Source organism: Arachis hypogaea, chromosome 5 (genome assembly GCF_003086295.3).
Source record: "Arachis hypogaea cultivar Tifrunner chromosome 5, arahy.Tifrunner.gnm2.J5K5, whole genome shotgun sequence".
In the NCBI taxonomy this organism is placed as follows: Eukaryota; Viridiplantae; Streptophyta; class Magnoliopsida; order Fabales; family Fabaceae; genus Arachis; species Arachis hypogaea.
Window position 1 is genome coordinate 43,131,005 of NC_092040.1, and position 72,089 is coordinate 43,203,093.

The window sequence follows — 72,089 nt, forward strand, 5'->3', positions numbered from 1 at the left end:
TAGCCAATTCCTTGGTCAATTGCTCATGAGAAGAGATGAAGTGTGGTCACTGATTATACCACATGCATTTCCCAAATCAAGTATTGAGAGGATTATAGTCACATATCCATCCAAACCCAATTTGGTCCAGCATGAGAAAGCATTTCTAGCTTGATCTCTTCATTCCTCTTTCAAGGCTCAGAAGAGATCCAAGTTTGAATAGCTTCTTTTCCAAGATAACTACAATGGGATAAAGATCAAAAGCTTTCAAGTGAAATCAAGAGAAAAGATAGAAGAAGAATAATGAAAACTAGTATTGATCCATCAAATTACAACATAGCTCCCTAACCCAATGAAAGGGGTTTAGTTGTTCATAGCTCTAGAAAATGAAAACAAAGATGGAAAATACATCATGGAACTAGAAGAGCAGAGTAAAATACAGAGAGTAGTGCTCTTTTCTAGCTTCCAGAAATCTTTAAATAATTCAAAGTTACTCCTATATATACTACTCTTCTCAGCTTCTAGTTGGCTCTTCAAGTCTTGGGCCTTTGGATCTTGAGTTTGAAGCAGTTCTCTTCTTCATTTGGGCTTGGTTTTACTTGCAGAGAGAAAGTGTGAAGTGGGCAGAGACTTTAGCTCAGGACGTTAGGGGTGTTAACGTTTTAGTGAAAGTATGAGTTCGAGAACGTTAGTGACACTCAACATTGTCACTAACGTTCCAATGTACCCCTTTGCCTCACGTTAGAGCTCACGTTAACTAGGTTAACGTGGCTTCTAACGTGGCCTTGCCAACCTTCGAGAATGTTAGTGACATTCAACATTGTCACTAACGTTCCAATGTGCCCCTATGTCTCACGTTAGAGTCCACGTTAACTAGGTTAACGTGGCTTCTAACGTGGCCTTGCCAACCTTCGAGAACGTTAGTGACACTTAACATTGTCACTAACGTTCCAATGTGCCCCTATGTCTCACGTTAGAGTCCACATTAACTAGGTTAACGTGGCTTCTAACGTGGCCATTCTTAGCCATCCCCAACGTTAGTGACAATGTTGAGTGTCACTAACGTTGGCTCATCTTTCACTCATCAACGTTAGCTTTCCACGTTAACTAAGTTAACCTGAAAGTTAATGTGGCTCCTTGGGGGGTTTTGTAGGTGCTTCCAACGTTAGTGACAATGTTGGGTGTCACAAACGTTGTCGACCTCCCTTGCCTTTTATGTTAGCTCCCACGTTAACCAAGTTAACGTGGGAGTTAACGTGGTACATTACACCTTAGGCCAACGTTAGTGACAATGTTGAGTGTCACTAACGTTGGCTTCCTTCCCCCTTTTAACGTTAGAGGCCACGTTAACTAAGTTAACGTGGACTCTAACGTGGCCACTTATGATCATTGGCCAATGTTAATGATAATGTTAAGTGTCACTAACGTTGGCTCAAAGTCCCTTCTTCACGTTAGAGTTCACGTTAACTTAGTTAACGTGACTCTTAATGTGGGCAGTGATGGCTTCGAGAGTGTTATTGGCGATCACTTTTCTCATTAACTTTGCAAGTTACCTCCCATTCCACGTTAGTGATAACATTAATTAGATTAATGTGACTGCTAAGTCGTTTTTCCTTGCTTCCTTTGGTCCTGAAATCAAGCAATAGAGTGCATCAAAGTTCTAGTCCAAGTCATGGGTAATGCAACGTACAATTTGTTATTAAACTCATGCAAAATCCTCATGAAATCATGTAAAATTCACAATGTATGCTTGAATCAAGGTGTAAGTGAATATCTACCCAAAACTAGCTTATTTCCTAAGGAAATGCATGAAACTAACTTAAAAACAGTAAAGAAAAGGTCAGTGAAACTGGCCAAGATGCCCTGGCATCACTTCTTCCATTCAATACTTGCCTTATGAACCTGAAATCACTCAACAAACATATCAAGCCATTGAATGGGATGAAAGTGAATTAAATTTAGCTATTTTAGGGCCTAAAAAGCATGTTTTCACATTTAAGCATAAATCAAGGGAGAATTGCAAAACCATGCTATTTCATTGAATAAATGTGAGAAAAGGTGATAAAATCCCCCAAAATAAGCACAAGATAAACCACAAAATCGGGGTTTATCACTCTTCAGCCCAGGCTGCCTTTGTGTCTTGTAATCTCCGTTTCAACCCGGCCAATATGACTTTGTTAGCTGCTTCGGCTTGTCCATTGGCTTAGGGATGTTCTACGGAAGTGAATTGTTGTTTTATATTGAAGTCGGCTACCAATTTTCTGAAGCTTGTGTCAGTGAATTGAGTGCCATTGTCTATAGTTATGGAGTATGGGATCCCAAACCTTGTGATGATGTTCCTATACAGGAATTTTCAGCTTCTTTGATCAGTGGCATTAGCTAGAGGTTCTGCCTCGATCCATTTTGTAAAATAGTCCACCCCTACTATGAGGAATTTAACCTGTCCTGACCCCTGAGGGAAGGGTCCAAGAAGGTCGAGTCTCCGTTTTGCAAACGGCCAGGGTGAGGTCACGCTGATGAGTTCCTCTGGCGGGGCGACGTGGAAGTTGGCATGCTTCTGACATGGTGGACATGTCTTTACGAATTCGGTGGCTTCCTTTTGTAGAGTTGGCCAATAAAATCCTTCTCGGAGTACTTTTTTGGTAAGTGCTTGCGCTCCGAGATGATTGCCACAAATGCCGCTGTGTACTTCTTTTAGGACTTCCTTTGTGTTGGAAGTCGGTACGCATTTTAGTAATGGTGTTGAAATCCCTTTTTTGTACAGATTGTTGTTTATGATGGTGTAGTGTTGCGCCTCCCGTTTGATTCTCTTCGCCTCCTTTTCTGCTGTGGGAAGTGTTCCTGCTTTGAGGTAGTTGATTATGGGAGACATCCATCCTTGATCCTAACCTGTAATAGCCAGGATATTTTCTTTTTCCAGGATCAACGGGTCATGCAGGGTTTCTTGGATGAGACTTTTGTTGTCGCTCCCTGGTTTGGTGCTGGCTAATTTTGAGAGCGCGTCTACTCAGGCATTCTGTTCCCAGGGTATGTGTCAGATTTCATATTCTCCGAATTATCCGAGTTGTTCCTTGGTTTTATCCAAGTACTTTTTCATGGTGGGGTCTTTAGCTTGGTAGCTCCCTGTTATTTGTGAAGTGACTACACATGACTACTTTTGAGCTCCAACCTCCCCAGCCAGCTTCAGACCAGCTAGTAGTGCCTCGTATTCTGCTTGGTTGTTTGAGGCCGGGAACCCAAATTTGAGGGAGAGCTCGATTTGAGTTCCCTGGTTGCTTTCAATTATCACACCTGCGCAGCTTCTAGTTTTGTTAGAGGAACCGTCAACGTAGAGATTCCATTCTCTGGGGATTTTTGGTGTGTCTGTAAATTCTGCAATAAAGTCGGTCAGGTATTGTTACTTGATGGCTGTCGGAGCTTCGTATTGAAGGTCAAATTCAGACAACTCGACTACCCACTGCAGGATTCTGCTTGCTAGGTCTATTTTCTATAAAATCCCTTTTATGGGTTGGTTAGTCCGAACCCTAATGGTGTGAGCTTGAAAGTATGGTCGAAGTCGTCGGGATGTTAGAATCAGAGCGTAGGCAAACTTCTCTATTTTTTGATAGTTCAGCTCGGATCCCTGTAGTGTCTTATTGATGAAATATACGGGTTTTTGTCAGCTGTCGTCTTCTCGAACTAACGCTGAGGCTACTGCTTGATTTCCTACCGCGAGGTACAATACGAGTGATTCCTCCTTTCGTGGTCGAGTCAGGATAGGTGGTTGTCCCAGGAATTTCTTGAAATCATGAAAGGCTTGTTTGCACTCCTTCGTCCATTCAAACTTCTGTCCCTTCCTCAGTGTAGTGTAGAAAGGTAGAGACCTTATGGCCGATCCAGCTAGAAATCTGGACAAGGCTGCTGTTCATACCCTGGTCGAGCTGTCCGACCCGGGATGTTCTACAGACAAAGCGACCGACCTCTTTAGGTCTGGATGACCCGACCTCTTCTCAAAAAGCTCGGCCAAGTCATAGGAAAGCCCAACAAAGGGCCCAAATAGAGGAACACGTCCCAAATCCATGGGCAGCCCAAGCCCGTAGAGATAAAGGCGGTTCCCTTGAAGATAAGATGACCGCACTTGAAGATAAGATAAAGATAAGATAAGATAACTAACTTATCTTATCTAAGAAGGTCATTCTACGCCATTATAAATACAGTGGAGCACCCAGGTATAACTCACACTCTAATTCTACTCAATACCTGCTTAATACCCTTGCTAACTTAAGCATCGGAGTCCCTTGCAGGTACTCCCCGCCCTCTGGGGACGAAGGGTCAGCACCATCACCAAGTCGGACACAACAGCCCCGACCAGCACAGAAGATCTCGTCCGAGATCGACCTACAGTTTCAGGTAACCCCCGGAACATTGGCACCGTTGCCGGGGAACTTGGAAGTCATCCCAGCACCATGGCGAACGACCATGACAACAACCACGACTCAGATCTAGAGGATAGAACGCCGCACAAAAACGTGAAGATTACACTAAAAGTTACTCCCCAAATCAACAATAAAAAGAACTCCCCAAACGAGGGAGCCCTGGATGCGTTTCAAGATCAGATAAAACAACTTGAAGAAGAAGCTCTACATCAACGAGAGGCTGAGAAGGACCTGCAAAGAGAAATAAGGGGACGCCGGGAATTGGAGAACAAACTCCTAAAACTTGAAGCCGATGTCAAGACTAAAGCCAGCCGATCCACTCCCGAAGATAGCACCCGCAAGGAGCAAGATCCATTCACCAAGGAGATCATGACGACAAGAATCCCAAAAGACATTAAACTCCTAGACATGACCTTGTACGATGGCACTACGGATCCTAGCCATCATCTCAGCAACTTCAAGAGCAGAATGTATCTCACCGACGCCTCAGATGCAGTTCGTTGCAAAGCCTTTCCAACTACTTTAACAAAAACAGCAATTAGATGGTTCGACAACCTCCCACCTAAATCCATCTCGAGTTTCAACAAAATGGCCAAGAAATTCCTGGCCAGATTCTCCATCCAAAAGGACAAAGCTAAACATGCGCCGAGCTTACTGGGAATCAAACAAGGAGAAAGAGAAACCCTGCGCAACTACATGGAGAGATTCAACAAGGCATGCCTGGATATACAAAACCTGCCAACAGAAGCCGCTATCATGGGCCTCGATAATGGCTTGCGAGAAGGAACTTTTAGTCAATCTATATCAAAGAAGTACCCTACGTCTCTGAATGAGGTGCAGGAATGAGCAAAAAAGTACACCAACATGGAAGAAAACTCCTGATTAGGAGAGACCTCAAAGGCCGGGTTCACCTCTCGGGATAAAGACAAAGATTCCAGAAAGAAGGAAGAGCACCATGGAGAGAAAATAAAAAAATACCACAATTACACCCCTCTTCGGGTGTCTCTTGTGGATGTCTACAGAGAGGTTTGCAACACGGAAAAAATACCACCAGCTCGACCACTCAAAGGCAAAAAAGGAGGAGGAAACCGGGCAGAATATTGTGAATACCATCGGATCAGCGGGCACTCCACCAATTAGTGTTTTGACTTAAAAAATGTCATAGAAAAGCTCGTACGAGAAGGAAAGCTAGATCGATACCTGGCCACCCATGATGATGAACAAAGGAAAAGAAGAAGAGCAGAAGATGTCGGAACAACCGCGCGATCATCCGGGACGCCAGAAAGACATGTTCACATGATACACTGCAGATTCGCCGGGGGAGGAATCTCCAAATCATCCTGCAAAAGACATCTCAAAGACGTATATCACGTCATAGAAAAGGAGGAAGCACCCAACATCCCGGCGATCACTTTTACCAAGGAAGATGCATCTGGCGTCGCGTCAGGGCATGACGATCCCATGGTCATCACTATTATACTGGCAAACGTAAATCTTCACCGCACGTTGATAGACCAGGGGAGCTCTGTGGTGCACAAAATTCCAATCACACTTTTGCAATCCGCACAACTAACCAGCAAGTGCACTGGGTCGTCCAAGTAATACCTTACGTGAGTAAAGGTCGAATCCCACAGAGATTGTTGGCTTGAAGGAAGCCATGGTTATCTTATTATTCTTATTCAGGATATAATATCAATAATAATTTTTAGTTTCAATTGTAAAAAGTAAAAGAGCATGATATAAATACTTATTATGCAGTAATGGAGAATATGTTGGAGTTTTGGAGATGCTTTGTCCTCTGAATTTCAGCTTTTCCCTTGTCTTCCTCTTCACACACGCAAGGCTCCTTCCATGGCAAGCTGTATGTAAGGCGTCGCCGTTGTCAATGGCTACTTCCGATTCTCTCAGTGAAAATGGTCCAAATGCTCTGTCACAGCACGGCTAATCATCTGTTGGTTCTGGATCAAGTCGGAATAGAATCCATTGATTATTTTGCAATTGTCATCATGCCCAACAATCGCGACTTTGAAGCTCATCACAGCCATTCAATCCTTGAATCCTACTCAGAATACCACAGACAAGGTTTAGACTTTCCGGATCCTCAAGAGTGGCCGCCAAAATGTTCTAGCTTATACCACGAAGATTCTGATTAAGGAATCTAAAAGATACTCATTCAGTCTAATGTAGAACGGAGGTGGTTGTCAGGCACACGTTCATGGATTGAGGAAGGTGATGAGTGTCACGGATCATCACCTTCTTCATAGTGAAGCGCGAATGAACATCTTAGATAGGAACAAGCGTGTTTGAATGGAAAACAGAAATAATTGCATTAATTCATCGAGATGCTGCAAAGCTCCTCACCCCCAACAATGGAGTTTAGAGACTCATGCCGTCAAAAGGTGCAAAATTCAAATCTAAAAATGTCATGAGATACAAAATAGATCTCTAAAAGTTGTTTAAATACTAAACTAGTAACCTAGGTTTACAGAAAATGAGTAAACTAAGATGAATAGTACAGAAATCTACTTCCGGGGCCCACTTGGTGTGTGCTAGGGCTGAGACTTAAGCTTCTCACATGCCTGGGCTGTTTCTGGAGTTGAACGCCAGGTTGTAACCTGTTTCTGGCGTTGAACTCCAACTTGCAACATGTTTCTCGCGCTGAACGCCAGACTGCAACATAAAACTGGCGTTAAACGCCAGTTTACATTGTCTATATTCGTGGAAAGTATGAACAATTATATATTTCTGGAAAGCCCTGGATGTCTACTTTCCAACCCGATTGAGAGGGCGCCAATTGGACTCCTGTAGCTCCAAAAAATTCATTCCAAGTGCAGGGAGGTCAGAATCCAACAACATCAGCAGTCCTTTTTCAGCCTAAATCAGATTTTTGCTCAGCTCTCTCAATTTCAGCCAGAAAATATCTGAAATCACAGAAAAATACACAAACTCATATTAAAGTGCAGAAATATGAATTTTTCCTAAAAACTAATAAAAATATACTAAAAATTAACTAAAACAAACTAAAATCTACATGAAATTACCCCTAAAAAGCGTATAAAATATTCGCTCATCACAACACCAAACTTAAACTGTTGCTTGTCCTCAAGCAACTAGATAAATAAAATAAGATAAAAAGAAATTAAGAAGCAATAATATCTCAGAGTTTCAAGTGAAGCTCAGATTCTAATTAGATGAGCGGGACTAGTAGCTTTTTGCTTCTGAACAATTTTGGCGTCTCACTTTATCCTTTGAAATTCAGAATGATTGGCATCCATAGGAACTTAGAATTCAGATAGTATTATTGATTCTCCTAGTGTAGTATGTTGATTCTTGAACACAGTTACTTTATGAGTCTTGGTCGTGGCCCTAAGCACTTTGTTTTCCAATATTACCACCGGATACATAAATGCCACAGACACATAACCGGGTGAACCTTTTCAGATTGTGACTTAGCTTTGCTAAAGTCCCCAATTAGAGGTGTCCAGAGTTCTTAAGCACACTCCTTTGCCTTGGATCACGACTTTAACAACTCATTCTCAAGCTTTTCACTTGGACCTGCATGCTACAAGCACATGGTTAGGGACAGCTTGATTTAGCTGCTTAGTCCTGGATTTATTTCCTTGGGCCCTCATATCCATTGATGCTCAAAGCCTTGGATCCTTTTCACCCTTGCCTTTTGGTTTAAAGGGCTATTGGCTTTTTCTACCTCTTTTGCTTCTCTCCTTTTTTTAGTTCTTTTTTTTGTTTTTTTTTCACTGCTTTTTCTTGCTTCAAGAATCACTTTCATGATTTTTCAGATCAACAATAATATTTCTCTTGTTCATCATTCTTTCAAGAGCCAAAAATTTTAACATTCATAAAATTCAATATCAAAAATATGCACTGTTCAGGCATTCATTCAAAAGACAAAAAGTATTGCCACCACATCTAAATAATTAGAATTTTCCTTATTAAAAGCTCGAAAAATATTGCCTCTTTATTCTAAAAGTCTATTATTTTATTCATGTTTGATGATGATGAGAGAAATAAATTATAGCTTAATTGGAGATAAAATCAAGATAGAGATACTAATTACTACTACTCATATATAACTTCTAAGGTAAATTCCTAATAAGAACAATTATCACAGAGTTAAGTTAAGATTAGGACTCAACAACCTTTGGTTTGGGAGATGATGGGTGCTCCTTCAACTTGTGGGGTGTCTGGTCCTTCAAGAGATAGCTTCTGGTGCTTCAGTTCCTGTATCTCTGGATATTTGTCTTCTTTCAGATAGAATTTAACTTTTGGGATCACTGATCTCAGACCCATTATTTTGTGGTAATGGTTTACATGTTCTTTGGTTAAGAACTTCTCTTAATTCCAAAGTGGTTTTGGAATATTCTCTTTCTTGCTTCTTGAAGTGGTTTGTTTTCCCCTAGGTGCCATGATCTTGATGAGTTTTAGCTCAGTGATCACAGAAAAACACACTAAACTTAGAGGTTTGCTTGTCCTCAAGCAAAAGAAAGGAAAGGAGAAGAATAGAATGAGAGGCAATTTCGAAAATTCAAAAGATATGATGAGATTTTGAAAAAGATAACTTTGAATTCAAAAAGATAATATGATGAGTTTGAAAAAGATTTGAGAAGAAATTAAAAAGATTTGAAAAGAATTCCAAAAGATAATTGAGTTTTGAAAAAGGTTTGAAAAGATATTGAAGAAAAATTAAGAAACATGTTTAGGATTAAAAATTTTTGGAATTGAAGTTGTAATATGAGAGTTTGTAATATGTTTATGCAAGAAATCATGAATTGAAACATGAAAATGGGAAAAAATTTGAAGTGAACACAAATTTACCTCCTCCCCACAATCCTGGCGTTAAATGCCCAAACGCTGCATGTTTTAGGCATTTAACGCCCATTTGCAGCTTCTCCTGGGCGTTCAACGCCCAGCTGCTGCTTCTAGCTGGCGTTGAAAGCCAAGAAATCCTTTGTCACTGGGCGTTTTTCTGAACACCCAAGACGCTGTAAATCTGGCATTTAACGCCCAGATGGCTATCCTTACTGGCTTTTTCGCACCAGTAAGCTTCTTTTTTGCTGTTTTATCCTACGAATCCTTCTGTAACTCTGTGAACTCAAGCAATTGCAATTTTACCATGAAGATATTTGACATAAACCTGTAAAAATCAATTAATTAACAAATAAGCTTTGTAAATGACTGGGTTGCCTCCCAACAAACGCTTCTTTATTATTTTTAGCTGGACTATTATTGTGCTTTAATCAAGTCTCAGTTTTGAGCATTCTTGCTCAAAATTGCTTTCAAGATAATGTTTAACTCTCTGTCCATTAACAATGAACTTTTTTTTAGAATCATTATCCCAAAGCTTCACGTATCCATATGGTGACACACTTGTAATCACATATGGACCTCTCCACCGGGTTTTCAATTTTCTGGGGAATAATCTGAGCCTAGAATTAAACAGCAGAACTTTTTGCCCTGGCTCAAAGACTCTGGATGACAACTTCTTATCATGCCATATTTTTGCTTTCTTTTTGTAAATCTTTGCATTTTTTGAAAGCATTGAGTCTGAATTCCTCTAGCTCATTTAACTGGAGCAATCATTTTTCTCCAGCTAACTTGGCATCAAGGTTTAGGAATCTGGTTGCCCAATAGGCCTTATGTTCCAGTTCCACTGGCAAGTGACAGGCTTTTTCATACGCAAGCTGGTATGGAGAAGTTCCTATAGGAGTCTTGAATGCTGTTCTGTATGCCCATAGAGCATCATCTAAGCTTCTTGCCCAATCCTTTTTACGGTTAATCATAGTCCGTTCCAAGATTCTTTTATGTTCTCTATTAGAGACTTCACCTTGCCCATTTTTCTGTGGATGATATGGAGTGGCCACCCTGTGGCTAACTCCATACCGAACCAAAGCAGAGTAAAGCTGTTTATTGCCGAAATGAGTGCTCCCATCACTGATTAGTATTCTAGGGATACCAAATCTACTGAAGGTGTGTTTCTAGAGGAATTTTAGCATTGTCTTAGTATCATTAGTGGGTGTTGCAATAGCTTCAACCCATTTGGATACGTAATCCACTACCACCAGAATATAATTGTTTAAGTATGATAGTGGGAAAGGCCCCATGAAGTCAATACCCCATACATCAAACAACTCAATCTCCAAGATCCCTTGTTGAGGCATGGCATAACTGTGAGGCAGATTGCCAGATCTTTGGCAATTGTCACAATTAAGTACAAACACTCGGGAGTCTTTATAGAGAGTAGGCCAGTAGAAGCCACATTGGAGGACTCTTGTGGCTGTTCGCTCACTTCCAAAATGTCCTCCATACTGTGATCCATGGCAGTGCCAGATGATCTTCTGTGCTTCTTCTTTAGGCACACATCTACGGATTACTCCGTCTGCACATCTCTTAAAGAGATATGGTTCATCCCAAAGATAGTACTTTGCATCAGTAATTAATTTCTTTGATTGCTGCCTACTGTACTCCTTGGGTATGAATCTCAATGCCTTGTAGTTTGCAATGTCAGCAAACCATGGCACTTCCTGGATGGCAAAGAGTTGCTCATCTGAAAAGTTTTCAGAGATATCAGTAAGAGGGAGGGACGCCCCTTCTACTGGTTCTATTCAGGACAGGTGATCTGCTACTTGGTTCTCTGTCCCTTTTCTGTCTCTTATTTCTATATCAAACTCTTGCATAAGTAACACCCATCTGATGAGTCTGGGTTTTGAATCTTGCTTTGTGAGTAGATATTTAAGAGCAGCATGGTCAATGTAACAATCATTTTTGATCCTACTAAATAAGATCTAAACTTGTCAATGGCATAAACCACTGCAAGTAACTCTTTTTCTGTGGTTGTGTAGTTCTTCTGTGCATCATTTAAAACATGAATGGCATAGTAAATGACGTGCAGAAGCTTGTCATGCCTTTGTCCCAATACTGCACCAATGGCATGGTCACTGGCATTACACATTAGTTCAAATGGTAATGTCCAGTCTGGTGCAGAGATGACTGGTGCTATGACCAGCTTAGCTTTCAGAGTCTCGAACGCCTGTAGACACTCCTTATCAAAGATAAATGGTGTGTCAGCAGCTAGCAGATTACTCAGAGGTTTGGCAATTTTTGAAAATTTTTTTATAAACCTCCTATAGAATCCTGCATGCCCCAGAAAGCTTCTGATTGCCTTAACATTGGCAGGTGGTGGTAATTTTTCAATTACCTCTACCTTAGCTTGATCCACTTCTATTCCCTTGTTCGAAATTTTGTGCCCAAGGATAATTCCTTCAGTCACCATAAAGTGACATTTCTCCCAGTTTAAAACCACGTTAGTCTCTTAGCACCTCTTTAGAACAAGTGCTAGATGGTCAAGACAGGAGCTGAATTAGTCTCCAAATACTGAAAAGTCATCCATAAAGACTTCCAGAAATTTTTCCACCATATCAGAGAAAATAGAGAGCATGCACCTTTGAAAGGTTGCAGGTGCATTGCACATACCAAATGGCATCCTTCTGTATGAAAATACTCCGGATGGACATGTGAATGCTGTTTTCTCTTGATCCTGGGGATCTACTGCAATTTGATTATAACCTGAATATCCATCCAAGAAGCAGTAGTATTCATGACCTGCTAGTCTTTCTAGCATCTGGTCTATGAATGGTAAAGGAAAATTATCCTTTCTGGTAGCTGTATTGAGCCTTCTATAATCAATACACATACGCCACCCTGTAACTGTTCTTGTAGGAACCAGTTCATTTTTTTCATTATGAACCACTGTCATGCCACCCTTCTTAGGGACGACTTGGACAGGGCTTACCCAGGGGCTATTAGAAATGGGATAAATAATCCCAGCCTCTAGTAATTTAGTGACCTCCTTCTGCACCACATCCTTCATGGATGGATTCAGCAGCCTCTGTGGTTGAACCACTGGCTTAGCGTCACCCTCCAATAGGATCTTGTGCATGCATTTGGCTGGGCTAATGCCCTTAAGATCACTGAGGGACCACCCAAGAGCTGTCTTGTGTGTCCTTAGCACTTGAATTAGTGCTTCCTTTTCCTGTGGCTCTAAGGTAGAGCTTATGATTACAGGAAAGGTATCACCTTCTCCTATAAATGCATATTTTAAGGATGGTGGTAATGGTTTGAGCTCGGGTTTGGGAGGTTTCTCCTCTCCCTGAGGGATTTTCAAAGGTTCTATTATTCTCTCTGGTTCCTCCAGATCAGGCTAAACATCTTTAAAGATATCCTCTAGCTCTGATTCGAGACTCTCAGTCATATTGACCTCTTTTACCAGAGAGTCTATAATATCAATGCTCATGCAGTCATTTGGGGTGTCTAGATGCTGCATAGCCTTGACAACATTCAGCTTAAACTCATCCTCATTGACTCTCAGGGTTACTTCCCCTTTTTGGACGTCAATAAGGGTTCGGCCAGTTGCTAGGAAAGGTCTTCCTAGAATGAGAGTTGCACTCTTGTGCTCCTCCATTTCCAGCACCACAAAGTCAGTGGGAAAGGCAAATGGCCCAACCTTGACAATCATGTCTTCAATCACGCCTGATGGTTGTTTAATGGAACCATTAGCAAGTTGGAGACATATCCGGGTTGGTTTGACTTCATCAGTCAACCCAAGCTTTTTGATAGTAGATGCAGGTATTAGGTTGATACTTGCCCCAAGATCACATAGAGCTTGCTTGGTACAAGTACCTTCTAATGTGCATGGTATCATAAAGCTTCCGGGATCTTTAAGCTTCTCAGGTAAGCTTTTTATAATGACTGAACTGCATTCCTCAGTGAGGTAAACTTTTTCAGTTTCTCTCCAATCCTTCTTATGACTTAAGATCTCTTTCATGAACTTAGCATAATAAGGTATTTGCTCAAGTGCCTCTACAAATGGAATATTTATTTCAAGAGTCCTGAGATAGTCTGTAAAGCGAACAAATTGCTTATCCTGTTCTGCTTGACAAAGTTTTTGTGGATAAGGCATTTTGGCTTTGTATTCTTCAACCTTAGTTGCCGCAGGTTTATTGCCTATAGATGTAGGTTGAGAAGCCTTTTTAGAGGAGTTGCTATCAGCACTTGTATGTGTCTGATCTTCCACTGGCGTTTGAATGCCAGGGGTGGAAGCTGGAGTGGTGTTAGACGCCAGCTCCTTACCTGTTTATGGCATCTGAACGCCAGAACGGTGCTTTCTTTGGGTGTTTAATGCCAGTTCCTTCCTTGTTTCTAGTGTTGGACGCCGGGAATGAGCATGGGTTGGGCATTCAACGCTAGTTTTCCACCTATTTTCTGGGTTTGAGCACCATAATTATTCCTCTCTGAGCTCTGACTTTCTTCAGAGGGATTTTGGGTAGCATCTGTTCAATTCTTGGCTTCCTACTGCCTTGAAATGAGGTATTTAATGTTTTTCCACTTCTTAATTGAACTGCTTGGCATTCTTCTGTTATTTGTTTTGATAACTACTGTTCTGTTTGCTTCAACTGCACTTCCATATTCATATTAGCCATTCTTGTTTCTTGTAATATCTCCTTGAATTTGGCTAACTGTTTTGTCAGAAAATCTAATTGCTGATTGAATTCAGTAGCTTGATCTGCAGGACTGAGTTCAGCAGTTATTGTTTTAGCCTATTCGTTGATGGAAGGTTCACTGCTTAGGTACAGATGCTGATTTCTGGCAACTGTATCAATGAGCTCTTGAGCTTCTTCAATTGTCTTTTTCATGTGTATTGATCCACCAGATGAGTGGTCTAGAGAAATCTGAGCTTTCTCTGTAAGCCCATAATAAAAGATGTCTAACTGCACCCACTCTGAAAACATTTCAGAGGGGCATTTTCTTAGCATCTCTCTGTATCTCTCCCAGGAATCATAAAGGGATTCATTATCTCCTTGTTTGAAGCCTTGGATGCTCAGCCTTAGCTGTATCATCCGTTTTAGAGAAAAATAGTGATTCAGGAATTTTTCTGACAGCTGTTTCCATGTCTTTATGTTGTTCTTAAGTTGGTTATTTAACCACCTCTTAGATTGGTCTTTTACAGCAAATAAAAATAGTAATAATCTGTAGACATCCTGATCTACTGTGTTATCATGTACTATGTCATCAATTTGTAAAAAATGTGCCAGAAACTCTGTAGGTTCTTCCTGTGGAAGACCGGAATACTGGCAACTTTGCTGCACCATGATAATGAGCTGAGGGTTCAACTCAAAGCTACTGACTCCGATGGAGGGTATCAGATACTACTCCCGTATGAAGCAGTAGTGGGGTTAGCATATGACCCCAGAGTCCTTCTGGACTGTTCATTTCCACTGAGGTCCATGATGGAGAAAGGGAGATGATGTGGATTTATTTTATTATAAATTTTTTTTTGAAATAATAAAATAGAATAAAATAAAAAAATAAAATAAAAGACGAAAAATACAAATAAATTAAAAATAAAAAATAAAAGAATTTGAAAATATTTTATGAAGATTTTCAAAAAAGTAAGGAGAGAGAAAGTGGTTAGGATATTTTTGAAAGAGATATGATTTGAAAAATTTTGACCAAGTCAACCCAAGTAATTCGAAAATTATGAGAAATTAAAGGAAAAGATATTTTTTATTTTTGAATTCTTTGATGAAAGAGAAAAACACACAAAAGACACAAGCCTTAAAATTTTTAGATCTAATGCTCATTGTTTTCGAAAATTTTTGAGGGAAAACACCAAGGACAACCAAACGTAAAAATTTTAAGATCGAAACACAAAGAAGGCTCAAGAACACCTTGAAGATTCACAAGAACACCAAGAACAAAAGAAAGAACACCAAACTTAACATTTTTAGAAAATTAATTTAAAATTTTTGAAAACTAAAGAGAAATTAACAAGAAAACACCAAACTTAAAGTTTGGCACAAGATTTAGTCAAAGAAAAATTATTTTTGAAAAAGTTTTAAAAAGAAGATACCCAATCACGAAGAACATAAACCAACGCTCTAGCCAATTAAGCTATAAATGTAACGTGTTTTAAAGAGGTATTTTTAATAAATAAAAATAATTTTTTTGAAAACTAATATTTTGAAAGAAATGCACAAGGAAAACATGAAAACACACAGAACAAGAAAAACTAAAAATCAAACAAGAAAAATTGACAAGAACAACTTGAAGATCAAGGAAGAACAAAGAACATGCAATTCAAAAAATTGAGAGACAAAGAAAAGCATGCAATTGACACCAAACTTAGAACATGACACTAAACTCATAATAAAACAAAAATTCAATTAAAGAAAAATAATATTTTTGAAAAATTTTTAAAAGGAATAATAGAAGATGCAATCCTAGTGACTCTAAACAAAAGAAGACAAATTTTTCCTAATCTAAGTAACAAGAATCACCGTCAGTTGTTCAAACTCAAACAATCCCCGGCAACGACGCCAAAAACTTGGTGCACGAAATTGTATTCACACTTTTGCAATCCGCACAACTAGCAAGCAAGTGCACTGGTCATCCAAGTAATACCTTACGTGAGTAAGGGTCGAATCCCACGGAGATTGTTGGCTTGAAGCAAGCTATGGTTATCTTATTATTCTTAGTCAGGATATAATATCAATAATAATTTTTAGTTTCAATTGTAAAAAGTAAAAGAGCATGAAATAAATACTTATTATGCAGTAATGGAGAATATGTTGGAGTTTTGGAGATGCTTTGTCCTCTGAATTTCAGCTTTTCCCTTGTCCTCCTCTTCACACATGCAAGGCTCCTTTAATGGCAAGCTATATGTAGGGCGTCACCGTTGTCAATGGCTACTTCCCATCCTCTCAGTGAAAATGGTCCAAATGCTCTGTCAAAGCACGGCTAATCATCTGTTGGTTCTCGATCATGTCGGAATAGAATCCATTGATTCTTTTGTGTTTGTCATCATGCCCAACAATTGCGAGTTTGAAGCTCATCACAGCCATTCAATCCTTGAATCCTACTCGGAATACCACAGACAAGGTTTAGACTTTTCGGATCCTCAAGAGTGGCCGCCAAAATGTTCTAGCTTATACCACGAAGATTTTGATTAAGGATTCTAAGAGATACTCATTCAATCTAATGTAGAACGGAGGTGGTTGTCAGGCACACGTTCATGGATTGAGGAAGGTGATGAGTGTCACGGATCATCACCTTCTTCATAGTGAAGCGCGAATGAACATCTTAGATAGGAACAAGCGTGTTTGAATGGAAAACAGAAATAATTGCATTAATTCATCGAGACGCTGCAGAGCTCCTCACCCCCAACAATGGAGTTTAGAGACTCATGCCGTCAAAAGGTACAAAATTCAAATTTAAAAATATCATGAGATACAAAATAGATCTCTAAAAGTTGTTTAAATACTAAACTAGTAACCTAGGTTTACAGAAAATGAGTAAACTAAGATGAATAGTGCAGAAATCCACCTCCGAAGCCCACTTGGTGTGTGCTGGGGCCGAGACTTAAGCTTCTCACGTGCCTGGGCTATTTCTGGAGTTGAACGCCAGGTTGTAACCTGTTTCTTGCGTTGAACTCCAACTTGCAACCTATTTCTGGCACTAAACGCCAGACTACAACATGGAACTGGCGTTAAACGCCAGTTTATGTTGTTTATCTTCGCGCAAAGTATGAACTATTATATATTGCTGAAAAGCCCTGAATGTCTACTTTCCAACCCAATTGAGAGAGCTCCATTTGGACTCCTACAGCTCCAAAAAATCCATTCCGAGTGCAGGGAGGTCAGAATCCAACAGCAGCAGCAGTCCTTTTTCAGCCTAAATCAGATTTTTGCTCAGCTCTCTCAATTTCAGCCAGAAAATATCTGAAATCACAGAAAAATATACAAACTCATAGTAAAGTCCAGAAATATGAATTTTGCCTAAAAACTAATAAAAATATACTAAAAACTAACTAAAACACACTAAAATCTACATGAAATTACCCCCAAAAAGCGTATAAAATATCTGCTCATCACTCTGCCGATATCTTATTCAAAACCACTTTTGACAAACTTGGCTTGGAAGAAAAAGAACTCAGAGCATATCCGGACAGCCTGTTCGGGCTAGGAGATACCCCAGTTCAATCGATGGGATACATCTCGCTCCACACAACTTTTGGAAAAGGAAGTCAGTCAAGAACACTCAAAATAGATTACATCATCATCGACGTAAGCTCAGCCTACAATGCCCTAATAGGTCTGGCAACGTTAAATCAGCTCGGCGCAATAGTCTCGACTCCGCATCTATGCATGAAGTTCCCAACTGCAGGTGGAATAGCCACAGTAAAGGCAGATCAGAAGATGGCGCGCCGCTGTTACAACGAAGGTCTAAACCTCAGAGGCAGAGGAGAAGAATTCCACACAATTGAGCTCGGTGGAGTTCGGAGGCGGGAGGAGCTCCGCCCACAACCTGAAGGAGAAATAGAGAAAATCCAAATCGGGAACACCCCGGACCAAACAACCAACATCGGCACACTCCTAAAAGGAGACATAAAAGAATCACTCATAGAATTCCTACGCGACAACGCCGACCTCTTTGCGTGAAAGGCCGCAGGCATGCCAGGCATAGATCCCAAACTAATGTGCCACAAGCTAGCAGTCTACCCAGGATCTCGGCCGGTACAACAAAGGCGCAGAAAGCTAGGACCAGAACGCTCTCAAGCGGTGGAAGAACAGGTACGAGCTCTACTGGAGGCAGGCTTCATAAGAGAAGTCAAATACCTACTATGGCTTGCTAATGTCGTTTTGGTAAAAAAGTCAAATGGGAAGTGGAGAATGTGCACCGACTATATCGATCTCAACAAAGCTTGCCTGAAAGATCCTTATCCGCTCCCAAACATCGACACACTGGTAGATGCCTCCTCCGGATACAAATACCTATCCTTTATGGATGCATACTCGGGATATATCCAAATCTTAATGTACCCATCCGACCAAGAAAAAACATCTTTCTTAACCCCAAAGGCAAATTACTGCTACATTGTTATGCCCTTCGGTCTCAAAAACGCGGGAGCCACTTACCAAAGATTAATGAACAAAGTTTTTTTGGATCACATCAGAAAGATCATGGAGGTCTACACAGACAACATGGTAGTAAAGACGCAATACGAAGAGATGTTATTATCCGACCTGACACAAGTATTCAATACCATAAGACGACACGGCATGCGACTCAATCCCATGAAATGTACCTTCGTAGTAGAAGCTGGTAAATTCTTGTGTTTTATGATCACACAGAGAGGAATCAAGGCAAACCCGGACAAGTGCAGGGCCGTACTCGACATGAAAAGTCCGACTTGTATCAAAGAGGTACAACAACTCAACGGGCGGTTGGCAGCCTTGTCCAGATTCCTGGCTGGATTAGCAATAAGATCTCTCCCCTTCTATGCCACTCTAAGGAAGGGAAAGAAGTTTGAATGGACAGCTGAATGCGATCAAGCCATCCAATACTTCAAAACATTTCTGGGACGGCCACCTATATTAAGTCGGCCACGGGAAGGAGAACCACTCATCTTGTACCTCGCAGTGGGAAATCGGGCAATAGCCTCAGCATTGGTCCGAGAAGACAACAGTGGGCAACAACCCATATACTTTATCAGCAAAGCGTTACAAGGGTCCGAGCAGAACTACCAGAAAATAGAAAAGTTTGCTTACGCTCTCATAATAACATCTCAACGACTTCGCCCATATTTTCAGTCTCACACCATTAAAGTTCAGACCAACCAGCCCATAAAAGGAATCTTACAGAAAACAGACTTGGCAGGCAGAATCTTGCAATGGGCAGTCGAGTTGTCCGAATTCGACCATCAATACGAAGCTTGGACGGCCATCAAATCTCAATATCTTGCCGACTTCATTGCGGAATTTACAGACACACCGGAAATCCCCGCATAATGGAATCTATATGTCGATGGCTCCTCAAATAAAACGAGAAGTGGCGCAGGCGTAATAATTGAAAGCGACTAGGGGACCCAAATCGAACTCTCCCTCAAATTCGGGTTCCATGCCTCAAATAATCAAGCGGAATTTGAGGCACTACTAGCTGGTTTGAAGTTGGCTAGGGAGGCTGGAGTTCAAAAACTTATCATCTTCAGCGACTCACAGGTAGTCACTTCACAAATAACAGGAAGCTACCAAGCCAAAGATCCCACTATGAAAAAGTACTTGGACAAAACCAGGGAACAACTTGGACAAGTCGGAGAGTATGAGATTCGACATATACCCCAAGAACAGAATGCCAGGGCCGATGCACTCTCAAAACTAGCCAGCACCAAACTAGGAGGCAACAATAGAAGCCTTATCCAAGAAATTCTACAGAATCCATCAATCTCAGAAGAAGAAAAGGTCCTAGCCATAACAGGTCGCGATCAGGGATGGATGACCCCCACAATTAATTACTTCACAACAGAAGCCCTCCCTACAGATGAGAGAGAGGCAAAGAGGTTAAAACGGGAAGCACAATACTACACCATCATAAATAATACCCTATACAAAAGAGGGATTTCAACACCATTGCTAAAATGCGTGCTGACTTCCAACACTAAGGATATCCTAGAAGAAGTACATAGTGACATTTGTGGCAATCACCTCGGAGCGCAAGCACTCGCCAAAAGTACTTTGGGCAGGATTCTATTGGCTAACTCTACAAAAAAAGCCACAGAATTTGTAAGGACATGTTCGCCATGTCAAAAGCATGCCAACTTCCACACCGCTCCGCCAGAGGAACTCATCAGCGTAACCTCACCTTGGCCATTCGCAAAATAGGGACTCGATCTCCTCGAACCTTTTCCTCAAGGATCAGGACAAGTCAAATTCCTCAAAGTAGGAATAGACTACTTCACAAAATGGATCGAGACAGAACCCCTAGCCAATGCCACAGCTCAAAGAAGTCAGAAATTCCTATATAGAAACATTGTCACAAGGTTCAGAGTTCCATACTCCATCACTACAGACAATGGTACCTAGTTCATAGATGCAGGCTTTAGAAAACTAGCGGCCGACCTGAATATTAAACAACAATTCACCTCTATTGAGCATTCCCAAGCCAATGGGCAAGCTGAGGCTGCTAACAAAGTTATATTAGCAGGGTTAAAATGGAGATCGCAGGATGCAAAGGGAGCCTGGGCTGAGGAGCTCCCACAAGTCCTATGGGCGTACCGAATGACTCCACATTCCATGACAAAGGAGTCACCCTTCCGATTAGCTTACGGAATGGAGGCAATGATCCCAGTAGAGGTCGAAGAAGGATCACCCAGAGTAATCCATTTTAGCGAAAAAGCCAATTCCCAACTTCAAAGGGAAGAGCTCGACTTACTTCCAGAAATCCGAGAAAAAGCTCGGATAAGGGAAGAGGCATTGAAACGATGAATGACCTCCAGATACAACCGAAAAGTAATACAGCAGGCCTTTGCTGAAGACGACCTCATCCTAATCCGAAATGACATAGGAACAACTCGACCTGGAGAAGGAAAACTGGCAACAAACTGGAAAGAACCCTTCCGAGTCATAGAAAGTATTGAGAAAGGGCTACTACAAGCTTTCCGAACTCAACGGGTGAGAGCTTCCTAGATCATGGCACACCTGCAATCTAAGAAGGTACTATAGCTAGGGATGATAAAAGATCTTGGACAAGGCGCACTCTTTTTCCTGAAAAAGGTTTTTTAACGAGGCGCTCCGCCAAGACCTATAAATCACCCGACTTAAGAAATTAACTCCTCATGTATATTTGCATTCTCTCTTAATAAAATTTGTTCAGATTCTCTACAAATGCTCAAGTCGTATTATTCTGAAAACATTCATCGCCCGATTGTAAAGCTACAAATCGACAGAAAGTGAAAACCAAATTCACTACGCGATCACGATAAAAACGAGGGCTAAAAACCCAAATTCTACAAAATCGGCAAAGATGAAAATAGAATAATGCAAGAAGTTATAGAAAGTGATCCATAGAAAGGACCTGACGAGGTCCTAATAAAATGGATTGCAATAAAATAACTCAAAGACTGGCCGGCACAAAAAGTCGGACCAGCCACAACAACCATGTTATAAGTAAAGCCTTGGAAAGAGGTCTGGCCAACCCTATAAAAGAGGATTACTATAACTTCGAAGAGCCTAACATGACGAAGTCGGACTCCTACAAAAAGTTACAAAAGATAATCCCTGAAAGAGACCTGAACAAGGTCCAAGAAAGAGGATTATCAAGTAACTCAACAGGGCCCGACGTGACAAAGTCGGCCCAGAAAGATAAAGTTACAAAAGATAAATCCCTGAAAGAGACCTTAACAAGGTCCAAGAAAGAGGATTATCAAGTAACTTGACAAAGCCCGACCTGACGAAGTCGGCCCAGAAAGATAAGTTACAAAGGTAATCCCCAAAAGAGACCTGAACAAGGTCCTAGAAAAAGGATTACCAAGCACACTCGACAGGACCCGACATGATGAAGTCAGGCCTAGAACACAGAAATTACAAAAATAGTCCCCAAAAGAGATCTAAACGAGGTCCAAAAAGGAGGATTACAAACAAAACCAAGCCAAATAATCAAACTGATCATGTCCCAGCCTACGAAGTTACCAAGATGAGTGCAAGCAGACATGATATAAAAACTACTAAGTTATGATAATAGCAAGCTCCAGAGGCCATCAAGATCAGCCCCGGAAGCTTGAAAACTACTTTGTTTTTCAAAATAAAGTTGCTAAACAAGCAACCAAAAAAGTATCAACAGTCACCAAAACACCAGTTACAAGATAAAGAGTTCAAAAGCCCACAAGCCGGGCTATCTACATTAAAGAGGGAGAAAACTCAGACAACATCAGAAGACTTCTCAGCAGCATCAACTCGGGGTGAAGGAGGACGAGTCTGAAGAGGCACCGCATCTACCATCCCATCATCTCGGTTCAAGACTTGGCAATTTGGTTCCCCTTCTGGACGATTAATCCCAGCAGTAGAAGTCAGAGAAGTCGGCACAGCTGATGAGCGGATAATTTGTACGCTTTTTGGCATTGTTTTTAGTATGTTTTCAGTATGATCTAGTTAGTTTTTAGTATATTTTTATTAGTTTTTAGTTAAAATTCACTTTTCTGGGCTTTACTATGAGTTTGTGTGTTTTTCTGTGATTTCAGGTATTTTCTGGCTGAAATTGAGGGACCTGAGCAAAAATCTGATTCAAAGACTGAAAAGGACTGCAGATGCTGTTGGATTCTGACCTCCCTACACTCGAAGTGGATTTTCTGGAGCTACAGAAGCCCAATTGGCGCGCTCTCAACGGCGTTGGAAAGTAGACATCCTGGGCTTTCCAGCAATATATGATAGTCCATACTTTGCCTAAGATTTGATGGCCCAAACCGGCGTTCAAAGTCACCCTCAGAAATCTGAGTGTTAAACGCCGGAACTGGCACCAAAATGGGAGTTAAACGCCCAAACTGGCATAAAAGCTGGCGTTTAACTCCAAGAGGAGTCTCTACACGAAAATGCTTCAATGCTCAGCCCAAGCACACACCAAGTGGGCCCGGAAGTGGATTTTTATGTCTTTTACTCATCTCTGTACACCCTAGGCTACTAGTTTTCTATAAGTAGGACCTTTTACTATTGTATTGAGATATCTGGGTAGCTATCTTCATTTTTATGCTATCTTAGATCATTGGGAGGCTGGCCATTCGGCCATGCCTAGACCCTGTACTTATGTATTTTCAACGGTGGAGTTTCTACACACCATAGATTAAGGTGTGGAGCTCTGCTATACCTCGAGTATTAATGCAATTACTATTGTTCTTCTATTCAATTCCGCTTGTTTTTGTTCTAAGATATCACTTGTTCTTCAACTTGATGAACGTGATGATCCGTGACACTCATCATCATTCTCACCTATGAACGTGTGACTGACAACCACCTCCGTTCTACCTTCGATTGGGTGAATATCTCTTGGATTCCTGATACACGATGCATGGTTGATCGCCTGACAACCGAGTGCTCGCTTGACAACCGAGCCAGCCATTCCGTGAGATCAGAGTCTTCGTGGTATAGGCTAGAACTGATGGCGGCATTCAAGAGAATCCGGAAGGTCTAACCTTGTCTGTGGTATTCTGAGTAGGATTCAATGATTGAATGACTGTGATGTGCTTCAAACTCCTGAGGGCGGGGCATTAGTGACAGACGCAAAAGAATCACTGGATTCTATTCCGGCCTGATCGAGAACCGACAGATGGATAGCCGTGCCGTGACAGGTTGCGTTGAACATTTCCACTGAGAGGATGGGAGGTAGCCACTGACAACGGTGAAACCCTTGCTTAAGCTTGCCATGGAAAGGAGGAAGAAGGATTGGATGAAGACAGTAGGAAAGCAGAGAGACGGAAGGGAAGGCATCTTCATACGCTTATCTGAAGTTCCTACCAATGAATTACATTAGTATCTCTATCTTTATCTTTATGTTTTATGCGTTTATTACCATACCCATTTGAGTTTGCCTGACTGAGATTTACAAGGTGACCATAGCTTGCTTCATACCAACAATCTCTGTGGGATCGACCCTTACTCGCGTAAGGTTTATTACTTGGACGACCCAGTACACTTGCTGGTTAGTTGTGCGAAGTTGTGTTTATGCCATGGTATTGAACACCAAGTTTTTGGTTTCATTACCGGGGATTATTTGATTTGTGAAAAGTATTGATCACAATTTCGTGCACCAACAGCAGAAGTCTTGGTAGCAGGCAGTGAAGGACAATCATCATCATCATCATCGGGATCGTCAGGGACAATCTTACCATCCTTAAGGTCGAGATCTGGCGCAAGAACTCGAAATTGCTCTTTTAGATTCTCATAAGCCGCAGTAACACTACCTACAAGATGACCTTGAAGTTCGGAGTAATCATCCTGAACAGATTCCATCCTACTCCTGAGCTCCATCATCTCTCTATAAGTAGCAACATAGTTATCCTTATGTTTTAGCGCCGTATCCTCGGCCAGTTGTGCGGCAGCCGCCAGACCAACAGCCCGGGCCTTTTCCCTCTTCAGCTCCTTCTCCAGTTCGGCCACTTTCACCTCAAGCTCCTCCTTTAAACCCTTAATTCGGTCAAACTCTGATTTTGCCTCCTCCATAAAAGCCTTGGTAGCATGGATAGGAAGATCTTGAGCAGTTCGGTATAAAGCCGCCCCCATGTGTGCCAGTGTAATACCACTCCGAGTAATAAAATCCAAATAATGAATAATGGATACATCGTCGGTAGGCATGACACTATAGGGAGCAATCAGTTGATCTACAAACCCAACAGCATCAAAGTCAGGAGCACCAAGATTAAACGGCTCGACAATCCGAGGTCTTTTTGGAGGAGGAGCGGCAGAAGGAGAGGAAGTACCAGCAGAAGGATCAATCAAACGAACTCGAGGAGTGGGGATAACCTTCCTTGGCCCAAGAGAACTTGTAACCAAAGGGTTAGACGAAAACTGAGAAGTTCCCTCCCCGGCCGCCTTAGCCGAAGCATTCTGAGCCGTAGTAGCCTTCCTTGCCCTCTTAAAGGCCTTCATGGACTCATTGTTCTTAATCATCTTTACAAACAAACATCACAAACAGGAAGCCAAGCTACGAGTCAGAAAAAGATCTCACAAGAGATAAACACAATAAGCAAACCAACAGAAAAAATTGACCACTACCCAGCTCAGCTCGGAGGAGAGAGGGGTTAGCTAAAAATTTTTTTGTGTCAAGATGAGGAGGCTCCCCCCAGTTTTCTTCCAACAAAGTCACAAAAGCTTGTTCAGCCTGTGAAAATCGCAAAAAGACTCAGCAAACATGGAGAAAACCTTTTTCCCCTGTGAAGCTTAGAAAGAAACCCAAGCGGCTTTCTTCTTCACTACACCAGGCTTTGTCAAAACAAAGAGATAAAAGAAAAGAGATTGTGAAGCAGGGATGCCAAATTCACGACACAGCAGCTGAAATTTTTTTATAAAACCCAAGGAATTGTGGTGAAGTTGGGATAGAGCTACATTACAGGACCATAACAGGTTGGTTTCAAAAGGGGTAAAAGGAAGAGTAATATTCATTTGACTAAAAAAGAAGTCATATGCATAGAAAAAGGGGCGCTCTCCAGCAATCCGGGTAGAAAAATAAACCCTTTCATCAGAAGTCGGAGATACGAGCTCATAATTCTTCTCGTCACTACTGTTGCTACAAATCCTATGAAACTGCCTAAGTTGCTGACAAAACTCGGAGTCAACGAACGAGACGCATAAGAGGACCATAGAATCCACCCAGTCGGCCATGCCCTCAGGGACCTGGGAAGACGTCTCAACAATATTTTTGTGAGAAGACATGGTTAACTAGTCCTACAAGAAGAAAAGAAGATTGGATTACTCAAAAACACCTCGGAACACTAATTGAACAAATCGGGCATAAACGGAGGTAACTCACAAAACTAAAGCATATAGGTGTCAAAGAAACCAGGTAAAGCAACAAAAGGAAACCCCAGGACCCAATCCAAAAGGTTCCAGGGGCATCCTTTGGAGGCAGAAAAAAGATTCAGGGAAGCCTAGAAGCCTACATCTTTACATGTCCCAACAAAAAGCAAATAAAGTCATCAAATAAGTGTTGATAGAAATTACAACCTCAGTCCACCCAACAGCAAGAACATGCCACACGGAAAAATAGATAAAGGTACAATCTTTTCTTCAAAAAATCAAATGAAATCAGGCAACAACATACAAAAGCCTTAGGAAGCTTCAACTGCCAAGGGAACATCAGAAAAAAAAAAGCCAGAAATCACAGCAACAAAAAATACAGAAAAGCAAAAAGGTTCAAACTTTCCTAAATATACACTCAAACAAAAACCCTACTGTATCAGGAAGTAGAACAATGCAAGTAAAAAAAGAGAAGATGAACCAACCCAAAAAAGGAGAAGTGCACGGAGAGCGAAGACGAAGAGATCAGAAGTTGCCGTCGAAAGCAAAAAGAGCACCCACGATCGCCAAATAAAAGTGAGAAAGAAAAGGGCAGATGACAGACGAAAACAACAAAAGTGAGAAAGAAAAGGGGAAGTTACAGAAAGGAGAAAAAGCTGTCTCCGTGTGTGAAGTTCAAAATAAAAGAAGCAAGAGAAACGGGGCATTGAAAACCAATTAATGGGGGCATTAAAAACCCTCGCGCATTCCTAAGGCCAGGGCACTAACTCAAAAGCGCGCCCTTTCAGAGGAAACGGAACAGAAACGTTCCGCATTCAAAAAAGGAGAACTCCACAAAAAACAAAATCGACAAAATGCTTGAGTTCGGCTTCACCAAAGAAGGATCGAAGTCCTAAAACTAAAGACTCAACCTCAAAAAGGAAGACTGAGCTCGAGCAGGGGCACTATTCATACCCTGGGTCGAGCTGTCTGACCCGGGATGTTCTATAGACAAAGCGACCGACCTCTTCAGGTCAGGATGACCCGACCTCTTCAGGTCAGGATGACCCGACCTCTTCTCAAAGTGCTCGGTCAAGTCATAGGAAAGCCCAACAAAGGGCCCAAATAGAGGAACACGTCCCAAATCCAAGGGCAGCCCAAGCCCGTAGAGATAAAGGCGGTTCCCTTGAAGATAAGATGACCGCACTTGAAGATAAGATAAAGATAAGATAAGATAACTAACTTATCTTATCTAAGAAGGTCATTCTACGCTATTATAAATACATGATGCATTGAAACTTGTTTCTCAACAAATTTTCCTTCGGCAAGTATACCGAATTATCGTCAAGTAAAAACTCACTATAGAGTGAGGTCGAATCCCACAAGGATTGATTGTTCAAGCAACTTTAGTTAGAAGAATATACTAGTTGAGCTAAACAGAATTTAAATTGAGATGCAGAAATTTAAATGACTAGAAAGTAAATAGCAGAAATTAAAGTGCAGAATCTTAAATGGGGAATTGGGGTAATACTCATAAAAGTAAATCGCAGAAATTAAAGAGAATGGGTAAGATCAGAAATGGGGGAATCATTGGGTTTAGGAGATGTTGCAATTCTCCGGATCAAGTTCATTCTCATCTCTTCCTCAATCAATGCATTCATTGATCTCCTTGGCAATCTTAAGTGATTGAATCCCAATTTCTTGGTAATTCAATCTCTCAAATCTTGATCAATAGCCAATTTCTTGGTCAATTGCTCATGAGAAGAGATGAAGTATGGTCACTGATTATACCACATACATTTCCCAATTCAAGTATTGAGGGGATTATAGTCACATATCCATCCCAACCCAAATTGGTCAAGCATGAGAAAGCAATTCTAGCTTGATCTCTTCATTCCTCTTCCAAGGTTCCGAAGAGATCCAATTATGGAGAGTTTCTTTTCCAAGATAACTAACCACTTGAATTAAGATTGAAAGCTTTCTAGTAAAATCAAGAGAAAAGATAGAAGAAGAAGAATGAAAATTAATATTGATCCATCAAATTACAGCAGAGCTCCCTAACCCAATGAAAAGGGTTTAGTTGTTCATAGCTCTAGGAATAAACAATGGCAGAAAAGTAGAATCCATGATAGAAGTACAGAAAAGTAAATATGCAGAGAGTAGTTCTCCCAATGCCCCCCCAAAAGTTCTCAGCTAGTTCAAAACTACTCCTATATATACTACTCTTCATGATCTTCTAGTGAGTTCTTCAAGTCTTGGATGTGGGCTTTGGACTTTGAGTTGAAGCAATTCTCATCTTTAGTGGGCCCAGCTTGCAGAGAAATATGAATTAGGCTCAGGCACTTAGTGAGATTAATTGTGGAATACATTTCTGGGTGCGAGAACGTTAGTGGCATTCACCTTTTCCACTAACGTTCCACCCTTATATGCCCACGTTATTCTCTATGTTAGAAGTATTAACGTGACTTCTAACGTTCCTTCTCAATTCTTGGCCAACGTTAATGGGACCCACTTTTCCCATTAACGTTGGCTTGTGCCCCTTTTCACAAACGTTAATGGGAATCACTTTTCCCATTAACGTTGCTTGCCCTTTGCCTCCCACGTTAGGTCTTATGTTAGCTTAGCTAACGTAGCTCTTAACGTGGGCACCTATCACCTTCGAGAGCGTTAGTGACACTCACCTTTGTCACTAACGCTATATTTGCCTTAATCCCCTACATTAGAGTCCACATTAACTAAGTTAACGTGGCTCTTAACGTAGTAATGAAACCATCTTCCAACGTTAGTGACAAAAGTGAGTGTCACTAACGTTGGTTCCTTGAACCCCACTGCACGTCAACTTTCACGTTAACAATCTTAACGTGAGAGTTAACGTAGGCAATGAAAATGATTCAACGTTAGTGACAAAAGTGAGTGTCACTAACGTTGGCATTGTTGATCCTTGTCCACGTTAGAGTTCACGTTAACTTAGTTAACATGACTCTTAATGTGGGGCATTGCCTAAGTTCCCAATGTTAATGGTGTTCACTTTTACCACTAACGTTGAGGAGAAACATTATTGGAGTTCACGTTTCTCATTAACGTGGAGTCCTTCTTTCCTTCTACGTTAAGTACCACGATAACTTAGTTAACATGGCTCTTTAACGTAGGCTATGAAATGGCTTCGCATACGTTATTGGTGATCACTTTTCTCATTAATGTTGCAAGTCAATTGCCATGCCACGTTTGTAGTCACGTTAACTAAGTTAACGTGAATGATAACGTGATTCTTCCATGCTTCATTTGTCCTGAAATCAAGCAATTAAAGTGCATCAAAGCTCTAGCCAAAATCATGAGATCATGCATCACTAAAATATCATGTAATTCTAGCAAAAATCTCATGAAATCATGAAAAATTCACAATAGTTGCTTGAATGAAGATGTAAGTGTATTTTCACCCAAAACTTGCCTTGTTTACTAGGAAAAATGCATGAAACTACCCTAAAATAGTAAAGAAAAGGTCAGTAAAACTGGCCTAGATGCCTTGGCATCACAACACCAAACTTAAAGCTTGCTTGTCCCTAAGCAAGTACTGAAGCATAAGCAAAATGAAATAAAAGAACAAGAAAAAAAGATGGGAATAGCATTCATAGTTCATGGAGTTTCATGCATAGCAACTTAGGTTCTTTCCTTTTAGGTTTCAAGCCTTTATCAAATCCCTAGTCACTCTCTTGATTGCATCCCTTGAGGCTTCTTTCTTATTGATCCTTCTCTTTAAGCTTATTACATTTTTCTTTTGGCTAAGTGCTCTGTAAGAGGGCGACTTTTTATGATAAGCTTTCAGCCAACACTCCCAAACCAGTTGGTTTTAAGGTGCTAGGTGTTAAGACACCCCTAAGGACTTACTCCCTCAAGTCTCTTTCCCTCATACATACACACTACAGGCACATGGCTTGTTATTCTTTCTTTCTTGAGACCTTGGTGTCCAGCACCTCTTTGGGTTACTAAGTGCTCTGTAACAAGGATTACTCTTGATAGTGGATTTTCAATTGATAATCCCGGATTAGTTAATCCAAGTTACCAAGTGATAAGGCACCCCTAAGAGCTTATTCATCCAAGTAGATCCCTTGTACATAAACACCACAGACACATGCCTCAGTTTCACAACCCTTGGTGCCTAGCATTGTTCCCTTTTTTGTTCCCTTTCTTATTTCCACTTGTATTACTCTTTTTCTTTACTTGTTAGGATCCTATTATTTAGCTAGCTTCAAGAAATGTGTCTCAAATTTATGACTTAGGATGGATAGTTGCTTTCTTTCCTTTCTTGGTGAACCAACTTAGCTTACTAATCATCCTACCACAAACACTTAGAATGCACTTCACAAAATGACTCCGTTCTTGTTCTTTCCATAACATTTTCTTTTTGATTAACTTAAAGAGACAAGCATACAAGTAGGCAAGATGACAGTGAGCATTCAAGACATTAGGCTCAATAACATAGACCTGAGCAATGAAGAATTAAAGACAGAATTGAAAATCCTAGGCTACCATGGAATCATGTTCTATTTCATACATGATTTTCCTTATTTAAAGCTTTGAAAAGGAAGGTAACTAAGAAGGAACTTCACCACCTTTCACTTGTTGGTCTGCTCATTCTCTTCTGCTCCCTTGGGATTCTCCTTGATTACTTGAATCTCCATTCCCTTTACGCTTCCCCATCAACTTTTTCCAGAATCCGACATCCTCCATCTTCTTCTTTAATGCTTCCTTTTGCTGTTTCACCTTCCCTTCTTCTTATTCAGTTAAGTTCTTGTGAACTGCCTCATAATTTGGGATGTTCGGGTGTAGGTGATGCATATGCTCAACCACATAGTTTAGCTTTGCCTGAGTGTTGATGCTGAATTCTTCTCGGTGCAGTTGCCTTCCTTCATTTAACACGCTGAATTCATTGAATGCTTTCATTTGATTTATCTGGCGTTGGTTGAGTTCCTGGAGGCATTTATCTTGACTTTTTTGCCTTTCAGACACTTGATTGAAGGCTTGAGTAAGCTGGGAATAGTGCTCTTGTTGTTGCTCCATTAGCTGTTTCTGCCATTCCCTCTGTTGATTCATCCAATTTGTTAGCATTTCCTCTTGCCGATCCATTCTCTGAGATTGAAGTTGCATTTGTTGTTCCTGTCCTTCCATGTATAGCCTTGACAAATCATCAATGGCTCCTCGGATGTGACCCAAATTAATATCGGTTGGGTCATGATGACCTTCTTGATGATGTTCCGTGGATTGGGGTTCTTCTTGGAGAGGCTCTTCTTCTTGTACCTCTTCTGATGTCCTCTTCCTTAGATGGGATCTTTTCTGCTGTTGAGCTGGGGCCACATGAGTTATGCGTTGGAGTGTAAGTGACCTCCCATGACCTAGCCAAGTTGGGTTGCTATCCTCAAAGACTACCTTGGCTTTCTTGCATAATCTAAGGATGGTGCTGGGATACCAAAGTCTGGCACCTGAATCCTTTTTCTCGGCTGATTCTTGGATTCCTTCAGGTATGATTTCGTGCACGTTAATGCTTCCACCCTTTATCAAACAATGTACCATGGTAGCTCGAGTGATATTGACCTCAGAATTATTTGCTGCTGGGAGGATAGACCGTCACACAAGCTCCAACCAGGCTTTGGCTTCCAGGATGAGGTCTCCTCTCCTGATGAACCGGGGTCTATTATCTGCATACCTTTCCCAGTCAGATCCTACAATGCATATATCACCCACAATCTCCTCCAATTCATCATTGTCGTCACCTTTATCTATTTTTTCTTGGTACCCAGGCTCAACAAAACGTGGAGATTTCAAATGGAGAACTCTAATGATTGCATTGTGGCTAAAATCCACCTCTACTCCTCTTACATAACTCTTGAAGGTTGGGGCCGTGGTCTTATCTTCTCTAACCACATTTGCATAAAATTCTCTGATGAGGTTTGCATTTACCCTTGCTTCCGGGTTAGTGAGCTTTTCCCAACCCCTCTTTTCAATCTTCTCCTGAATTCGTGGACACTCATTTTCATCGAATTGAAAGGTTACTTCGGGCAATATCTTCTTTTCCTTTATTCGCTCAAATTCGAGCTCATGGAAGGCTGTTTTAAATTTCCCAGTGTCGAAGGAGGGCTGCTCCATTGGTTCTTTTCCTCTTCGCCTCTTGACGTTTGATGCTGCCATGAATGAGATTTGAATATTAGAGGCTAAGGGGTTGAAGATGGAGTTCAGTTGGGTTGAAGTATACTGAGTCTTGAAGAAATGAGTTTTGAAGAGAGAAAAGAAGAGGTGAGTCTATAAGGTGCACGTGAAGTGTGTATGGTCGAGAGAAAGAAGTGAAAAGAAGAGAATGGGGATACAGGGTGTGTATGGAAGGGTTGTGTGATGGGGTTATATATAGGGATGGCAATTGTTGAATGGTGTGGATTGATGTTGTTGTTTTGATAGTGGACGGTTGGGGTTTTGAGATTGGATTATCACATGGATCACCTCTTTTATGAGGGTCTTGGTTTGGTCTCCAAAGTCATTCATTCCCCATGTTGCATGGCAACACCTCCAAGGACATTCCCTATGGAGACAAGTGTAAAATTCCCTTAGTGTAGCGGCCGAATCTCCTTGTATTAATTGTCCTATCAATTACCATCAATGTCCCCTTTTTTGATCTCCTATATACAAGAAGTAAATGCAATGGGTTATTTGAACTTTTTGGTGGGAAAAAGAGTGAACTATTAAAATGTTTCTCTTTCTTTTTTTTCTATTAACTAAATGCTTTCCATGAAAACAATTCAATTAAACATTAGACTCCCCATGCATGCACGTTGGTACACCAAACTTGTTTGTAATTGTGTGGTGCAACAAGTTTGGGGGATGAACTCTCCTCATAAGGTGTATTCAGACCACACTTGGTGTGCTTTGAACACCAAACTTATCATGTACTATACGTTGCATGTAGAGGGACTTTATATTAATTGTCACAGTTGGATTGAAACTTCATGGAAATTGTCTTATTACTATTATTATTTGAAATTTAAAGAGAAAGGGTTATACAACATGGGTTGCCTCCCATGAAGCGCTTCTTTAGCGTCACTAGCTTGACGTTTGGTTCTTGTCAAGGAGGTTGATGGTACTTGAAATCCTCCCCTCTTGCAGTATGTTTGCCTCCAGTGAACTCGTTGAGAAGTTCATCTCCTTAGGGGAGCTCTTCTGTAGGTGTCTTTCTGCTTCTCCATCTCCTTGGAACTCTTTCCCTTGTTTCTATTGATGTTTTCTTGTTTTCTATGGATTCTTTCTCCAGGGGAATCTTGTTATTGATCTTGTATGACTCTGGTCGGTCTGGTTCCTCTTGGATCATCTTTGAACATGGTTCTTCCTGACTATGTGGCTTCTCAACCAATGGGGCTTCCAATTGTGTTGTTTGTGCTTCATTGTTTGGCTCTTCTATCATCTTATTGTCTTTGTGATCTGCTCCTCATGAGAGGTTGTAAACATTGAAAGTGAGCTGCTCATCATGTATTCTCAGCACTAACTCTCCTTGTTCTACATCTACGAGTGCTCTAGCTGTGGCTAGAAAGGGTCTTCCCAGAATGATGGGGTAAATAGGATTCTCATCCATTTCAAAAACAACAAAATCTGTGGGAAGATAGTAGCTCCCAACCTTTACCAACACATTTTCAACTATTCCTACTGCTTGTTTTTGGGTTTTGTCCGCCAATCTGATAATCACATCAGTAGGAGTTAGTTCATTGATTTGGAGCTTCTTCATGAGGGAGAGACGCATTAAGTTGATGCTTGCTCCCAAGTCACAAAGTCCTTTGTCAATCATTGTTTCTCCTAAGGCACAAGGAATGTGGAAGCTTCCTGGATCTTCCTTCTTTGTGGGTGGTCCTGGTTGAATGAGAGCACTACAATCTCTGTTCATCTTGATTGTTTGTCCACCCTTCAATGGACTTTTTCTGGCTAGTAGCTCTTTTATATACTTGATGTAGAAGGGCATCTGTTGGAGGGCTTTAATGAAGGGTATATTTACGTCTAAAGATGCAAACATATCAAGAAACCTTGAGTACATTCTCCCTGCTACACCACCTTTAAGCCTGTGGGGGAAAGGTGCATATGGGTTTAATGCATCCTTTTTCTTTAGCTCTTCCTTGGATATGAGTGGAGTTGCACAGCTTCCTTCCTCTTGGCTTTCCTGTTGGTGATTTTTTGGGTGTTCTACTCTATTCATACTTCCCTCATCACTTGTGGTTATCATTTTGCATTCTTCCCATCTCACTTTCTTTGGTTCTCCTCTTGGATTCTTCTCTGTATCACTGGGGAATCCATCAGTGGGTTTGGGAATTTGTTGAGATAGATAGCCTACTTGGGACTCCAATCTCTTGATGTTTTCTCCTTGATTCTTGATGTTGGCTCGCACCTCTTCCTTAAACACCTTGTTATCTTGGACTTCTATGAACATGTTTTCAAGTAGAGCCTCAATCTTTGAAAGCCTATCATCTGTGGATGATGGTGGGTTGAGATTAGGTGATTGAGAAGGTTGGCTAGATGGATGTTGGTAATATCTCTGAGAGGTGTTTTGATGAGTGGCATTGTTGTTGGAGTTGAAGTTGGAACGTCTCAGATCTTGTCCTTGGTCTTGTTGGTTTCCCCATCCAAAGTTGGGGTGATTTCTCCATCCAGAATTGTATGTTTTGGAGTATGGATCATGGACTTGTCTAGGTGAATTTCCCACATAGTTAGCTTACTCCCAGTCACCTTCTTCTCCTATGTTTACTCCTTCATGAGTTGGTGATGAGGTGATGGCTGCTGCAACTTGGTTCTCTTCCACCTTCTTGGTAAGATCTGCTAGCTGCATGGTGATCATCTTGTTTTGGGCTAACAGTGCATCCATGTGGTTCAGCTCCATTACTCCTCTAGTGTTGCTTCTTTCAGAGGCATAGAAGTAGTCATTCTCAGCAACTGTTTCAATGACATCTATGGCTTCTTCGACAGTTTTCTTCTTGTTTAAAGAACCTCCTGATGAATGATCTACAGCCTTTTTTGACTCATAGGAAAGACCATCATAGAAAATGTGGAGTTGAACCCACTCATTAAACATTTCTGGTGAGCATCTCCTTCTCAAGTGTTTGAATCTCTCCCATGCTTCATAAAGTGTCTCACCATCTTGTTGCCTGAAAGTCTGCACCTCAGTTCTTAGCCTGTTAATCTTTTGTGGAGGATAAAATCTTGCTAAAAACTTGTTCACTACCTCCTCCCAGTCTGTCAGGCTTTCTTTTGGGAAGGATTCAAGCCACTTTGTTGCCTTGTCCCTGAGTGAAAAGGGGAACAAGAGCAACCTATAGACATCCGGGTGGACTCCATTTATCTTTACTGTGTCACAAATCCTTAAGAAGGTAGTCAAGTGTTGGTTAGGGTCTTCTTGAGCACCTCCTCCAAATGAGCAATTATTTTGCATAAAAGTGATGAGCTGAGGTTTTAGCTCGAAATTGTTGGCATGAATGGTGGGTTTCTGAATGCTGCTTCCACAGTTTCCTGGATTAGGATTGATATAGGATCCTAAGACCCTCCTTTCATGCCCAACCCGGTTTGCATGGCCTTCTCTGGCATGATTATGAGCTTCTTCTTCATGATTGTTCTCCAAATTCTCTTCCATGTTGGGTTCAAAATACTCTTCCTCTTCCTCAGCACCAACAATTCTTTTTCCTCTTGCTTCCCTTTTTCGTCTCCAAAGGGTTCTCTTAGGCTCTGAATCAAAGGATGTTGAGATTCCTTCTCTTCTCCCTATCATACAACAACCAGAATGCACAACAGGAGATATAGTGACAACAATTTTTGTTAGAATGATTGTTAGTGTGAGTGATGCAATTTATCAAACAGTTAGTGGGTTAGTAAGCTGAATTATGATAAACTAAGAAAGGAGAACAGAAATTAGAGAGGGAATAGGGGATGAGGAAGAAATTAAAAACAAACTAAGGTAAATTACTGAATATAGAAAAGAATAACGGACAAAAAAAATTGCTCAATCTAGTAATCTTCTAGCTTAATCATTGTTGATTCAAAATCAATCCCCGGCAACGGCGCCATAATCTTGATGCATGGAAACTTGTTTCTCAACAAATTTTCCTTCGGCAAGTATACCGAATTATCGTCAAGTAAAAACTCACTATAGAGTGAGGTCGAATCCCACAAGGATTGATTGGTCAAGCAACTTTAGTTAGAAGAATATGCTAGTTGAGCTAAACAAAATTTAAATTGAGATGCAGAAATTTAAATGACTAGAAAGTAAATAGCAGAAATTAAAGTGCATAATCTTAAATGGGGAATTGGGGTAATGCTCATAAATGTAAATCGTAGAAATTAAAGAGAATGGGTAAGATCAGAAATGGGGGAATCATTGGGTTTAGGAGATGTTGCAATTCTCCGAATCAAGTTCATTCTCATCTCTTCCTCAATCAATGCATTCATTGATCTCCTTGGAAATCTTAAGTGATTAAATCCCAATTCCTTGGTAATTCAATCTCTCAAATCTTGATCAATAGCCAATTCCTTGGTCAATTGCTCATGAGAAGAGATGAAGTATGGTCACTGATTATACCACAAACATTTCCCAATTCAAGTATTGAGGGGATTATAGTCACATGTCCATCCCAACCCAAATTGGTCCAGCATGAGAAACCAATTCTAGCTTGATCTCTTCATTCCTCTTCCAAGGTTCCGAAGAGATCCAATTATGGAGAGTTTCTTTTCCAAGATAACTAACCACTTGAATTAAGATTGAAAGCTTTCTAGTAAAATCAAGAGAAAAGATAGAAGAAGAAGAATGAAAATTAATATTAATCCATCAAATTACAGCAGAGCTGCCTAACCCAATGAAAGGGGTTTAGTTGTTCATAGCTCTAGGAATAAAAAATGGCAGAAAAGTAGGGTCCATGATAGAAGTACAAAAATGTAAATATGCAGAGAGTAGTTCTCCCAATGCCCCCCCCAAAAGTTTTCAGCTAGTTCAAAACTACTCCTATATATACTACTCTTTATGATCTTCTAGTGAGTTCTTCAAGTCTTGGATGTGGGCTTTGGACTTTGAGTTGAAACAATTCTCATCTTTAGTGGGCCCAACTTGCAGAGAAATATGAATTAGGCTCAGGCACTTAGTGAGATTAATCGTGGAATGCATTTCTGGGTGTGAGAATGTTAGTGGCATTCACCTTTTCCACTAACATTCCACCCTTATATGCCCACGTTATTCTCTATGTTAGAAGTCTTAACGTGACTTCTAACGTTCCTTCTCAATTCTTGACCAACGTTAATGGGACTCACTTTTCCCAGTAACGTTGGCTTGTGCCCATTTTCGCAAACGTTAATGGGAATCACTTTTTCCATTAACGTTGCTTGCCCTTTGCCTCCCACGTTAGGTCTTACGTTAGCTTAGCTAACGTAGCTCTTAACATGGGCACCTATCACCTTCGAGAGCGTTAGTGACACTCACCTTTGTCACTAACGCTCTATTTGCCTTAATCCCCTACGTTAGAGTCCACGTTAACTAAGTTAACGTGGCTCTTAACGTAGTAATGAAACCATCTTCCAACGTTAGTGACAAAAGTGAGTGTCACTAACGTTGGTTCCTTGAACCCCACTCCACGTTAACTTTCACGTTAACAATCTTAACGTGAGAGTTAACGTAGGAAATGAAAATGATTCAACATTAGTGAAAAAGTGAGTGTCATTAACGTTGGCATTGTTGATCCTTGTCCACGTTAGAGTTCACGTTAACTTAGTTAACGTGACTCTTAACGTGGGGCATTGCCTAAGTTCCCAACGTTAGTGATGTTCAATTTTATCACTAACGTTGAGGAGAAACGTTATTGGAGTTCACGTTTCTCATTAACGTGGAGTCCTTCTTTCCTTCTACGTTAAGTACCACGTTAACTTAGTTAATGTGGCTCTTTAACGTAGGCTATGAAATGGCTTCGCAGGCGTTATTGGTGATCATTTTTCTCATTAACGTTGCAAGTCAATCGCCATCCCACGTTAGTAATCACGTTAACTAAGTTAACATGAATGCTAACGTGATTCTTCCATGCTTCATTTGTCCTGAAATCAAGCAATTAAAGTGCATCAAAGCTCTAGCCAAAATCATGAGATCATGCATCACTAAAATATCATGTAATTCTAGAAAAAATCTCATGAAATCATGCAAAATTCACAATAGTTGCTTGAATGAAGATGTAAGTGTATTTTCACCCAAAACTTGCCTTGTTTGCTAGGAAAAATGCATGAAACTACCCTAAAACAGTAAAGAAAAGGTCAGTGAATCTGGCCTAGATGCCCTGGCATCAATACACTAGAGCACCCAGGTATAACTCATACTCTGTTCTACTCAATACCTGCTTAATACCCTTAACTTAAGCATCAGAGTCCCTTGCAGGTACCCCCTGCCCTCTGGGGACGAAGGATTAGCACCATCACCAAGTCGGACACAACAGCCCCGACCAGCACAGAAGATCTCGTCCGAAATCGACCTACAGTTTCAGGTAACCCCCGGAACAACTGCCAATCTCCCGTTTAGTTGTGTACCTCTTTGACACAAGTCGGACTTTTCATGTCGAGTATCGCCTGGCATTTATCCGGATTTTCCTCGATTCCCCTTTGTGTGAGCATAAAACCCAGGAATTTGCCGGTGTCTACGGTGATTAAGTCGTAGGCCTTGCTTCCTTATAGTGTCGAATATCTTGGCCAGGTCAGACAGTAGTGTTTTTTCATTTTGCGTTTTTATTAACGTGTCATCTACGTAGACTTCCATGATTTTTCCAATGTGATCCAAAAAGGCTTTATTCATCAGTCTCTGATATGTAGCTCCTGCATTTTTGAGACCAAAAGACATGAGATGTAGCAGTAGTTTACTTTTGGGGTTAAGAAGGAAGTTTTCTCCTGATCGGGCGGTCACATTGGGATTTGATTGTATCCTGAGTATGCATCCATAAACGAGAAGTATCTATATCCGGAGGAGGCATCTACCATAGCGTCAATGCTTGGGAGTGGATAAGGATCCTTTGGGCAAGCTTTGTTGAGGTCGGTATAGTCGGTGCACATTCGCCACTTCCCGTTTGATTTCTTCACCAAGACGACGTTGGCTAGACATAGCGGGTATTTGACTTTTTTTATGAACCCTGCCTCCAGTAGAGCTTGTATCTGCTCTTCCACAGCTTGGGACCATTCTGGTCCGAGCTTTCTTCGTCTCTGTTGTACTGGCCGAGCTCCCGGGTAGACTGCCAGCTTGTGGCATATTAATTTAGGGTCTATGCCTGGCATGTCTGTAGCCTTCCATGCAAAGAGATCGATGTTATCTTGTAGAAACTGTATGAGTGATTCTCTCGTGTTTCTTTTTAGGGTTGTCCCGATGTTGGTTGTTTTGTCTAGGGTGTCTCTGATTTGAATTTTCTCTACTTCCCCTTCGGGTTGTAGGCGGAGTTCTCTTTGCCTCTGAATTCCACCAAGCTCTATTGTGTGGCATTCTTCTCTTGCCCCTCTAAGGTTTAGACTTTCGTTGTAGCAGTGGCGTGCTGCCCTCTAATCTGCCTTTACTATGGTTATTCTTTCCGCGGTCGGGAATTTCATGCATAGATGAGGAGTTGAGACTACCGCACCAAGCTGATTTAGTGTTGTCCGTCCTATTAGGGCATTGTAGGCTGAACTTACGTCGACCACAATGTAGTCTATCTTGAGTGTTCTTGACTGATTTCCTTTTTCGAAGGTTGTATGCAGCGAGATGTATCCAAGTGGTTGAATCGGGGTATCTCCCAGTCCGAACAGGCTGTTTGGGTATGCTTTGAGCTCTTTTTCTTCCAAGCCGAGCTTGTCGAAGGCAGCTTTGAACAAGATGTCGGCGGAGCAGTGTGCGGTGGAGATTTGCGTTTGCTAGTATAATAGTGATGACCATAGGATCGTTGTGTCCTGGGATGATACCATATGCAACTTCTCTGGTGAAAGTAGTTGCTGGGATGTCGGCTACTTCCTTTTTCCCCTCGACATGATATACCTCTTTGAGATATCTTTTACGGGATGATTTTGAGATTCCTCCTCCACCGAATCCGCCGTGTATCATATGGATATGTCTTTCAGGTGCGCGGGGTGATTGCTCCGTTCGCCCGTCGTCTTCATCCCTTCTTCTTTTTCTTTGTTCTTCATCTCGAGTGACCAGATACCGATCTAACTTCCCCTCTCTTACCAGCTTTTCTATGATATTTTTTAAGTCGAAACATTCGTTGGTGGAATGTCCGCGAACTCGATGGTATTCACAGTATTCGGTCCGATTTCCTCCTCCTCTCCTGCCTTTAAGCGGTCGAGCTGGGGGTATTTTTTTAGTGTGACAAACTTCTCTGTATATATCTACAAGGGACACCTGAAGAGGGGTGTAATTGTGGTATTTTTTGATCTTATCCCCGTGTCGGTCTTCCTTCTTCTTAGACTCTTTATCTTTATCTCGGGAGGAGGATCCGAATTTTGAAGCTTCTACTAGTCGGGCATTTTCTTCCATGTTGTTATATTTCTTGGCTCGTTCTTGTATTTCATTTAGTGATGTGGGATACTTTTTTGATATGGACTGGCTGAAGGGCCCTTCTCGGAGGCTATTAATGAGGCCCATGATGGCCGCTTCAGTGGGTAGATTTTGTATGTCAAGACATGCCTTGTTAAATCTTTCCACATAGTTACGGAGACTTTCCCGATCTCCTTGCTTGATCCCCAACAGGCCTGGGGCGTGTTTGGTTTTGTCTTTCTGGATGGAGAATCTGGCTAAAAACTTCTTGGCTAAATCGTTGAAACTGGAGATGGACCTTAGAGGTACATTGTCAAACCATCTGATTGTTGTCTTAGTTAAAGTAGCTGGAAAGGCTTTGCAACAAACTGCATCTGAGGCGTCAGTGAGATACATTCTACTTCTGAAATTGCTGAGGTGATGGGCAGGATCTATGGTGTTGTCGTACAAAATCATGTCCGGGAGTTTAAAGTCTTTTGGAATCTTGGCCTTCATGATATCTTTGGTGAATGGATTTTGAACCTTGCGGGGGTTATCTTCACCAGGAGATCGAATAGCTTTGGTTTTGAGATCTGCTTCAATTTGTAGGAGTTTGCTTTCCAACTCTCGACGTCGCCTTATCTCCCTTTGTAGGTCTTTCTCTCCCTCTCGTTGATGTTGGGCATCTGATAATTCCCATTTTGAGGGTTTATCTTGTATTGAATTTAGAGTATTTTGATGACCTTTTCTCACATTTAACCTATGAATTAGCATGGTTTTGTAATCTCTCCCGTATTTGTGCTTAAGTGTAAAAACATGCTTTTTAAGCCTTATTTTGATGAATTCTAAATCCTCTTTGATTCCATAAGATGCCTTGATGTGTTTGCTAGTAGTCCCAGGATTGAAATAGGCTAGGCATGGATCAAAGGAGCAAGGAAGGAAGCATACAAGTGGAGAGAAGCATAAAAAGTCAAAGAAGTGAAATCAGCCAAGCACGCGCACGCGCACAAGGCGCTCGCACGCACATTGCAGAATCGGCCAGGGATGTGCACGCGTACCGTGCGCGCACGCATCGCAGTCCGCACATGACTTCATAAAAGCAGCACGTGCCTGATGATCTTGGGGAGCTTCTGAACCAACTTTGGCGCCAAAATGCATTAAAAGGACCAAAGATAGAAGGGGAAAGGGAAATCTATCATTTTAGCATCATTAGTTTTAGTTTAGAGTTAGTTTTAGAGAGAGAAACTATCACTTCTCTCTAGAATTAGGATTAGGTTTAGGTTAATCTCTCTTCTTAGATCTAGGTTTAATTCATGCTTTGATTCACTTCTCCTTTATCAATTCTCATTCTTCTCATCTTCCTCTTTCTAGTTATATGCTTTAATAATTTTAATTCTTCATTTTGTTTTGGATAGATTGTTGTTCCTTTGTTTTCTTTCAATAATTCAATTTGCGGTAATTCATGATAATTGTGATTTCCTTGATTGTTGTTGTTAATTCTTTGTATTCAATTGTTGTTGTTAATCCTTTGTATTCAAAGAGGAATTACAATTCATCAAAATAAGGCTTAAAAAGCATGTTTTTACACTTAAGCACAAATAAGGGAAAGATTACAAAACCATGCTAATTCATAAGTTAAACCCTCAAAATGGGGTTTATCAACCATGAGAGGACTGGTGAACATTTTTAGCTACTTCCTAGTTATCTTATTTTGTGCACTTTTGTATATATTTGATGCATTTGAGTTTATTTTGGATACTCTTACTATTTTGATCCGTTCTGGATATTTTTACTGCTTATTTTGAATTTTAGGTATTTTGGATGCTAGATATCGTACTTTTAGGTATTTTGGATACTAGATGTTTTCCTCTTTAGCTTATGGTTGTGATTAGAAATTGTTTGTGAATTGTTAAAACTTAGTCACCTTTTTGCAAGAAAAATTGGTCTTAAATTGAAAAGAAAAGGTAAACTAAGGAAATTTTTTAAATTTTTAAATTTCTCAATCACAACAATGCTTAGTCAAATATTGAAATTCTCCAAGAAACTTAATTATAGGGCACCAACCCAATTGATTGAAGAAAATTTTTGGTGAAACTTGCTTGAATTCATACTTTGTGAAGCATGTATTGAGCTTAGAACACAAGCTTGTGAGACTTGAGCCTATTGATGTGGTTACATTTTATAACCATTTATGTTTCATTCTTGTGTGCAATTATTCTCTATCTTATGATTGTGATCCTTGATTTGCTCGATTCTATATGTCCATTTATTTCTTGTATCCATGCATTTGTATGATTGAGGCCATTATTTTATTAGCCCACTTACCCCAAATAGCATACCTTTTACTCCCCATTGTTAGCCAATTTTGAGCCTATGCTTAACTAACTTGTTCTCATTTTAGCTCATTACAAGCCCAAGGCGAAAAACCAATGAAAGTCCCTTGTTTGGATCTTTGATTAGCCTATGCTAGTGAGAGTGTTTATTATTCAAAGTTGGTGAGGCTTGGGAACATTGGGTGGATAAAAAAGGGTAGTACACTTCCATATTTAGGAATTGGGAACATTTTCATGTATTGATTGAATGTATAAGACCTTATGCAATTGATGTCCGTGAACAAAGTATAAAAAGAAAAAAAAAGAGAGAAAAAAAAGAAAGCAACAAAAAGGGACAAAATGCCCCAAAGTGAAGCTCAATAAAAGGGAATCAATGCATAAGTGTTACGAATCAAGAAATAAGATGCATGAATATGTAAAAAAAAGTGAAGAATGGGTAGTTAGAGTAGTTTGAATTTGTATAGATTATTATATAGTTAGGTGGGAAAGTCTATGCTAATACAAGATCTAAACTCTAGTCCACTAACCATATATGATCCTACCTTGACCCTAGCCCCATTACAACCTAAATGAAAGACCTCATGATGAATGTATGCATGCATTGAATATGTGTTGATTGTTAGAAGAAAATCAAATTTTGGAAAGCATGATTAGAAGAGAATTGAGTGAACTAACCCTTAAACACTTGAGTGAATAGAGCGGATACACATCCGGTGAGGGTTCAAAAGTTCAATTACATGTTTTCACCCATATTATCTATATTCTTGCAAGCTTGAACTTCTTTTGATAATTCAATACAATTGTGGTTTGGAATTGATCCCTATTGCCCTAGTTCTTGTGCTTACACATGTTCTCTTGGGAATTGATTTGTTTGGACTAAGTATTTGCATGCACCTTAGGTAGTTGCATTTAGATAGGTTCATATAGTTTAGTGCATTTAAATAAATGTCATACCCCTTAGTTCCTTCTTATTTTAGCATGAGGACATGCTAAGGTTTAAGTGTGGGGAGGTTGATAAACCCCATTTTGAGGGTTTATCTTGTATTGAATTTAGAGTATTTTGATGACCTTTTCTCGCATTTAACCTATGAATTAGCGTGGTTTTGTAATCTCTCCCGTGTTTGTGCATAAGTGTAAAAACATGCTTTTTAAGCCTTATTTTGATGAATTCTAATTCCTCTTTGATTCCATAAGATGCCTTGATGTGTTTGCTAGTAATCCCAATATTGAAATAGGCTAGGCATGGATCAAAGGAGCAAGGAAGGAAGCATACAAGTGGAGAGAAGCATAAAAAGTCAAAGAAGTAAAATCAGCCAAGCACGCGCACACGCACAAGGCGCTCGCGCGCACATTGCAGAATCGGCCAGGGACGTGCACGCGTCGCAGTCCGCACATGACTTCATTAATGTAGCACGTGCCTGGCGATCTTGGGGAGTTTCTGAACCAACTTTGGTGCCAAAATGCATTAAAAAGACCAAGGATAGAAGGGGAAAGGGAAATCTATCATTTTAGGATCATTAGTTTTAGTTTATAGTTAGTTTTAGAGAGAGAAACTCTCACTTCTCTCTTGAATTAGGATTAGGTTTAGGTTAATCTCTCTTCTTAGATCTAGGTTTAATTCATGCTTTGATTCACTTCTCCTTTATCAATGCTCACTCTTCTCATCTTCCTCTTTCTAGTTATGTGCTTTAATAATTGTAATTCTTCATTTTGTTTTGGATAGATTGTTGTTCCTTTGTTTTCTTTCAATAATGCAATTTGAGGTAATTCATGATAATTGTGATTTCCTTGATTGTTGTTGTTAATTCTTTGTATTCAATTATTGTTAGAATTCATACTTGTTGTGATTTAGTATACTTTTCTTTTGTACCTTCCAAGTGTTTGATGAAATGCTTGGGAGAATGTTAGAATAGGATTTTATGTTCTTGGCTTGAGAAAATAACTTAGGATTTCTTGAATTACTAGTGTCCAATTGATTGATAGTTGATAGCCATTGACTTTAACCTTCATTAATCCAATTAGTGAGAAGCTAGGATTTATGGACTAGGATTGATATAGCTCACTTGACTTTCCTTTGTTAATTGATTTAAGGATAACTAAGTGGGATTAATCCTTGCAACTACCATACTTGTGGCTAGTGATAGTGATGAAAAACCTTGACAACTAAACCTTGCCAAGACCGTTTTGTTAATAAAATTCCATTGCCATTTATCTTTCATGTTTCTTATAAAAACCCCAAAATAACTCACAACCAATAACAAGACACTTCATTACAAGTCCTAGGGAGAACGACCCGATGTTCAATACTTCGGTTTATAAATTTTAGGGGTTTGTTTTAGTGACAAACAACTTTTTGTATGAAAGGATTATTGTTTGGTTTAGAAACTATACTTTACAACGAGACTTCATTAGTGAAATTCTAAACCGTCAAAAATCTAATCATCAAAATGGCGCCGTTCTTATCTTATCTTATTTTCAAGTGAGGTCATCTTATCTTCAAGGGAACCGCCCTTCTCTCTGTATGATTGGGCTGCCTTAGGATTTGGTTCGTGGTCCTCTATTTGGGCCCTTTATTGGGCTTTCCTGTGACTTGGTCGAGCTCTTGAGAAGAGGTCGGGTCATCCTGACCTGAAGAGGTCAGTCGCTTTATCTATAGAACATCCCGGGTCGGACAACTTTGACCCTGGGTATGAACAGTCGGCAATGAAAACTAAATTCACCGCCCGATCACGACAAAGCTACAGGTCGGCAAGGTGAAACCAAAATTCACCGCCCGATCACGACAGAGCTACAGGTCGACAAGGTGAAAACAAATTCACTACCCGACCACGATGAAAATCGAATTCATCGTCTGAATTTCAACAAAAGTCGGCAAGGTGAAAACCAAATTCACCGCCCGACTTTGACAAAGTCGGCCAAGTGAGAACCAAACTCAACGCCCGACTTCTACAAAATCGGCAAGATGAAAGTGACAGAACAATGCAAGAAGTTATAAAAAGTGATCCATGAATAGAGACCTGACGAGGTCTGAAACAAAAAATGGATTGCTAGAAATAACTTAGAATGGAGCGACATAAAAGAAGTTGGACCAGATCAAAGCGACAAAAAGTTATAAAAAGTAATCCCTAAAAAGAGGCCTGGCCAGCCCTAGAAAGAGGAGTACTAGAAATAACTTAGAAGGGACCGACATGATGAAGTTGGCCCGACAAAGCCACAAAAATTTATAAAAGTAATCCAAAAAAAAGAGACTTGACAAGGTCCAAATAAAATGGATTACTAGAAATAACATGGGAAGGGACCGACATCAAGAAGTCGACCTAAGCCGATTAAAGCAACAAAGTTATAAAAAGTAAATCCATAAAAAAGAGATCCAATGAGGTCCAAATAAAAATGGATTACTAGAAATAACTCGAGAAGATCCGACAAGAAAAGTCGACCAACAGAAGGCGTGCGCTAAAAGGGACACAGCTCTGCCCAAAAAGCCACGACGCCACGACAAGGCTATCAAAATTGTTCAGACTAACTAAAAAGGGTTCTACAAGAAAACTAAAAAGTTGTCGGATAAATTAGCCCCAAGGATCACCTCGACAATCAAAAAGAGGTCGGACAACAAAAGTACCAACACTCTACAAAAGATCCACAAAAGGGATAAAGACATCTCACAACGGCCATAGGAAGACCAGGAACGCTTTGCTGAAAGGTACGAAGTCTTGAAAAAAGACACTACTTAAAAGGCAAGAGCACAAACCAAAACGGTGTTAAAAAGTCATCCAAACAAACTATAAAAAGGTTCCCCATCGGAACACTACCTAAAAGTTGTTGGATTATGACTAAAAAGGCTGAACAGTGAAGACAAACAAGTCGGAAGAAGGCTGAAAAGCCCCCTCAACAAACTGAAAGGGGCAATACCAGACTCGCACAAGGAGAAACTACTCAAAGAGGGTTGGCCGACCTCTTAGAAGGTTGGCCCATGACCGACTTCTTAGAAGGTTAGCCCATGGCCCACCTCTTGGAAGGTTGGCCCATTACCGACCTCTTCTCAAAGAGCTCGGCCAAATCACCATAAAGAGGCCCAAGCAGGACCAAACGAAGGGACACAACCCAAATATAAAGGCAGTTTCCCTTAAAGATAAGATGACTTCATTCAAAGATAAGATAAGATGACTATCTTATCTCCAGAAAGATCATTCCACACTATTATAAATACACTGGAGCACCCAGGTATAACTCATACTCTGATTCTACTAAAAACCTGCTTAATATCCTTGCTAACTTAAGCATCGGAGACCCGTGCAGGTACCACCACCCTCCGGTGACGAAGGTTCAGCACCTCCACCAAGTCCAACAAGTCGGACATGACATCTCCGGCGACCAGATCCAACGAGTCGGACATGTTAGCTCTGACCGCCAGATCCAACAAATCAGACGCGACAGCTCCAACAAGTCAGACACGTCAGCTCCGACCAGCACAGAAGATCTCGTCCAAGATTGACCGACAGTTTCAAGTAACCCTCGGAACACCTCTTTCCATTAAAAATTCAAAAATAAAAAATATCTCTTTTCAAGTAAATAATATAGAGAAATGAAGACTCAGAACATACAGCAGAGGAATCACAGAGAAAAAGCTGGGCGTTTAGAAAAACGCCCAGTAAAGAAGGATTTCTGGTGTTTAACGCCAGCCAGGGTATCTGGCTGGGCGTTAAACGCCCAAAGAGGTAGCATTCTGGTCGTTAAACGCCAGAATGGATAGCATCCTGTGCGTTTAATGCTAGGATGACACAGGGGAGATAATTTCGTTTCAAATTCAAATTCTTTCAAATTTTCATCTTTTAATTCATAACTTTTTGCATCAAACATATTTTAAACGTTCATCTTTTTCATCTTTTAATGTTTTCAAAAAAAATTTAAATTTAATTTTTCAAAAATATTTTTCTTAATTTTATGTTATATTTTCAAAAATCCTTGCTAACAATTAATGTTTTGATTCAAAAATTTCAAGTTTGTTACTTTCTTGTTAAGAAAGGATCAATCTTTAAATTCTAGAATCATGTCTTTTAGTTTCTTGTTATTCATGTCTTCAATTTTAAAAATCAAATCTTTTTAAAATCTTTTTCAATCATATCTTTTCAATCATATCTTTTTAAAATCAAATCTTTTTCAATCATATCTTTTCAATCATATCTTTTTAAAATCAAATCTTTTTTAACCGTATCTTTTTAAATTTTGATTTCAAAATCTTTTTTTCTAATTTCTTATCTTTTCAAAATTATTTTCAAACCTTTTTCAAAATTTACTATTTCTTATCTTTTTCAAAACCACCTAACTACTTCTCTCACCTCTAATTTTCGAAATTCAGTAACCATTTTTCAAAAATCTTTTTAATTAACTAATTGTTTTCAAATCTAATTTTATTTTTAATTCTTTTTCAAATTTTCAAAAACTTTCTCTCTCATCTCTTTCTATTTAGTTTATTTAATGGCTAACAATTCTCTTCTACTCATCTAAAAAATTCGACCCCTCTCCTTCTCTCTGTGTTCGAATTCTTCTTATTCTCCATCTACCTCATCCTTCTATTCTTCTTTTCCTCTGACACATCAAGGAATCTCTATACTGTGACATAAAGGATTCCAGTACTCCCTTTTGTTCTCTTCTTTTTCATATGATCAGAAACAGGGATAAAAACATTCTTGTTGAAGCTGATCCTGAACATGAAAGGACTCTGAAGAAGAAACTAAAAATAGCTAAAGCACAACACTCCAGAGAAAACCTTACGGAGAATTTCGAAAAGGAAGGAGACATGGCAGCCAAACCCAACAACAATACTGGGAATGCAAGAAAGATGCTTGGTGACTATATTGCACTAACTTCCAACTTCTATGGAAGAAGCATCTCAATTCCTGCCATTGAGGAAAACAACTTTGAGCTTAAGCCTCAATTAGTTTCTCTAATGCAGCAGAATTACAAGTTTCATGGACTTCCATCGGAAGATCCTCATCAGTTCTTAACTGAGCTATTGCAGATCTGTGATACTGTTAAGACCAACGGTGTTGATCCCGAGGTCTACAAACTTATGCTTTTCCCCTTTGCTGTAAGAGATAGAGCTAGGATATGGTTGGACTCACAACCTAGAAAAAGCCTGAACTCTTGGGACAAGTTGGTCAATGCTTTCTTGACCAAATTCTTTCCACCTCAAAAGATGAGCAAGCTTAGAGTGAAAGTCCAAACCATTAGACAGAAGGAAGGTGAATCCTTCTATGAAGCTTGGGAAAGATACAAACAATTAACCAAAAGGTGTCCTTCTAACATACTTCCAGAATGGAGCATCATATGTATATTCTATGATGGTCTGTCTGAGTTGTCTAAAATGTCATTGGACCATTCTACAGGAGGATCTCTTCATCTGAAAACACCTGTAGAAGCCCAGGGACTCATTGAGATGGTTGCAAATAACTAGTTCATGTACACTTCTGAAAGAAATCCTGTGAATAATGGGACAACTCAAAAGAAAAGAGTTATTGAGATTGATACTTTGAAGGCCATATTGGCTCAGAATGAAATATTGACTCAACAAGTCAATATGATTTCTCAAAATCTGACTGGATTGCAAGCTGTATCTGGCAGTACTAAAGAAGCCTCCTCTGAAAGAGAAGCTTATGACCCTGAGAATCCTACAATGGAAGAGGTGAATTACATGGGAGAATCCTATGGAAACACCTATAATCCTTCTTGGAGAAATCATCCAAATTTCTCACGGTAGGATCAACAGAAGCCTTAACAAGGCTTCAATAATAATAATGGTGAGAGAAATAGGGTTGGCAATAGCAAGCCTTTTCCATCATTTTCTCAGCAACAAACAGAGAATTCTTAGCAAAGCCCCTCTGGCTTAGCAAACATAGTCTCTAATCTATCTAAGGCCACTTTCAGTTTCATGAATGAAACAAGGTCCTCCGTTAGAAATTTGGAGGCACAGGTGGGTTAGCTGAGTAAAAGAGTTACTGAAACTTCTACCAGTACACTCCCAAGCAATACATAAGAGAATCCCAAAAGAGAGTACAAGGCCATAACCACATCCAAAGTGGCCGAACCTGGAGAGTGTGAAAAGGCAGTGATTCCCAGTGAGGAAGACCTCAAGGGACGTCCACTGACCAATAAGGAGTTCCCTATTGAGGAACCAAAAGAATCTAAGACTCATACAGAGACCATAGAGATTTCACTGAACTTACTGTTGCCATTCATGAGCTCTGATGAATACTCTTCCTCTGAAGAGGGTGAAGACATTGTTGAAAAGCAAGTTGCTCAGTATCTAGGAGCAATCATGAAGCTGAATGCCAAGTTATTTGGTAATGAGACTTGGGAGGATGAACCTCCATTGCTCATCAATGAACTGACTACATGGATTCATCAAACATTACCTCAAAAGAAACCGGATCCCGGAAATTTCTTAATACCTTGCACCATAGGCACCATGACCTTTGAAAAGGCTCTGTGTGATCTGGGGTCAGGTATCAACCTCATGTCACTCTCTGCAATGGAGAAACTAGGGATCTTTGAGGTACAAGCTGCAAGAATCTCACTAGAGATGGCAGACAAATCAATGAAACAGGTTTATGGACTTGTAGAGGATGTCTTAGTGAAGGTTGAAGGCCTTTACATCCCTACTGACTTCATAATCCTAGACACTAGGAAGGATGAGGATGAATCCATCATCCTTGGAAGACCCTTCCTAGCCACAGCAAAAGCTGTGATTGATGTGGACAGAGGAGAGTTAGTCCTGCAACTGAATGAGGACTACCTTGTGTTCAAGGCTCAAGAATCTTCCTCTGTAACCATGGAGAGGAAGCATGAAAAGCTTCTCTCAATACAGAGTCAAGCAGAGCCCCCACACTTAAACTCTAAGTTTGGTCTTGGGAGGCCACAACCATGCTCTAAGCATCTGTGAAGCTCTGTAAGAGCATCCTGTCAAGCTATTGACATTAAAGAAGCACTTAATGGAGGCAACCCAATTTTATTTATCTATGTTAATTTATGTTTCCTATATGTTGATGATCATGTGAAGTCATAAAAACAACTGCAAAATTTAAGCAGAATGAAAAACAGCATCAAAAACAGCACACCCTGGAAGACAGGCTTACTGGCATTTAAACGCCATTAAGGATAGCAAAATGGGCGTTTAGCGCCCAGTCTGGTAGAATTCTGGGTGTTAAACGCCAGAATTGGCAGTCAGACTGGCGTTTAACGCCAGAAAGGGTTGTCTGGTGTCTCGCTGGCGTTAAACGCCAGAAAGGGGTACTAGCCTGGCATTTAAGGCCAGGAAAGGTAGCAGAACTGGCGTTTAACGCCAGATTTGGCACACAGTGGGTGTTTAAACGCTAGGAAGGTGTAGGGATGAGAATTCCTTGATACCTCAGGATCTATGGACCTCACAGGATCCCCACCTACCCCACCCCACTCTCCCTCTTCTTCACACTTTTCCATAACACTATTCCCCAACACCCACCTACCTCACCATTCAAATTCAAACCATTTCCCTCCCAAACCCACCCATTCTCCAAATGGTTACCCTTTCTCCCTTACCCTATAAATAACCCTCCTTACCACCTTCCATTTCACACATCTCTAACACTTCACCACCTTGGCCGAATTCCTACACACCTCCATCTCCTCTATTTCTTCTTCTTCTCCTCCTTTCTTTCTTCTTTTGCTCGAGGACGAGCAAACGTTTTAAGTTTGGTGTGGGAAAAAGTGTTGCTTTTTGTTTTTTCATAACCATTAATGGCACCTAAGGCCGGAGAGACCTTTAGGATGAGGAAAAGGAAGGCAGTTGCTTCCAACTCCGAGTCATGGGAGATGGAGAGTTTCATCTCAAAAGCCTATCACTAGAAAGAGGATTGAGCAAACAAGAGAGCCCACTCATGGACCTCAACAAGAGCATGAGAAAATTCCTCATCAAGAAATCCTTGAGATGCCTCTAGGGATACACTTTTCTCCACAAAGCTATTGGGAGCAACTCAACACCTGTTTAGGAGATTTGAGTTCCAACATGGAACAACTAAGGATGGAGCACCAAGAGCACTAAGGTGGACCCGTTCTTTAATTTCCTTGTTCTTATTTTTTTGTTTTTCGTTTCTTATGCCTTATGTTTTGTCTATGTTTGTGTCTTTATTACATGATCATTAGTGTCTAGTGTCTATTCCTTGAAGCTATGAATGTCCCATGAATCCTTCACCTTTCTTAAATGAAAAATGTTTCTAATTGCAAAGGAACAAGAAGTACATGAATTTCGAATTTTATCTTGAAATTAGTTTAATTATTTTGATGTGGTGGCAATACTTTTTGTTTTCTGAATGAATGCTTGAACATTGCATATTTTTTGTAGTGAAGTTTATGAATGTTAAAATTGTTGGCTCTTGAAAGAATAATGAAAAAAGAAAAATGTTATTGATAATCTGAAAATCATAAAATTGATTCTTGAAGCAAGAAAAAATAGTGAAAAACACAAAGCTTGTGAAAAAAAAGGGGGCGAAAAATAAAGAAAAAGAAAGAAAAAGAAAAAGCAAGCAAAAAAAGGCAATAGCTCTTTAAACCAAAAGGCAAGAGCAAAAAGCCAGTAACTCTTTAAACTAAAAGGCAATGGTAAAAAGGATCCAAGGCTTTGAGCATTAATGGATAGGAGGGGCCAAAGGAATAAAATCCTGGCCTAAGCAGCTAAATCAAGCTGTCCCTAACCATGTGCTTGTGTCATGAAGGTCTAAGTAAAAAGCTTGGGACTGAGTGGTTAAAGTCGTGATCCAAAGCAAAAGAGTGTGCTTAAGAACTCTGGACACCTCTAACTGGGGACTTTAGAAAAGCTGAGTCACAATCTGAAAAGTTTCACCTAGTTATTTGTCTGTGGCATTTATGTATCCGGTGGTAATACTGGAAAACAAGATGCTTAGGGTCACGGCCAAGACTCATAAGTAGTTGTGTTCAAGAATCAACATACTGAACTAGGAGAATCAATAACACTATCTTAATTCTGAGTTCCTATAGATGCCAATCATTCTGAATTTCAAAGGATAAAGTGAGATGCCAAAACTATTCAGAAGCAAAAAGCTACAAGTCCCGCTCATCTAATTAGAACTAAGCTTCATTGATATTTTGGGATTTATTGTATATTCTCTTCTTTTTATACTACTTTTTTTCAGTTGCTTGGGGACAAGCAACAATTTAAGTTTGGTGTTGTGATGAGCAGATAATTTATACGCTTTTTGGCATTATTTTTAGGTAGTTTCTAGTATGTTTTAGTCACTTTTTAGTATATTTTTATTAGTTTTTATGCAAAATTCACATTTCTGAAATTTACTATGAGTTTGTGTGTTTTTCTGTGATTTCAGGTATTTTCTGGCTGAAATTGAGGGACCTAAGCAAAAATTTAATTTAAAGGCTGAGAAAGGACTGCAGATGCTGTTCGATTCTGACCTCCCTGCACTTGAAGTAGATTTTCTGGAGCTACAGAAACCCAATTGGTGCGCTCTAAATTGCATTGGAAAGTAGACATCTTGGGTTTTCCAGCAATGTATAATAGTCCATACTGTGCCCGAGGTTTGATGGCCCAAACTGGCGTACAAACGCCCACCAGAGACCTTTTTCTGGAGTAAAACGCCAAAACTGGCACCAAAGCTGGAGTTAAACTCCAAAAATGGCCTATGCACATGAAAGCTTCAAGGTTTAGCCCAAACACACACCAAATGGGCCCCGGAAGTGGATTTCTGCACTATCTACTCATCGTCTGTAAACCTAGTTTACTAGTTTAGTATAAATAACACTTTTTACTATTGTATTGGAAGTCTTGGACCTTTTTGGGAGTTCTTCGAACCCTTTTTGGAGGCTGGCCATTCGGCCATGCCTAGACTATTTTGTTCTTATGTATTTTCAACGGTGGAGTTTTTATACCTTATAGATTAAGGTGAGGAGCTCTGCTGTTCCTCATGAATTATAATGCAAGTACTATGGTTTTTTCATTCAATTCACGCCTACTTCTTCTCCAAGATATACTCTTGTACTTAATTCATTTAAGTCAGATTGAAGGGGTAACCCGTGACAATCACCCTCTATCTTCAGTACTTGCTTAGCCAAGATCCGCGTGCCTGAAAACCACAAAGCGGTCTACATGATATTCAACATAGTCATTGGACGACAGCCGGAGTATATTCTCTTGGGTCTCTAATCAACGATTCACATCGTCTCTCCTGACAACAGAGCATCTGAATCTGAGATTAGGATCTTCGTGGTATAGGCTAGAACAATGGACAGCATTCCTAAGATCTGGAAAGTCTAAACCTTGTCTGTGGTATTTCGAGTAGGATTTGGGAAGGGATGACTGTGAAGAGCTTCAAACTCGCGAATGTTGGGCGCAGTGAAAGTGTGCAAAAGGATTAATAGATCTTATTCCGACGCTAGTGAGAACCGACAGATGATTAGCCCTACGGTAGCTATGCCTGGTATTTTTCATCTGAAATGAGAAATCCGACAGTTGATTAGCCGTACAGAGACCGTAGCCAGACCATTTTCACTGAGAGGATCATACAGCTTGCCATGGAAGGGAGCACGAATGATTGGATGAAGGCAATAGGAAAGCAGATGTTTAGGAGTAACAAAGCATCTCCAAACGCTTATCTGAAATTCCCACCAATGAATTACATAAGTATCTCTATCTTATTTTATGTTTTTTTATCTTTTAATTATCAAATCCTCATAACCCTTTGAATCTGCCTGACTGAGATTTACAAGATGACCATAGCTTGTTTCAAGCCGTCAATCTCTGCGGGATCGACCCTTACTCACGTAAGGTATTACTTGGATGACCCAGTGCACTTGTTGGTCAGCTATGCTGAGTTGTGAAAAGTGTGAATCACAATTTTGCATACCAGCCATCACCGACCTCTTCCCAAAAGAGCTCAGCCAAATTGCCATAGAGGCCCAAGCAGGGCCAAATAGAAGGATGCAGCCCACTCTAAAGGCGGCTGGCCTAAAAGATAGGTGACCTTGCCCAAGATAAGATAAGATAAGATAACCAACTTATCTCAAGAAGGCTCACTCCACACTACTATAAATACACTGGAGCCCCCAGGTATAATTCATACTCTGATTCTACAAAAAACCTGCCTAAAGCACGTGCTAACTTAAACATCGGAGCCTCTTGCAGGTACCACCACCCCTCGGTGAACGAGGATCAGCGGCATCCCAAGATTCAACAAGTCAGACATGACAGCTCCGGCCACAACAGAAGATCTCATCCGAGATTGACCTTCAGTTTCAGGTAACCCTCGAAACAAATTAGAAGAAAGCTACCAAAAGGAAGAGGTTGAAATTGAAGAAGCTTGCAAAGAGGTGGAAGTTGTCAAGGAAGAACACAAGGGAGTGGAGCTTGCAAGGACATTGGAGACATCTCTTCCCAAGCCATCAGCATCCATCCTTTCATTCAAGTGGGTAAATCTCTTATCTCTAAGCTTTATGATTCTACTTGAATATGGTTTGCTTGAGATGGATGGGCAACTTAAAGCTCTTTGTGGGTTAAAGAGAAAAAGGGAGATGGTTGATTGCAAGGTTTGGTGTAAAGCTAGATTGCTTGGGTCTATGAGGATATTTGGGTGCTTAAATGAGAATTCCAAGCCTAAACCACCCGGATGGAACAATGATGATAAACTTAAAGACTGGTGTGAAAACAAAGTGTGGGATCCCGGATCACACAAAGAGAATGAATTTTGGGAGCTCATAGTTTGTGAAGAATTCCATCAAAGCTTGGAGCTATTGATTTTGAATGATGGAGCTTATTGGAGATTCAAGCATTGGTGGATGTTCAAGGATGGATTCAAGCACAAGCCACTTTGATTAGAGCTCCCCATAAGTCCAACTTAAGGACAATAAATAAAAGTTATAGGTGGGAGATACCCCACCATGGTAGCATCTTTTCACTTTTCTCTTTTGTATATACTGGTAAAATAAGTTTAATTTCATGTTTAGTTTTATTTGTTTGGTTTATTTAGTAGTCTAGTATGTTAAATAAAGTTTTACGGTATTTTAGTAGCTGTTTAGAGGTTAGGAATGCTTGATTTGGTGCAAGAAATTGGAAAATTATGAAAAATAGAGCACCTAGCCACATGTACGGGTCATCCACGCGTATGCATGACCTCCAAGTTTCCAACCACTCACGCATACGTCTCGCTCATGCGTACGCGTGACCATCAAATTTTCCATGCCCAGTACAAAAACCAGAGAGCTACGCACGTAGTGTGCTGAAATTGTGCCTCTAGCACAATTCTGGTCCACGCGTACGTGTCATCTATCTCTCTAGACTCTCACGCGTGCACGTCGATGATGCGTACGCCTTGTACTTCACTTCTGCCATCCACGCGTCCGCATGACATGATGCGTACGCGTGACCACTGCCCTGTTTCACCAACCTCTTTTCTTCTCTTTTCATTTCTTCCCTTCTTCTCTCTTTTCCTTTTTTCTTTCTCTCCTTCAACCATCATCCAACACTACCAATCACCATCTATCACCATCTTTTAGTTAGTTAGTTATTTAGTTTGTTTAATTTCCGTTTAAGTTTCTGTTTTTCATGATAAATGTTGGATTATTAATTTTGTTTGCTGATTATTGCTGCTGATTACTGTAAGATGTTATTTTAACATCATTTTTGTTAATTTTCATCATTGGATTTCTTTATAGAGGCTACAAGTTGTTACTTTGTTTTGAATTTTTCATTCTTAACATTTGTGAATACCAAGTACATGTGACACTACCATCAAAGCATTTTAAGTCTTTTGAATTGCATGTTTTGGCGAGCATGTAATTTGATTTCATTCACCATGATGTGGCAATTAATTTTCTTCGATGCATTTTTGTTAGGAGATGCTTGTTTATGATTGCTTTTTATTTACATTACCTACTTCATGCATTGAGATTTGTGGAATTGTGAAATTGGATCGTAAGCGTACCTAATTACATATTTTTTAGCTTTTCAAGCTTTCTGGACCATACTTGCTATGTGATTGATTTTAATTTCTATATCTCTTTTCCTAAGTTCCATAGCACCCATGTGTTCCACCTCTATGTCACTTAGGTATTGCAAACAAACTTTAATATGTGTCTTTGTTTGATGTGTGAGCTTTATATTTCAATTGGTTCACTAAGTTTACTTACACATCAATCAATGTCCATTCGTTATCTAATTCACAATTGCTCATCTATTGCTTGAATTCTTTCTTTTTTCTTCATTACTTGTTTGCTTATCTTATCTTACAAGTTTCTTTAAAAGCATCTCAAGCACACTAAAATGAGTGACATGTATGTTTTTTTTTTATGCAATTGACATAGCTCTCTAAACCGCATTCAACTTAGAACTCACACACTACTCTTCCTTAATGTCACACTAATTCACTCACTCCATTCTAGTGGTTCTTACCTCATTCCAACAATTTACACTTCCTTGCTTTTGTATTTTTTCATCTTACTGTGCTATTTTCTATTTTTCATGGGTGAGTCATCATAAGCAAAGACGGACACGGGAAAAAGAACATGCAGCAGCCGGTTGATCCACCAGCTGAAGGTGGCAATCCGGAAAGTCACCGTACACCCTTGCTTATCTTTGAATGCACCGAGGACAGTGCAAACTTTTAAGTGTGGGGAGGTCCTCTGACCAATCGGCATTTTTGGGTGACAAATTTCTAATCCCAACACTTTTGCATTTCATTTTTAGGTCTTTTAGGATTTTTAGTTGTATTTTCTTATTTTGCATATATGTATAATAAGCTTAGTCAAAATAATGAAATTCTCCAAAGATTTTATCTATAGGGCACCCCAATTTATTTGATTACACTTTTTTTTTACAACTTGCTTGAATTACATATATTGTAGAACATGTTTTTTGAGCTAAGAACACATAAGCATGTGAGTTTTGATCCTAAATTGCGTGGTTACATCATATAACCACTATTTCCATTTTTGTATGTATTATTCTCTTTCTATGATTGCAATCTTTGATTTGTTTGATTCTTTATGTCCATTATTTTGTATATGAATGCACTTATATGATTGAGGCCATTGTTTCAAATAGCCCACTTACCCAAATAGCCTACCTTTTATCTTCTATTGTTAGCTAATTTTGAGCCTATACTAAACCCTTTTGTTCTCAATTTTAGCACATTACAAGCCTAAGTGAAAAACAATAAATGTCCTTTATTTGGATCTTTGATTAGCTTAGGCTAGTGAGAGTGTTTATCATTCAAGTTTGGAAAAATTAGGAACATTGGTTAGAGATAAAAGTGTGTTTTTGGTAGTTTTGTTAAAAATTTTGGGAATTAGGTTTATACTCATGTATTAATTATGTTTAAACCATATGCATTGATACTTTTATATATATCTTATAAAAAAATGAGAAAAATAAAAAGAAAAATAAAAGAAAAAAATAGAAAAAGAAAAAGAAAGAAAAAGAAAAGCAATAAAAAGGGGACAAAATGTCCCAAAGTGAAGTTCAATAATAACAATGCATATGGGTTGTGATAAAAAAAAAGTGAATGCATGAGTGTGTGAAAAAGTGAAGAATGGGTAGTTAGGTTTGCTTTAAATAGTATAGGTTGTTATATAGGTTAGGTGGGAAGCTTAGGTTAATCAAAGATTCAAATAAAAAAAACTCACTTGACCATATACAATCTCACATTGACCCTAGCCCCATTACAACATATGAATAAGTCCTCATGATATTTGTATGCATGCATTGAATAATTGTTGATTGTTAGAAAAAAACAAATCTTAGAAAGCATGATTAGAGGAGAATTGAGTGAATCAACACTATACACTTGAGTGACTAGAGTGGATACACATCCGGTGAGGGTTCGATTGCTCAATTACATGTTTTCACCTATGATCATCTCTTTTCTTGCAAGTTTGTAAAATCCTTTCAATAACTCAATTCAATTATGGGTTTGATTTGATTGCTATTGCTTTAGCCCTTGTGTTCATATATGTATTCTTGGGAATTGATTTATTTTGACCAAGTAGTTGCATGCATATAGATAGATTGCATGTAGATAGGTTGCATTTAGATAGTTTGCATTGAATAAATGTTGATACCCTTTGTCTCTTTCTTGAGTTTAGCATTAGGACATGCTTAGTTTAAGGGTGGGGAGGTTTGATAAACCCCAATTTTGTGGTTTATCTTGTGCTTAATTTAGGGGATTTTATCAACTTGTCTCACATTTATTCAATCAAATAGCATGCTTTTATAATTTTCCTTAAATTTGTGCTTAAGAGTGAAAACATGCTTTTTATGCCTTAAATTTGCCAATTTTAATTCACTTTAATTCCATTCGATGCCTTGATATATTTGTTAAGTGATTTCAGATTTATAAGGCAAGTATTGGATGGAAGAAGTGAAGAGAAAAGCATGCAAAGTTGAGAATTCATGAATAAATGAGCATTTGGAGAATTCAAGGCCTGATCGGGCGAAAACTTGTCTCTCAACAAATCTCCATTTGGCAAGTGTACCGAATTATCGTCAAGTAAAACTCACAATAGAGTGAGGTCGAATCCCACAGAGATTAACGGATTAAGCAATCAATGGTTAATTGATTATCCTAGTTAGACAATTCAGATTTGGATGAGGAGCAGCAGGAATTGTATATTGACAGAAAAGTAAAGAAAGCAATAAAGTGCAGAAAAGTAAAATGGCAAGAAAAGTAAATGTAAGAACTAAAAATAAAATGAACATTGGGATCGAGAGATATTGCAATCCTCCGGATCAAGTTCATTCTCATCTTTTCCTCAATCAATGCACTCATTGATCTCCTTGGCAATCTTAAGTGATTGAATTACAATTTCTTGTAATTCAATCTCTCAAATCTTGATCAATAGCCAATTCCTTGGTCAATTGCTCATGAGAAGAGATGAAGTATAGTCACTGATTATACCACATGCATTTCCCAAATCAAGTGTTGAGAGGATTATAGTCACATATCCATCCAAACCCATTTTGGTCCAGCATGAGAAAGCATTTCTAGCTTGATCCCTTCATTCCTCTTTCAAGGTTCAAAAGAGATCCAAGTATGAATAGCTTCTTTTCCAAGATAACTACCCAATTGGATGAAGATCGAAAGCTTTCTAGTAAAATCAAGAGAAACGAAAGAAGAAGAAGAAGAAGAACTACACTTAATCCATTAAATCACAATAGAGCTCTATAACCCAATGAAAAGAGTTAGTTGGTCATTGCTCTAACAAAATAGAAAAGAAAGAAAGTGCATAAAAGTAGAGATGAAGATTAAAACTGAAATTGAAACTTCAAAATTCATAAAATGAAAAGTACAAAGAAAAGAAAGAAAAGTGTGTGAGGGGAGGGAGTCCGAAGACCCCTCCATTCCCCCATGCTTTCAATGTAAAGACTAAGGCCTTTATATAGGCTCTCCTAAATTGCAAAAATGAAATTAAAAGCAAATTACAATTAAATGAAAATTCCCATTCTAGATGCTTCTTGTGGTCTTGATTGGTTGACAATTGTGGGCTTGCTTGCTTGAGCTTTGAAGTGGACTTGAGAGAGAAGTGGGTCAAGTTGAGGTCCAGGTGCCAAAGTTAGTGCTAAAGTTAGCCACACTAATGCTACAAGTGTGGCGTTAGTGCTAAAGTTATTGTGGCTAACGTTGCACTTGCTGCCCAGTTGGTGTTTTTGGGGCTTAAAAGATGCCTCTTGTTTGTGCTCCAATTTCATGCCCACTATAGAGTATTATACATCGTTGGAAAGCTCTGAATGTCATCTTTCTAACGCAACTAGAATCACTTCAATTGGACCTCTGTAGCTCAAGTTATGCTCCTTTGAAGTGGACATGGTCGCTGGCATATATGCCAACGTTACTGGAAATGTTGATTGCCAATAACGCTAGCGATCAGGGCTTCATTATTGCCCGTTTCTGAAGCTCAAACTTAGTGTCCACCCCATACTATTATACATTGTTGGAAAGCCCTGGATGTTTACTTTCCAATGCCTTTGGAAGCGCATCATTTGGAGCTCTACAACTCGAGTTACACTTCTTGGAAGGTGAAGAGGTCAGTTGACCTTAATACAGGTTGATACCATGTTCATCATTGCACTTTCGGGGCAGGTTTTCTCCCTCACATTTAGTGTCAACCATGTAGTGCCATATATGCTTGGAAAGCTCTGGAATCCTACTTTCCAATACCACTGAAATCATCTCATTTGGAGTTTTGTGGCTCAAGTTATGCGTGTTTGAAGAAGGCATAGTTAGGCTGTCAGGTACCACGTTAACTTCCACATTAACTAAGTTAACGTGGGAGTTAACGTGGCTCATGGTGGCATGTGTGGCTCCTTCCAACGTTAGTGACAATGTTGGGTGTCACTAACGTTGGCGAGCACCTTCTTTTTTCACACGTTAGCCTCCACGTTAACTAAGTTAACGTGGAAGTTAACGTGGCTCCTTGGGGGGTTGTGTGGTTGCTTCCAACGTTAGTGACAATGTTGGGTGTCACTAACGTTATCGACCACTTTGTTCCTTCACATTAGCTTCCACGTTAACTAGGTTAACATAGGAGTTAACGTGGCTTAATGTGCTTTGGCCAACGTTAGTGACAATGTTGAGTGTCACTAACGTTGGCTTCCCCCTTCCTTCTTAACGTTAGAGGCCACGTTAACTAGGTTAACGTGGACTCTAACGTGGCCACTCATGAGCTTGGTCCAACGTTAGTGATAATGTTAAGTGTCACTAACGTTGGCTCCATTTCCTTTCTTCAAAGTTAATGCCACTAACTTTTCTCACTAACGTTGTGGCTTTCCTTCCTTCCACGTTAGTGCCCACGTTAGTGTAACTAATGTGGCTCTTCTCTTCTTCTTTTGGCCTGAAATCAATCAAACAAAGTGCATCAAAGTCTTGCTCTTAATCATGGGATCATGCATCATCCAATTTATCATTCAATTTATGCATAATTCTCATGAAATCATTCAAAATTCACAATGTTTGCTTGAATCAAGATGTAAGTGAATATCTACCCAAAACTAGCTTATTTCCTAAGAAAATGCATTAAACTACCTTAAAAATAGTAAAGAAAATGTCAGTAAAACTGGCCAAAATGCCCTAGCATCAAGGCCACGCGCACGCGTCACGCACGCGTACGCGTCAGGAGGAAATTTGCCAGTGACACTGATCACGTGACCTCATTAAAGTGAAGATGCTGGGGGAAATTTCTAAGTTTTCCATGCCCAAATCCAACTCATTTCTGAGGCTATTTGATGTATAATTCAAGATGGGTCGGGGGGAGCAATTAGTTTAGGTTAGCAAGCATGCCTTAAGTTAGTTCTAGAGAGAGAAGCTCCCTCTTCTCTCTAGAAATTAGGGATTTTAGTTTAATTTCCTCTAAGAATTAGGGTTTATTTCTTATTTTGATTTAGTTTTCTTTACTCTTCCTTGTTCTATTGTCTTGATTTTCTTATTTCTTCTTGTTAATTTCTCATTTTGGTTACTTTTATGCTATATGACCTCTTGTTAATTCCCCTTCCCTTTAATGCAATTTGAGGTTTTATATTCTTTTCTTTTTTGTTTGAGTTGTTATTGTTAATTTCTTGCATTGGGTAGTGGTAGATTTTAGTATTCTTGCAATTTTTATGATGCTTTCCTTTTATGCCTTCCAAATGTTTGACAAAATGCTTGGTTGGATGTTAGAGTAGTTTTTGAGCATTCTTGGCTTGGAAAGAGAAATTGGGTAATCTTGAGTCATTAATACCCAATTTAGATTGGTGATCTAGAGTTGTTAGTTAATATTATTTTCATTGACTCTAATCTCTTGCTAATTCAATTAGTAAGTTGATTAAGACTTTTGGATTGAGATTAACTAGTCTTATTTGACTTTCTCTCATGTGAAGATAACATTATACCTTCTTCCTATGTTGGAGATGACTAAATAGGATTAGCTCTTGATAATTATTGTATGATTAATGACTAGGATAGAAAGCTTAGACTCTCAATCCTTGCCATGAATGTCTCTCTTTATTACTTGTTATCTTTAATTGTTTGCTTTATTTTCTTGCCATTTAATTTCTTGTCCCCTTATTTGCAAACCACCCCTTGGATACCATAACCAATAATGTGCATACCTCACTGTAATTCCATTGAGAGATGACCCAAGATCTAATACTCTCGGCTATTATTATTGGTTTGCACTTGTGATAAACAAATTAAACTTTGATTGAGCATTATTTGTCGGTTTGTAACTATACTTGCAACGAAGTTAATTCCTCTGACCGAGAAGAAATTCTTAACCGACAGCTTTACTCTTTCAGTGTGTGAAGATGCTAATTAGGATGTCTGCTTGACATATATAGCATAAATGTTCATGAGTATTACTTTTCGAGATTTGAAGCACTAGACTTTAGATACTAAGACTAATCACCTTAATATCAATTGTTCGGTGTGGACAAGACCCAAATAGCATCTCGTGAATGCGAGTGAGGTAATACGGTTGATTATGTGGCTACTGCTGTGCAAGCTTCTACTGAAGGGACAGAGCGAACAAACCAGGAATAGTGATGGAGGCGGTAATGGACCTGGTGGTAGAGACAACTAATGGAATTAGAACTCGTGCAGTTGAGGTAAATGTTGATGCCGTCTAGTTATTATGAGAAAGAGATTCAAGCTGTTTTCTGGTAGAATGGATTAATGATTAAGATCGTAATGATAAATTATCAGAGTGACGCAGAAAAAAGTGGACTAGAGCATCAATGTAGTGAGAAGTGTATAGCCTTCGGATTCTAAAATTCGAATGTAGATACCGAATAAAGCTAGAAAAACCCTTGTAGTTGAACCTAAAGGCTGAGGCTGAGACCTCTAGTATAACCATTGGACCCTATCAAATGGGAACTCGAGGAGTTGCTCATCAGAAAAGAGGAAGCATATATGGAGTTTAGAGAAAAAAATTTTCGAGGGCGAAAATTTTTGTTAGGGGGTAGGATGTAAACCTCAGGTAACTAGTAAATAATTAACCAATAAATCAAATATTATTTAAAGAAATTACAAACTCAAATTTTATAGTTTAAAGAAGTACAAATAATTAAAATATAAATGTTGGCACTAATTTAAAAGAAGTTGGCCCTAAATTGGGCCAACAGGCCAAACCGGTCGAACTGGACCTAAAGCCTAATATAGATACCAAGATCCAACCTTCTCTTCTTATTATTTCCCTTGAAGCATGCTGAAGTAGTGGGAGGGGAAGAAAGAAAAGACGTAATCCTCACCTCCAAAACTTCAATCTTTCGTAACTTTCAATCCAGAGCTCCGATTGATGAGTCGTCAGTAGCCACGCGTTTGTCTTTGAATTCTCTACAAAACCCACTGCAAGATTTGGTAAGAAAATCACATTTTCTCACCCAGTTCTTCCCTTTCTAGTTTTAAAATCTTAGGTTTTGGGTTTGAGAGATTTTGTGATTTTGATGGTTTATGGGTAATCTAGTTATGGATAATTGTTGCATTTTGCCCAAATCATCAGTGGTTAAGGTGAGAAACTCATATCCTTTGAGAATACATTGATTTTATGTAGTTTAGGTATTGAATTATGGCAATGTATAGAATTGTATGTATGGGATTGAATTTATGTTAAATTGGACATTGAATTAGTGAAATTGGATGCTTGGGAGTGAACCTTGGAAGCTGAATTTTCATTTGGAGAGGAATTGGAGCCTTGGAGCTTAAGGAATAGTGGATATTTGAGGGGTTCCGGGCTTAGGGAGGAATCGGCCAAGGTATGATTTTGGTTTCTCATGTATAATATATAATGTCATGTGAAAATATAGAAGATGTCCATAAGATAGGTTAAAGTATGTATGTATGTTATGAGTTAGTAACTTTAGTAAAAATAAAAGGGTACCATACACAGCATAATCACCATCCTAAAAGAAAAGTAACCAAGAATAAAAAGGGCATTAGTATTTTAATTTGGACTTGAATGATGAACATAAAAAGAAAGTGAAAAATAATAAAAAATGACTAACCTCTTTACATTCCTTCAATTCTCCAATTGTCTTCCGAGGTGTAATCTTGAGAAAATCTTCTGCAAGTAAGTAATAGTGATCATGTTTTTGAACACTATTTGATTTCAAAGATCATATAAAGGAATTATAGAAATACTATAGCATAGCTATGAAGCCTTAAAAAAAAGGTTGAACCTCGTATTAACGTTGGAAAGGGGTTTCTGACTAATCAGAAATCTATCAAAGTTTTGTTTATGCTTAACAGTGCTATCAACCTGTTGCAACAATTCAGCACAACAAAAAGGAAATAGAAAATTTAGTTAGCAAAGAGAGTAAACTTCAAGATTAAAAGAAACAGAGGAGTGGCGGCAAAGACAGCAGATGCTGGTGGTGCTGGGTGAGCAGTGAGAAGCAGTTAGAAGATGATGGCAATAGAAAAATCACGCAGTATAGAAATCATAGTAACAACCTAAATAGAAAATCATAGTTAAAAAAATGGAAAAAGAAAAATAACAAGAACATGAATCAACTAATAGAATCAACCAACAAAATAGAATCACAGTAATAACAAGTTAACTACAATAACTAAAAAAGAAAACTCAAGTAATAACAACATAAATTAGAGATGGATAGCACTCAAGATATAAGCAGAAAGAAAGCAAATTAGAAATTTATGGGAATCTGCATGCTGTGTTTATAGAAATGGATATCACTCAAGATATAATCATAAACTTTCAAACCTTGTCCCAATTGAAGAGTAGCCAAGTTCATATTATTCATCTTGAATTATGATTTTTCACATAACCTTGTCCTAAATGGTGAAAATAAAGGAGAAAACAAGGAGAGTGCATTTCATATTGAGAAACACATTGATGCATATTGGTGGACGAAATTGTGATTCATATGTTATTGCATTTTGTAAAATTCATTGCTTTTTCTTTCCCTGGCAATGGCGCCAAAAACATGGTGTCAATGCCATGGTTCACAACTTCGCACAACTAACCAGCAAGTGCACTGGGTCGTCCAATTAATACCTTACGTGAGTAAGGGTCGATCCCACAGAGATTGTTGGTATGAAGCAAGCTATGGTTACCTTGTAAATCTCAGTTAGGCAGATTAAATGGTTTATGATAAGTTCAAAAATAAATAATAAACAGAAAATAAAATAGGATCGAAATACTTATGTAAATCAATAGTGGGAATTTCAGATAGGCATATGGAGATGATGTGCTCCTCTTGAATCTCTACTTTCTTATTACATTCATCCAATCCTTCTTACTCCTTTCCATGGCAAGCTGTATGTAGGGCATCACCGTTGTCAATGGCTACATCCCATCCTCTCAGTGAAAATGGTCCTATGCTCTGTCACAGCATGGCTAATCATCTGTCGGTTCTCAATCAGGTTGGAATAGTATCCCTTGATTCTTTTGCGTCTGTCACTAACGCCCAGCCTTCAGGAGTTTGAAGCTCGTCACAGTCATTCAATACTGGAATCCTACTTGGAATACCACAGACAAGGTTAGACTTTCCAGATTCCCTTGAATGCCGCCACCTATCTAGCTTATACCACGAAGATTCTGTTAGGGAATCTAAGAGATATGCGCCCGGTCTAAGGTAGAACGGAACTGGTTGTCAGTCACGCGCGTTCATAGGTGAGAATGATGATGAGTGTCACGGATCATCACATTCATCAAGTTGAAGTGCAACGTATATCTTGGAATAAGAATAAAAGAGAATTGAATAGAAAATAATAGTAATTGTATTGAAACTTGAAGTACAGCAGAGCTCCACACCCTTAATCTATGGTGTGTAGAAACTCCACCGTTGAAAATACATAAGTGAAAGGTTCAGGCATGGCCGAGAGGCCAGCCCCCATGATCTGAGAACTAATCGTCCCAAGATGAAACGTGGTCCCAAAAAGACTACTAATACACTAGTAAAAAGTCTTATTTATACTAAACTAGCTACTAGGGTTTATATGAGTAAGAAATTGATGCATAAATCCACTTATGGGGCCCACTTGGTGTGTGTTTGGGCTGAGCTTGATCTATCCACGAGCTGAGACTTTTATTGGAGTTGAACGCCAAGTTATAGCGTGTTTCTGGCGTTCAACTCCGGGTTGTGACGTGTTTCTGGCGTTTGACTCCAGACAGCAGCATGTACTTGGCGTTGAGCGCCACTATTATATATTGCTGGAAAGCTCTGGATGTCTACTTTTCAACGCCGTTGAGAGCGCGCCATTTGGAGTTTTGTAGCTCCAGAAAATGCATTTTGAGTGCAGGGAGGTCAGATTCCAACAGCATCAGCAGTCCTTTGTCAGCCTCCTTTTTAGAGTTTTGCTCAAGTCCCTCAATTTCAACCAGAAATTACCTGAAATCACAGAAAAACACACAAACTCATAGTAAATTCCAGAAATGTGAATTTAACATAAAAAGTAATGAAAACATCCCTAAAAGTAGCTTGAACTTACTAAAAACTAACTAAAAACAATGCCAAAAAGCGTATAAATTATCCGCTCATCACAACACCAAACTTAAATTGTTGCTTGTCCCCAAGCAACCGAAAATCAATTAGGATAAAAAGAAGAGAATATACTATAAATTCCAAAATATCAATGAATATTAATTCTAATTAGAAGAGCGGGACTTGTAGCATTTTGCTTCTTAACAGTTTTGGCATCTCACTTTTTCCTTTGAAGTTTAGAATGATTGGCTTCTCTAGGAACTTAGAATTTTGGATAGTGTTATTGATTCTCCTAGTTAAGTATGTTGATTCTTGAACACAGCTACTTTTATGAGTCTTGGCCGTGGCCCTAAGCACTTTATTTTCCAGTATTACCACCGGATACATAAATGCCACAGACACATGACTGGGTGAACCTTTTCAGATTGTGACTCAGCTTTGCTAGAGTCCCCAGTTAGAGGTGTCCAGAGCTCTTAAGCACACTCTTTTTACTTTGGATCACGACTTTAACCACTCAGTCTCAAGCTTTTCACTTGGACCTGCATGACACAAGCACATGGTTAGGGACAGCTTGATTTAGCCGCTTATGCCTGGATTTTATTTCCTTGGGCCCTCCTATCCATTGATGCTCAAAGCCTTGGATCCTTTTTACCCTTGCCTTTTGGTTTTAAGGGCTATTGGCTTTTTCTGCTTGCTTTTTCTTTTTCTTTCTATTTTTTTCCATTTTTTTTCGCAAGCTTTTTACTTTTCACTGCTTTTTCTTGCTTCAAGAATCAATTTTCATGATTTTTCAGATTGTCAATAACATTTCTCTTTGTTCATCATTCTTTCAAGAGCCAACAGTTTTAACATTCATAAACAACAAGATCAAAAATATGCACTGTTCAAGCATTCATTCAGAAAACAAAAAGTATTGTCACCACATCAATATAATTGAACTAAATTCAAGGATAAATTCAAAATTCATGTACTTCTTGTTCTTTTGATTAAAAACATTTTTCATTTAAGAGAGGTGAAGGATTAATAGAATTATTCATAACTTCAAGACATAGTTACTAAACACTAATGATCATGAAGTAGAGACACAAAACATAAATGAACACAACATAAAAACTGAAAAGCAGAAAGAAATAAGAACAAGGAATGAATCCACCTTAGAGGCGTCTTCTTCTTGAAGGACCAACAATGTCCTTAAGCTCTTCTATGTCCCTTCCTTGCCTTTGTTGCTCCTCCCTCATTGCTCTTTGATCTTCTCTTATTTCATGGAGAATAATGGAGTGCTCATGATGTTCCACCCTTAATTGTTCCACATTGTAGCTCAAATCTTCTAAGGAAGTGTTGAGTTGTTCCCAATAGTTGTTGGGAGGAAAGTGCATCCCTTGAGGCATCTTAGGAATTTCTTGATGATGAGCTTCCTCATGCATCTCTTGAGATCTGTGGAGGGTCTCTCTTGCTTGCTCCATCCTCTTCTTGGTGATGGGCTTATCCTCCTCAATGGAGATGACTCCTTCTATGATAGCTCCAGCTGAGTAACATAGATGGCAAATAAGGTGAGGAAAAGCTAGCCTTGCCATGGTGGAGGGCTTTTCGGCTATTTTGTAGATTTCATTGGAGATGACTTCATGAACTTCTACTTCCTCTCCAATCATGATGCTATGAATCATGATGGCCCGATCCACAGTAACTTTAGATCGGTTGCTAGTGGGAATGATGGAGCGTTGAATGAACTCCAACCATCCTCTAGCCACAGGCTTGAGGTCCAGTCTTTTTAATTGAACCGGCTTGCCTTTAGAGTCTCTTTTCCATTGAGCTCCTTCCACACATATTTCCATTAGGACTTGGTCCAACCTTTGATTAAAGTTGACCCTTCTAGTGTAGGGGCGTACATCTCCTTGCATCATGGGTAAGTGGAATGCCAACCTCACATTCTCTGGACTAAAATCTAAGTATTTCCCCCGAACCATTGTGAGATAATTCTTTGGACTCGGGTTCATACTTTGATCATGGTTCCTAGTGATCCATGCATTGGCATAGAACTCTTGAACCATTAAGATTCCGACTTGTTGCATGGGGTTGGTTAGGACTTCCCAACCTCTCCTTCGGATCTCATATCGGATCTCCGGATACTCATTTTTCTTGAGCTTGAAAGGGACCTCAGGGATCACCTTCTTCTTTGCCACAACATCATAGAAGTGGTCTTGATGGCTTTTGGAGATGAATCTTTCCATCTCCCATGACTCGGAGGTGGAAGCTTTTGTCTTCCCTTTCCTTTTCTAGAGGATTCTTCGGCCTTAGGTGCCATTGATGGTAATGGAAAAACAAAAAGCTTATGCTTTTACCACACCAAACTTAAAATATTGCTCGCCCTCGAGCAAGAGAAGAAAGAAGAGAAGAAGAAGAAGAAGAAAATATGGATGAGAGTGAGGGATGGTGTTTCGGCCAAGGTGTAGAAGAGGGGGTTTGTGTTGTGTGAAAATGAAGTAGAATGGAAGGGTACATATAGGGAAAGGGGAGAGGGTAGGTTCGGCCATGTAGGGTGGGTTTGGGTGGGAAAGTGTTTTTGAATTTTGAAGGTAGGTGGGGTTTATGGGGAAGAGTGGATGGATGTGAGTGGTGAAAGGGGTAATTGGGAAGAGAGATTGAAGTTGTTGGGAAGTGTGACATGGGGAAGAGTGTTATAGGATTAGGAGGTAAGGTGGGAATATGTTAGGTGGGGATCCTGTGGGGTCCACAGATCATGAGATGATCCTGTGGGATCCACAAATCCTGAGGTGATCCTGTGGGGTCCACAGATCCTGAGGTGTCAAGGAATTACATCCCTGCACCAAATAGGCATGCAAAATGCCTTTGCATACCATTCTGGCGTTTAAACGCCGAGGTAATGCACGTTCTGGGCGTTCAACGCCCATGTGTAGCATGTTCTAGGCATTCAATGCCCAGGTGTAGCATGTTTCTGGCGTTCAACGCCAGTTCCATGCTTGTTACTGGCGTTCAGCGCCAGCTTTTCTCAAGGCATATTCCTGGCGTTCAAACGCCAGAATGTTGCTTGTTTCTGGCGTTTAGCGCCAGATTCATGCTCTGTTCTGGCGTTGAACGCCAGCTAGATGCTCCTTATTGGCATTGAACGCCAGTCTGTCCTTCCTCCAGGGTGTGATTTTTCTTCTGCTGTTTTTGATTCTGTTTTTAATTTTTATATTTTTTTCGTGACTCCACATGATCATGTACCTAATAAAACATAAAATAACAATAAAATAAAAATAAAAATTAGATAAATAAAATTGGGTTGCCTCCCAACAAGCGCTCTTTTAATGTCATTAGCTTGACAGTGGGCTCTCATGGAGCCTCACAGGTGATCAGGTCAATGTTGTATAGTCCCAACACCAAACTTAGAGTTTGGATATGGGGTCTTAACACCAAACTTAGTGTTTGGTTGTGGCCTCCCAACACCAAACTTAGAGTTTGACTGTGGGGGCTCTTCTTGACTCTGAACTGAGAGAAGCTCTTTGTGCTCACTCTCTTTTGTCACAGAGGGATGGCCATGTGCCTTAAACACCAGGTAGTCCACATTCAATTGAAGGACTAATTCACCTCTGTTGACATCTATCACAGCTCCTGCTGTAGCTAGGAAAGGTCTTCCAAGGATGATGTATTCATCCTCTTCCTTCCCAGTGTCTAATATTATGAAATCAGCAGGGATGTAAAGGCCTTCAACCTTTACTAACACATCCTCTACTACTCCATAAGCTTGTCTTAATGACTTGTCTACCAATTGTAATGAGAACAAGGTAGGTTGTACCTCAATGATCCCCAGCTTCTCCATTACAGAGAGTGGCATAAGATTTATCCCTGACCCCAGATCACATAGAGCTTTTTCAAAGGTCATGGTGCCTATGGTACAAGGTATTAAGAACTTGCCAGGATCTTGTCTCTTTTGAGGTAAAATTTTCTGAATCCGGGTGTCTAGTTCACCAATGAGCAAGGGAGGTTCACTTTCCCAAGTCTCATTACCAAATAACTTGGCATTCAGCTTCATGATAGCTCCTAAATATTGAGCAACTTGCTCTCCAGTCACATCTTCATCCTCTTCAGAGGAAGAATAGTCTTCAGAGCTCATGAATGGCAGAAGGAGATTTAATGGAATCTCTATGGTCTCTATATAAACCTCAGATTCCTTTGGATCCTTAATAGGAAACTCCTTCTTGCTTGAGAGACGTCCCAGGAGGTCTTCCTCACTAGGATTTTCGTCCTTCTCCTCCCTTGTGCATTCGGCCATATTGATCACATCAATGGCCTTGCACTCTCCTTTTGGATTCTCTTCTGTATTGCTTGGGAGAATACTGGGAGGAGTTTCAATGACTTTCTTACTCAGCTGGCCCACTTGTGCCTCCAGATTTCTGATGGAGGATCTTGTTTCACTCATGAAACTGAAAGTGGCTTTTGACAGATCAGAAACTAGATTGGCTAAATTAGAAGTGTTTTGTTCAGAATTCTCTGTCTGTTGCTGAGAAGATGATGGAAAAGGCTTGCTATTGCTCAGCCTATTGCGTCCACCATTGTTAAAGCCTTGTTGAGGCTTTTGTTGATCCTTCCATAAGAAATTTGGATGATTTCTCCATGATGAATTATAGGTGTTTCCATAAGGTTCACCCATGTAATTAACCTCTGCCATTGTAGGGTTCTCAGGATCATAAGCTTCTTCAGAAGCTGCCTCTTTAGTACTGTTGGATGCATTTTGCCATCCATTCAGACTTTGAGAGATCATGTTGACTTGCTGAGTCAACACTTTGTTCTGAGCCAATATGGTATTCAGAGCATCAATTTCAAGAACTCCCTTCCTCTGAGGTGTCCCATTATTCATGGAATTCCTCTCAGAAGTGTACATGAATTGGTTATTTGCAACCATGTCAATGAGTTCTTGAGCTTCTGCAGGTGTTTTCTTTAGGTGGATGGATCCACCTGCAGAATGGTCCAATGACATTTTCGAAAACTCAAATAGACCATAATAGAATATATCTAATATGGTCCATTCTGAAAACATGTCAGATGTACACCTTTTGG